Consider the following 60948-nt stretch of genomic DNA (forward strand, 5'->3'; position numbering starts at 1 on the left):
TAGCAGCCTAAAAGCAGCTGCAGAAGCAGCAGGTAAGCCAGAATGGGGTAGCACAGGCCCGACAGATGCCGGTCACTACAATAGTTGGCCTGAAGATACGCCATTTTTCAAGAAAGATGGTGGTGGTTGGAACAGCCAGTATGGTGAATTCTTTCTTTCATGGTATTCTCAAACTCTAATTGAACACGGTGAGCGAATTCTGTCTTCGGCATCCTCTGTTTTTGAAGCTACAGGAGTGAAGATCTCTGTAAAAGTTGCCGGTATTCACTGGCACTATGGAAGTCGATCACATGCTGCTGAACTCACTGCAGGGTACTACAACACAAGGTTCCGAGACGGCTACCTCCCGATGGCTCAAATGGTAGCTCGATATGGTGCTGTTTTCAATTTCACTTGTATAGAAATGCGAGATCATGAGCAGCCACAAGATGCCCTATGTGCACCGGAGAACCTAGTTCGACAAGTGGGTTTAGCTACCAAAGAAGCACAAGTTCCACTTGCCGGGGAGAATGCACTGCCCCGATACGACGAATCGGCGCATGAGCAGATCTTAAAAGCGTCATCATTGAATATTGATGGATCCTCAAATGATAGGGAGATGTTTGCGTTTACATACTTGAGGATGAACCCGTCACTCTTTCTGCCGGACAACTGGAGACGGTTTGTAGCTTTCGTGAAGAAGATGAACGAAGGAAAAGATAGCCGTCGGTGTTGGGAGCAAGTGGAGAGGGAAGCTGAACATTTTGTTAATGTCACCGAGCCTTTCGTTCAAGAGGCTGCCCTTGCCCTCATGCCTTGATCAAGGAGATAATTTTTGTCCGACAAAGTAGCTTATAAGTATAACCGTATAGTTCAATTTTCCCTCTAATATATATTAAGCATGTAAATTCATCTCACATCGAATACGAAGAGGAAGAAACAAAGAAAAAAATATCTGTAGGCATGTAAACGGGTCTATTACAAGTCCCACCAGAAATTTTTTTATGACGAGAATAGCCCCAAGGCACTATCCTCTAGTTTTTTTCGTTTACTGTTTTATTGACACAAAACATGTTGTATAAGGAGTTCGGTGTAATTTGCATAAAATTTGTAAGTCTTCCAAAATTTTTGGGTATTTGATTAAATGTAATTTGTTTTAAATAGTTTCTCTTTTATATATATATATAATTTTATACTATTAAAGACCGACTTATATTGAATCTAAAAATCTAGCTAAATGAAGACAATGTCAAATAAATCAACATGAATAAGATCCTACTAAAGAGATTATTATAAGGCTACATTATGATTATACCCTGAAGATTTGCCACTCAAATCCTCAACCTTCTTGTCTGGAAAGGATAAAACATGAAAGTTGTTTATATTGGCACTCATGAGCCTCTCCCCATTGGGTATATTCTAATATCAGGATAAAACATGAAAGCTGTTTGTATTGGCACTCATGAGCCTCTCACCATTGGGTATATTCTAATATCACCTAGCAGATCATTAATTTCCAAAATATAAGCAGCAAATTAGATATGTCAAAGAGCCACAAACAAGTAAAACAACAATTTACATGAACTAGTAGAGAACATAACTGGAAAAGATGCAACAAGTTTATCATATTAAGCTCTTATCACTACTCCCCAAGTTCTCCGAATTTCATTAGCACTCGTTTTTGCAAATTCAAGTCTGACAGAAGCCCTTGGGCGAAACGAGGGTCTCCAAGTCGGTATCTGCTACAAAACTATCCCCTGTCTGAATGACATCAACTACTAAGTACTTATAACTATTGTCTTTCAAGTTGTACAACAACAGTTTTTCCATCAACATTCAGCAAGGCTTCTCCGTCCTGTGCCAAACATAGTGGCTTCATGCGTACATATGAGAGACTAAGTGAAAGAATGTATCAAAAACAACTATGAGCAGAGAACAAAAGAGAGACTATATTTGATTTATCATTAAAGAATAGAGAAAAAACATTTCCATTCTCAGACAATGAATGACATGTTTTATACAGAGAAAAATAGCAGCAACTGCTGCTAACAAATTCTAAACAAACTAATTACTCCAATTGGCTCTTAGTTACTCTAATATTCACCCATCACCCATGTCTTCTAACACTAAGTTTGCTCTGCAACTGAAAAAAATGTGGAGGATAACGACTTGGTAAGTATGTTAGCAACCTGATCAAGTGCTGAAACTTCACCTACAACAAGCTTTCTATCATCAACTTTCTTATGAAAAAAGAATAAATCAAGCTCAACGTGTTTGAATTTTGAGTGAAGAACTAGATGGCTGAAACAACGTCGTCACTTGAATTGTCACACCAAATAACAGATTTGTTGTTTGGAACCATGTGAAACTCACTTAACAATGACTTAAGCCGTGTAAGGTCAGCAACAACAGCAAAAATACTCCTATATTCGACCTCTACTGTCGACTAGACACAACCTGCTGCTTTTTAGAACACCAAGAGACAAGATTACCACAAAAAAACACACAATACCTTGTGATGGACTGACGATCATTAAAATCAAGACCCCAATTCGCATCAGCATATGCAACCAAAGATAACCTGTCAGAAGGCTGTATTTGTATACCGTAATTAATAGTGTCACAAAGATAACACAAAACTCATTTAGCCGTAACATAATGAACATCGGTCGAGGCATGCATGAACTGACAAATGCGATTGACAACATAAGCAATGTCAGGACAAGTAAGTACCACATATTGTAATGCCCCAGCAATGCTTTGATACTCATGCGGATTTTCAAATGCCCCTCCCATATGTTTACACAACTGACAATAACTAACCATAGGTATAAGAACTCCTTTTGCATTCTCCATACAACATTGCTCCAACAAGTCAAGCACATACTTCTGCTGACTTAGATGTAGCCCACCACCATTAAGATGAGTAACTTCAATGCCTAAGAAATAATGAAGAAGTCTCATATCTTTGAGTGAAAACTTAGTATACAACCTACTAACAAACCCATGAATTTATCTATCTGAGTTATCAGTAATGACTATATCATCCAATAAACCAATACATATATGTGACATGTGTTGGTAACCCGAACAAACAAAGAAGCCTCAGATTTAGAAAGCGCAAACCTAATAGAAACAAGAAATTCATTCAACTTGTCAAACCACGCTCTCAGAGCCTGTCATAACCTATACAAAGCTATATTCAATTGACAAACAAGTTGTGGACCATTAGCATCATTCTAAACATAACCAAGAGGTTGTTGCAAGTATACCTCTTCAGTTAAGTCACCATTAAGAAAAGCGTTGTAAAGCGTTGTTTACATCCACTTGATGCAACTACAAAGGTTTTGTAAAAACAATGGAAAAAATAGTACAAATCGTAGTAGATTTAATCACTAGACTAAATGTTCCAAAAAATCAAAACCGGGAACTTAAGAACACATTTTTCCAACTAATCTTCCCTTTCGTTGACCTACAGTAACATCAGAAATGAGTTTCACTTTAATATCCACTTATAGCCAATAGTTTTATGACCCGAAGATAACAGATTAAAGTCCAAGTATTGTTAAGGATTAAGGCATCATATTCCTCTTGAGCAGCTTTCCTCCACTCATTACTAACAAAAGCCTTCCCCATATTGCGAGGTTTACGTTCATTAAGATCAAAAGTCAAGACTTTTGGTTTTAAAACACCTACTTTCGACTGGGTAACCATAGGATGAGTATTGATGGAAAGAACCGGCGATAGTGAAAAATAGCATCATCATGAACAATAAGAGTTGAAACCTCAAGTGTAGGAGAACATGAACTAAACCCATCATCATGTGTAATACCACTAATCTCTATAAACAGACTAGTAGTTGAAGAAGAAGAATCAAGAGAACACCCTAATGATTGACTAAGACGCACAACAGGAGATGTTAAAACCTGAGTACCTGAATGAGATGACAAGACACCATACGGCTTAGGCATAGAACGATGATATACCACAGGAACACATGTGGTAACACAATTTGAATCCGAATGCGAATAAGTAACACTACTTGATGGTGCAAACAAAAACTGGTTCTATTAAACACCACATGATGCAAAACAAACACTCGACCATTAGCAACAAGACATTGATAACCTGTGTGTTCTGAACTCTAACTTGTGACAATTGAATGGTCATAAGTACAAGTAACAACAACACCTAAAACCCTGAAGATAAGCATAATCAGGATGATTACCATAAAGAACTGAGTAAGGCTACTGATCTTTGAGAACCAAAGCAGGTAAGCGGTTGATCAAATGAATAACACATGAAAAAGAATACCCCAACACTTTATTGGCAAGTAAGCCTGAGCAAGTAATGTAAGACCAACCTCAACCCCATGATAGTGCTTTCGTTCAACAATACCAATATGTTCTGATGTGTACGAACAAATGACTTGATGAATGATGCCATGTTGAGCAAGATAAGAAGTGAAATACCAAAATTCACCACCCCGGTCACTCTGAATTGCTTGATGTCTTTGTGAAATTGCACCTTAACAAACTTCTAAAAATACATAAAACGATCAATATCTTGAAGTTTCTTTTTAAGAAGATACAACCAAGTAAATCGAATGTGCACATCCAAAAATGTAACACAATACCAATTCGACTCAGAATCCACAAGAGTTGACCCCCATAAATCAAAAACCACAAGATCAAAAGGATTATTGTAAATAGTAATAGAAGCTAAAAAATAGAAGCTTATGAGACTTCCCTCGATGACACGCAGAACAAACATGCTGCATATTATTATTAGTAACATAAATCTTACCAAAATTTTAAGGCAGACCTAAGGACCCGAGATGACGGGTGCCCAAGTCATCGATGCCACAACTAAAATGTACTACAAAAAGTAGAGATAGGACTATTCTCCAACTCGGTGTTATTTAAGCACAATTCTAGATCACGAATGGACTTCGAAGCAATAGAGGAAAATACTAGAGAAAATCTATACAACCTATCATGTGTGCGGTCGTGAAGCAATATTTCCTTGGTTTGAATATCCTTTATAAGATAATGAAAATGATGAAACTCGAAAAAAATTATGCACATGCAACACATTCATCAAAGGCAATTGTTTGGTTGATGTAAATTTAGTACTATGACCTAAATGTGCAATATTAGCTCGTGTACCATCTCTCATGAGTAGGGGTGTCATAGTTGAGTATTCACTGGTACCATACAACAAAGAAGCGTCACTACAGACATGATTCGTTGCCTCAAAATCAGAATACCAAGTTGTAACGTCAGTGGGTTTGTTACTATCCGAAAAAGAATGCATAGAAGTAGTGATTGAACCGGATTTTGACAAAATATGAGAACTAATAGGTTGTCAATGAGAAGTAAGCGAAGACCCAAGTGAAATTTGAGATGAGCCATAAACATTAGAATGAGGTGGGCCCATGTGAGTAGCTGCCAAATTTGAAAATCCATACGAGTCCATGTAAGTAGCTGTTACACTTGAAAAACCATACGCTTAGGCCCATGTGACAGGAGTGGCTACAGAGGCATAATTGGTATACATTATAGGCCTGGTCTAAATCAATGGGCCTTATGAGTAACAGATTGCATCATTAGGGTTATACCTAAAACCAAACCCTTTCTTTGTCAGCAAAGAGTCACCAAAAGACCAATCAAACCGGTAATAGCATTTTTTAGCAACATGTCCTAACCGGTCACATAGTTAACATTGTAGAAGACCACGACCATGATAGGAAGCTCGACCACGAGGTGAAAGGTCTGACAAATAGGACTCGATCGAGGACTCTGTTCTACCTGAGAAGACCCAAACGGAGTAGACTATTGAATCAGATTCGCTTGAACCGAAACCTCAACTACAAATTATTTCTGTCAATTCTCACACTCAAGAAGTATGCTAGTGAGACGATCCAACAGAAGGGAAACAGATGAGGCAAATGTCAAGACTGAGTCAAACTCCATTGAAAAACCAACAAAGATGACGCTCACTTATTCTTCATAAAAAACATCATGACTGGAAGCACTTAAAAGATCACAAGTGGCCTTGATTTTGGCCAAATACTCCTTCACAATCAGATGAACTTTCTTCAAAGACTGACACGAGTGCCTTAAGTGAGACACCATGGTGTTTGACGTCACCACAAAGAGAAGACAAGCCTTGCTCCAAATAGCATAAGTCGTGGTGGTGCCTGTAAAGTAAGGTAAGACATCGGCAATGATAGTAGATAACAATGAAGAAGCCAACAATTTAATCTTGTTGATTATGAGTAGCAAAATTAGGATTCAAAACAAACTTCCCTTTATCAAGGACAATCGAAGGAGGAGTAGCCACTGTGTTGGTGATAAAGTCAGTTAGTCCATAACCATCAACAATAAGACTAACCTAATGCTTCCACTAAACAAATGTGCTTTTTTGAAGCTTTATTATATCATGACGAGGAAACAAGTGAATGGCTCGAAACACAGTGCCTTTCTACGAGAAACAAAAAGTCAAAAACCACTGAGTAGGGTTCGAAGCATCAGAATCCTCAATCTAGTCCACAATCCACCCACACCATACTCAGTTATCATCCAAAAATCACCGTGCATCAGATGGAAGTTATGAGGCACACAAAGGCAACCATTAAGAACTCCTACCAGGAACACACAGGTAGAACCAACAATTTCAGGTGTTGACATGTCCTAAAAGGGGATTTGATATAAGAGAAAGTCATTGTTTTAAGACATATTTGTATTTGCAAAGCGTTTTGACAACTAATCTTGAAAGGCTTTCCACCATGATTTCTTGGGGAAGAATAGGGATTTCAACTCATTCCTCTACAACTAGTGACTACTGCTAAAATCTTTGTTCTTTTCTCATAATTTTGATTGCTCTAAAGAATCGATTTTGATGGAAAATATTGAATATCAAAGAAAAAAGAGAGATGCAATGACTCAAAGAGAAGAGAAAATGGGATTGAGAAATTTTACTTTCTTGAAAAATGATAAATATTGAATTTTCATATCCTTGTTTTAGAATTATTCATTTCCTGTACAAAATTAAGACCATGCTTAATTGAGCCATGGACTCAACAAGCCCACCACTTTGCATACGTTTGATTCACTGTGTAACACTCCTAACCCGTATCCGTTACCGGAACAGGGTTATAGAGCATTACCGAAACTTTCAAAATATTTTTCAAAATAAATTGGATAAATTACTATTCATTAGCCGAGAACATTCATAACGTCCCTTGATTGGGCCCTCGAGGCCCAATACGAGCATTAGAATCGAGTTGGGATTTAATCGAGACCTCTAAGAATTTTTTGTGACTTCTCAAAATTTTTTCAAGGTGCAGGGCTCACATGCCTGTGTGGTCCAAGGGACATGCCTGTATAACCTTGGGGCACGCTCGTGTTAGAGGTCCTGTTCAACCCTATGAAATTCTCTGACTTGCACACATAGCCATGCCACATGCCTGTGTGTTAGGCCGTGTGGTTAATTTATTCAATTTGAAAATAGGTGCAGGTTTCACACGGCCATGACACATGCCCGTGTCTTTGCCTGTGTGCCCAATTCTGAGCATTCTGTTTCTCAAAATGAAGGTGCAGAGGACACACGACCTAACCACATGCCCGTGTTACCATGTCGAGTGTCACACATTAAATACCAACCAATTCAAGCATTCAAATTAGACAATGCCTATCATTCACAAGGCATATCACTATAAGCATACATGGTCACAACCTTACCTTAGTTTAACTTAGGCAATCTTAACATTGATTACATATTCTTAACATAACACATTTGTATATATATATATCATAATAATCTAATTAGTCATACCAAAATGAACCATTACTAGCCATTCCGATGATTAGGTTACAAAATAACATTTCAATTCACTATTGGCCAAGTTGTCCTATATATGCCATTATACCAAAATAATTTTACTAAGTATACCCAAAATGACTAGTTGATAGTGTGACGATGCTCCAACGATCTTCCAACCTTCACGAGCTTCCGAGCACTATAAAACAGGGGAAAATAAAATGGAGTAAGAGTTACATGCTTAGTAAGTTCGTATAACGGAAACTAAACTTACCAATCTTGTTTATTAAATCTAAGCATACAATGTCATGTTTCCATCCATTTGGCTAAATTGCCTAATCACATACATTCAATCAAACATGTTAGTTACCAAAATATTCATATCAATCAAGTAACATAGATGAGCTCATGAAGCAATATTCTTTCAAGTCATTATCATTTCATCTCACAATTCTCATGCCATGTCAAGAGTTTTATGTCCGTTGAATCATTGAATTTCGATGGATGCTTAAGTAGTACACTCGAAGTGTACGATTCAATAATCCGTCAATTTCTTATTTAAGGGTACCTTTTAGGACACTTAACCAAGAAACGCTCTCTCGAGCCACTTATCGTATAACAGGATTACTAGTCCAGGCTAAATCTTTTATATAACGTATGTTCAGAAGAGCTCGATTAGGATTACCAGTCCAAGCTAAACCCTAATCGTAACGTATGCTTGAGAGGTATTATATCGGGATTACCTATCCGGGCTAAATCCTTTCTATAACAAGGTCAATAGGATTACTCGTCTGAGCTAAATCTCGTCTGCAACAAATGTAGCACCTTATTAGTTTCGGGATAGCGGATATAATTACTCGGAATTCACATTCAATCGGGACTTAACCCTTTATCACCATTTCAAGCATGTATCAATTTTCCATCATAGCATACAAGTAAAACACATCAACATAAACCACATTACATACAAGCACAACATTCAATTAACATAATTACATGCCCGATTAAGTTACACGAACTTACCTCGACATTTGTTCGCGTAAAAAGTCTACTAATCCGAAACTTTTTCTTTTCCTCGATCTAACCTTGAATTAGTGTTGTCTGGATCTATATAAATGAATTTAACCATCAATTTTACAAATTTCATATTTAAATGGACTCAATTTATGTCTTAGGAAAAATTACCATTTTGCGCCTAACTTTTCCATAAATTCTGATTTTGTCCCTAGGCCCGGAAAATGAAACTTGTGCAAATTACTCCCTATTTCAAGCCTAACCAAAGCTCCATTACAAATTTTACAGCACATGTATTCATTAAATTTCATAATTTTTTATCAAATTTTACAACTTTTCATTTTAGTCACTAACTCATGTTTTCATCAAAAATTACTTTGTAAAAATTGTTTATCTATCAATAATCTTTCATTTTCTACCATAAATTTTTAATTTCCAGCATATACATCCATGACCCATTTTTCATACCTTGATAACTTTTCAAATTAATCCCTCAAATAAAGAGATTAAGCTATCCCGGTTTCAAAAATACCAAAATTACTAAATCGGGACAAGAGAACTTACCCAATTAGGCCTTGAAAGTTTTTTTCTCTCTCCTAGGGTTTCCATGTGTTTTGGGTTGAAGATGACATAAAATAAGATGTTTTGTTTTATCATCTTTTTAATTAATTAAGTATTTTGCTATTTTCAATTTAATCTTTGCCCTTTTTTATATTTCCATGGATGAGTCATCAAGAAAAATCTACATACTTTTCTTGATAGTCTAATTGCCATATAAGGACCTCTAGTTTTGAATTTCATAACTATTTGATCCTTATAGCTACTAGAATTCGACTTTCGCATTTTATGCGATTTAGTCCTTCTCGTAATTAAACACTTAATCGATAAAATTTTCATATCAATATTTTCACACGACATGCCTATTATAATACGGACCATATAATGAAATAAAAATAAATCATATTTTTGGATCGGATTTGTGGTCCCAAAACCACTGTTCCAATTTCACTGAAAAATGAGTTGTTACAACTCTCCCCCCTTTAGGGATTTTTGTCCTCGAAAATCTTTCCAATAAAAAGATTCAGGTATTACTTTCTCATAGTATCCTCAGGCTCCCAGGTAGCCTCTTCAATACCATGTTGTTGCCAAAGAACTTTTACTAAAAAGGCTTAACTCTTTTATTTCCCAAACTAAGATTTTGATTGGTTCTTCACCATATGTCATATCAGGATGAATCTCTACTTCTGTCAGAGAGATAATATATGAAGGATCGGATGGATACCACCGTAGCATAGACACATAAAAAGACATTATGAATCCGATCAAGCTCTGGTTGTAAAGCTAGCCGATATACAACCGTTCCAATCCTTTCTGTAATCTCATATGGTTGAATGAATCGTGGACTCAATTTTCCTTTGCGTCCAAACTGGAGAACTTTCTTCTAAGGTGACACTTTCAAGAATACTTTGTCACTGACTTGAAATTTTATTTCTTTTAGTTTCAAATCAGCATAAGACTTTTGAGGATCAGAGGCTGCTTTCAAGTTGTCTCGAATTACTTTCACTTTTTCCTCTATCTCTCAGACCAAGTCGACTCTGTTTAACTTTTTCTCACTGAGTTCTATACAATATAATGGAGTTCTACATTTGCAACCATAAAAAGCTTCATAAGATGTCATTTTAATACTAAATTGGTAACTGTTATTATAATCAAATTCAACCAAAGGCAAATACTTTTCCTAGTTACTTTCAAACTCAAGTACACAACATCGAAGCATATCTTCCAAGATTTGTATTACCCATTCAGATTTATCATCTGTCTAGGGATGAAATGCAGTGCTAAGATATAACTGAGTACCCAAAGCTTCTTGCAGTTTGTTTCAGAATCGAGATGTAAACTGAGGATCTGTATCTAAAATAATAGAGGCAGGCACTTCATGCAACCTGGCAATCTCAGAAAAATATAATTCAGCCAATCTATCCAATGAATAATCCATACGTATCGAAATAAAGTGTGCAGACTTTGTCAACCGATCAACGATTACCCAAATCCCATCATTCTTCTTTGGAGATAGGGGTAATCCCATTACAAAGTCCATGATAATTCTTTCCCATTTCTATTCTGGTATCATAACTGGCTGTATTAGTCCAAAAGGTAACTGATGTTCAGCTTTTACTTGCTGACATATCAAACACTTAGATACGAACTCAAAAATATCTCGTTTCATTCCCGGCTACCAGTATATCTTTTTCAGATTATTATACATTTTATTACTACCAGGATGTATAGACATGTTACCATTATGAGCTTCATTCAAAATCTTCTATACCAATTCTAAACTTTTCAGTACACATATTTTGTCTCTGAATAACAAGCAACCATCAGTCTCGATCTAAAATTTTGAGTTAGGAGTCAATTCACTCTATACCCGTTTTGCTTGCAACTTACTATCATTTTTCTGAGCTTCAGAAATCTGTTGCAAAAACATTAGTCTAGCTTTTAACTCGGCTATGATTGAACCATCATCAGATAATAATAATCGGGTCTTTATTGCTTGCAAAGTTGTAACGCTCGAGTTTGTGCAAGTATACACAGTCGTTATCAAGTAATAAGTAAGTATCGAGTTATCGTCTGCACAGGGATTGTATTCATGCGAAGTCACTCAATTATAAAAATATTATTAACAATTTGGTAAATAGAAACACAATTTGATTTGGAAGTATTGATTAAAATTATGCAAAATTAACCTAGATGCAATGATTCCTAATGTGATTTATCCTAACATGCAATTATATGAATGAAATAGATTTTAGCAAAATTAACACAATAAGAAACAATTATAACAGAAATAAGCTACGACAATTACTTTAATTAAACTCAATTTATTATCAACATGCTTAATAATATTCGAAAAAACATTCCATGGCAACTTGATCTTTCATGAGTTTGGAAACCACATTAGGTCATTTCGGAATCCTTTACCTAGTAAATATGCATTTTACTAATCCTTATTTACTAAGGGTTTCTTAGTATTTGTGCGAGGTAACAGGGACATGTTAGGTTTGAAACAGTTTAATCACACAAATCTAAAAACTATGCATATAACAGAGCCTGGTTAGGGTTGTTATGCAACCTGCAATTTAATCGGGTTAGGATCTAAATTGAGCATGCACATTTCAATTATGCGTCCATTAGCCATCGTTTGGTTAGGATTGCTCAGCTAATTCAGGTGCATTTCAATCACGTATGAACGAAATACAGACTTGATTTTAATTGAAAACATGATCGATTAAGGCATAAACATTATAAGCATGAATAAAATAATTATTATTTAATTAAAGCAATCATCCTAACTTAAATAAAATTAAGCTATCATTGTTATAAACAAGAACAGTAAACACATAGCAAACATTCTTGAATTAAATTAAAAAAAAGAAAGATTAAACCCAAATCAAAGTGGCTGTCACCCAAGACTCTAACTGACGAGGGCTCCTTCGTTCCTTCGCTTTGCTCCTTTGCTGATGGTTCTCCGAGGTGGCTGGCCTAGGGCTCTGTAAGAGGCTAATTTTCTAAAAATCTTTATTCAAAGATGATGATAGGCGTGAAGGGAAAGAAAGCTAAGAGAGTTGAGAGAGGAGAGAATGATGAATGAGTGAGGGATGATGGATAAGTGTGAAATAGGGTCTTATTGCTAAAAATAGGAGTGTCCATCTTTTGAAAATTCATCCAAGGGTGGTCGGTCATGATTTTTGGAAGTGTGGCTGATTTTTGCTTGATTTAAGTGCCACAACATCATCAGGATCAAGACTCGGTCAATTTCAAATCTCTGATTTCTTTAACTCTTCAAGAACCTTGTGTAATTGAACCAAAATTTGATTTATGAACATCCACATGCAGCCGAATTTTGGGTTTGACTTGGCCCTCCATTTGGATGGTTTTGTAATTAACATAAAGCTCTCAGACCTGTCCAACAATAGTAGATAATTTCAAGGACCAAAAAAATAAAATTTACCCACTTTAATTAATCATTTTACTTAATTAATTAAAACCCAATTTATTAATGAAATATAATAAAATAAATTATTAAATATAACTTTATATTTTATTATTTAATTTAATCATGCATGGCCCACTTTATAGCTTAAAAATATAATATGCTCAAATTAATATAAAAAAGTCATTTTCTGCATAAAAACTATATAATAAAGCATAAAATCACATTTTAATAATTTCTATGTCCCAATTTCATATTTTCATATATTTCATTAACTTATTAAACAATTACTTGGTTTTAATAACAAATTTAAGTAAAAAGGTGATGAATTATATAGGAAAAATCCTATATATTTTTCAGTTTACAAGAATATACAAGGATTTTCTGCTCAAACCATCTGCCACTATATTGGCTTTTCCCGAATGGTAGTCAATAATAAGATCATAATCTTTCAATAACTCAAGTCATCTGCACTGTCTCAAATTCAAATCTTTCCATGACATCAAGTATGTCAGACTTTTATGACTAGTGAATATGTGACATTTTTCACCAAATAAGTAATGCCGCCAGATTTTCAATGCAAACACTATGGCCGCCAATTCAAGATCGTGTGTTGGGTAGTTCTTTTCATGTGGCTTTAGTTTTCGTGAAGCATAGGCTACTACCTTACCATCTTGCATCAAAACACAGCATAATCCATTCAATGACGCATCACTATAAACTGTAAATTCCTTACTCGATTCAGGCTAGACTAATATAGGTGCTTCTGCCAATAAAGCCTTTAATCTGTCAAAGCTCTACTGGCATTTCTTGGTCCATTCAAATTTCACATCTTTATGCAACAAACGAGTCATCGGAGAAGCTATCATTGAATTTTTTTTTACAAATATCCGATAATAACCAGCTAGTCCCAGAAAACTTCGGACTTCAGACACATTCTTCGGTGGCTTCCAATTAACAATGCCTAAAATTTTATTCAGGTCTACCCTGACACCTTCAGCAGACATAATATGCCCAAGGAAACTGACTTCCCGTAGCCAAAATTCACATTTACTAAATTTGGCATACAATTGTTTCTTTTGCGGGGTTTGCAACATTACTCTCGAATCTTTAGCATGTTTATTTTCATCTCGAGAGTAAACCACAATATCATCTATAAATAGCACCACAAACTTGTCTAAATACGGGTTGAAAATTATGTTTTTCAAATCCATAAACACTGCAGGTGCATTTTTCAAGCCGAATGGCATCATAAGATACTCATAGTGTCCATACCTGGTTCTAAAAATTGTCTTTGGCACATCCGACTCTTTTACCCGTAGTTGATAGTAACCAGAACAGATATCAATCTTCGAAAATACAGTGGCACATTTTAACTGGTCAAACAAGTCATCAATACGAGGCAATGGATATTTGTTACTTATAGTAACTTTGTTGAGCTGTTTGTAATCAATGCACAACCTCAACGATCTATCTTTCTTCTTTACGAACAGAACCGACAGACCCAATGTGAGAAACTAGGTTGAGCAAAACCTCTGTCAATCAACTGTTGTAACTGTACTTTCAACTCTTTCAATTCAGTAGGAGCCATCCTGTAAGGTGCTATGGATATAGGTGTTGTACCCGAAACAAGATCTATAAAGAACTCCACTTCTTTATCCGATAGTAAACTCCACTTCTCTATCCGGTGGTAAACCAGGTAATTCTTTTAGAAATTCATCAGGAAATTCACATACAACTAGAACTGATTGAATCTTTGACTCAGATACTTTAGTATTCAACACATATGCGAGATAAGCATCACACCCCTTTCTAACATATTTCTGTGCTGATATTGCTGAAATCACATTAGGTAATCCATCCAGTTTATCAGATTCAACATGAAGTAATTCACCATTCTCACATTTCAATACAATATATTTCTATTTACAATTCACCATTGCATCATATTGGGTTAACCAATCCATTCCCAAGATCACATCAAATTCATCAAATGACAATAACTTCAAATCAGCCGAAAAGTGATAACCTTTTACCATCAATTGAAAGTTCTTACAAACTTTATCCACCATAACACACTGGCCCAGGGGGTTTAAAACTTTAACCACAAATTTAGTGAATTCAATTGGTTAATTTTTAACAGTCGCTAAGTTCGTGCATATGTATGAATGTGTGGAACCAGGATCAATTAATTCAGTAATATCAGTGTCAAGTAGAGAGAATGTACTAGTAATGACGTATGGTGCAGAGGCATCTTCTCTAGCACGAATAGTATATGTCCTTGCAGGTGCTCGTGCCTCAGATCTAACTATAGTATCCTTGGTAGTACCTCGACTACCACTAACATTGTCAGGATGGCGGGGTGGTCTACCCCTCGAGACAGGATTACTCGGCTTTGGAGCTGGTTCAATCTCTTTTTCAACTATTTCTGGACAATCTCTGAGAAAATGCTCAAGTGAACGACATCCAAAACAAGCTCCACTTCTAGACCGATATTCCTCATGATGAAATTTGTTACAATGTTTACATTTAGGTTAGGGATTATTGACACGACCCACACTAGTCACAGATAGAGATAAAAACCTCGGGTTAGAACATTGAGAGCCCCGCTCTCTTCTAAAATATCCCATAGTGGTGATCACATGATCATAATACTTCTTTAATTTCTTAGAAGCAAATGATTGTAACTTACTCATAGTTCTTTTTCAAAAACCCGAGCCTCTCTCTTGGCTTATTTCTTTTCTTTACTCAGTTCCTCAGCTTTGTGTGCTTGGTCGACTAGCGCAACAAATTCCTTTATTTCGAGAATCCCAATCAATAACTTGATATCTTCATTTAAACCTTCTTCAAAGCGTATACATATTTTAGCATCAGTTAGAACCCATTCCTTAGCATACTTGCTCAACTGAACAATTCTCGTTCATATTAGGATATGGTCATGTTTCCTTGTTTGAGTTCTAGAGATTCTTTTTTTTTTCTGATCCACAAATCTCTGACTCACATACTTCTTCCTGAATTCAACTTGGAAGAATTCCCATGTGACATTCTCCCTCAATACTACTGAAGTTATGGTATTCCACCAATGATAAGCTGTATCTTTCAGTAGGGATACTGCACATTTCAGACATTCGGCAGGTGTGTAGGATAGTTCATCAAAAACCTAGATAGTGTTTTCTAACCAAAACTCAGCCATTTTCGGATCATCATCTACGGTAGCTCTAAATTTTTCTGCCTCATGCTTACGGATTTTATCTATCGGAGGCTTACAAATTTTAACAGGTTCGGTACCCTGTGGTACCTCAAGAATCGGTTGGGGAGCAGGTGGAGGAGGTCGTTGTACAACAGAGTTTGTTCCCAAGTACTGGGTAAACCATTCATTTATCATTTGAAAGAAGGCTTGTTTCGTCTCCTCACTTCAGCCTTCAGACACGAGCCTTTCACTATCAGACGCAGACACAACTCTTTGAACTGAAGCTAAAGCATTGCTCTCAGCTTCCTTGGATTCAGCACTAGTTCGGTTGGATGACATGACTATATGAAAAACACATTTAAAATGATAATGACTCATCACACTATCACAAGTTATATAATGGCATGTATAGCTAAACTCTTGTTTGCTGCATCGAATTCTAGAATCGGCTAAACCGTAGCTCTGATACCACTAAATGTAACACCCTTAACTAGTATTCGTCGCCAGAACAGGGTTACGGAGAGTTACCAAAACTTTCAAAACATTTTTCAAAATAAATTAGGAAAATTACTACTCATTAGTCAAGAACATTCATAACATCTCTTGATCGGGCCCTCGAGGCCCAATACGAGCATTAGAATAGAGTCGGAACTTAATCGAGACCTCTAAGAATTTTTCACGACTTTTCAAAAAATTTTCAAGGTGAAGGGCTCACATGCCCATGTGGTCTAAGGGACATGCCCGTGTGACCCTGGGACATGTCCATGTTGGAAGCTGTGTTCGACCCCGTGTAACTCTCTGAATTGCATACACGACCATGCCATACACCCATGTGATAGGCCGTGTGGTTAATTAATTCAATTCAAAAATAGGTGCAGGTTTCACATGACCAAGACACACGCTCTAGGCCGTGTGGAACACATGGCTGAGACACACGCCCGTGTCTCTACCCGTGTCCCTTACCTTAGTTTAACTTAGGCATTCATAACATTGATCACATATTCTTAACATAACACATGTGTATATATATATATCATAATAATCTACTTAGTTATACCAAAATGAACCATTACTAGCCATTCCAATGGCTAGGTTACAAAATAACAATTCAAGCCACTATTGGCCAAGTTGTCTTATACATGCCATTATACCAAAATGATTTTACTAAGTGTACCCAAAATGACTAGTTGATAGTGTGACGATGCTCCAACGATCTTCCAACCTTCACGAGCTTCCGAGCACTATAAAACAGGGGAAAATAAAATGGAGTAAGAGTTACATGCTTAGTAAGTTCGTATAACGGAAACTAAACTTACCAATCTTGTTTATTAAATCTAAGCATACAATGTCATGTTTCCATCCATTTGGCTAAATTGCCTAATCACATACATTCAATCAAACATGTTAGTTACCAAAATATTCATATCAATCAAGTAACATAGATGAGCTCATGAAGCAATATTCTTTCAAGTCATTATCATTTCATCTCACAATTCTCATGCCATGTCAAGAGTTTTATGTCCGTTGAATCATTGAATTTCGATGGATGCTTAAGTAGTACACTCGAAGTGTACGATTCAATAATCCGTCAATTTCTTATTTAAGGGTACCTTTTAGGACACTTAACCAAGAAACGCTCTCTCGAGCCACTTATCGTATAACAGGATTACTAGTCCAGGCTAAATCCTTTATATAACGTATGTTCAGAGGAGCTCGATTAGGATTACCAGTCCAAGCTAAACCCTAATCATAACGTATGCTCAAGAGGTATTATATTGGGATTACCCGTACGGGCTAAATCCTTTCTATAACAAGGTCAATGGGATTACTCATCCGAGCTAAATCCTACCTGCAACAAATGCAGGACCTTATTAGTTTCGGGAGAGCGTATATAATCATCGAAATTTACATTCAAACGGGACTTAACCCTTTATCACCATTTCAAGCATGTATCAATTTTCCATCATAGCATACAAGTAAAGCACATCAACATAAACCACATTACATACAAGCACAACATTCAATTAACATAATTACATGCCTGGTTAAGTTACACGAACTTACCTCGACACTTGTTCTCGTAAAAAGTCTACTAATCCGAAACCTTTTCTTTTACTCGACCTAACCTCGAATTAGTGTTGTCTGGATCTATATAAATGAATTTAACCATAAATTTCAAACATTTCATATTTAAATGGAATCAATTTACGTCTTAGGCAAAATTATCATTTTGCCCTTAACTTTTCTATAAATTTTGATTTTGTCCCTAGGCTCGGAAAATGAAACTTGTGCAAATTACTCCCTATTTCAAGCCTAACCAAAGCCCCATCAAAAATTTTACAGCACATGTATTCATTAAATTTCAGAATTTTTTTATCAAATTTTACGACTTTTCATTTTAGCCCCTAAATCATGTTTTCATCAAAAATCACTTTGTAAAAGTTGTTTATCTATCAATAATCTTTCATTTTCTACCATAAATTTCTAATTTCCAACATATACATCTAGGGGTGAGCGTTCGATCGAATCAAATCGAATGAAAAAATTTCGAGTTAATCGAGTTGCCGAATCATATTTTATCATCCTAATTTGATTTGAAATTTTCTCGATTTGAGTCGAGTGAGATGGAATTCAAATCGAATCGAATCGAATCGAATATATTTGTTCGAGTTAAATTTTAAAAAAATAATATTGGGTCCTTGTAACCATTGTCACCTATCGTAATAAAATTTGTCCACCTTAATTAAAATTTTTATTAACTTTCATCACCTCATAATTTATTTATTAATCTTTTATATACGAGTTAGCTTCTTTGCTTACTTAGTTGTTTCAATTATCTTCAGATTCTTGTCACTATTTATTTTGGAATTAAAATATATTAAATGTAAAAATGTGATTTTTTTAATAAAATTTATTTTAAAGATAAAATGTGAAATTGATACCAAAATAAAATTTCAACATGAATATTTAATGGCATAATTAATAATTCAATTTTAATATAAATATTCAATATGACTAAACAATTCAATAATATAAATAATATAAAATGTGAAATTTAATTTAATAATATAAATAGTAGATATAAATAAAATTATTACTATTTATGTTTAGTGATTTTTTTTTGGATAATTTTGATTTTTTATTTGAGAGTAAAGGCTAAGAAGTAAAAATTTAGGGGGAAATAAAAAGTTTTGGGAGATAAAAGTTTGAGGGAAAGTAAATATGGGGAAGTAAAATTTTGGAGGGAAAATAAAAAGTTTTGAGAGTTTTTGGGAGTAAAATTTTGAGAAAAAGTAAATAGGAGAGTAAAATTTTGGTAGGAAATGGATTTTGGGCAGATTGGAGGGTTGGGATGGAAAGGAAGTAAAAGTTTTGGGGGGAAAGTGGGAAGGAGTAAAAGTTTTTAGGGAAAAGTAAAAAGGTTTGGGAGTTTGGGGTAAAAATGTAAAACATTATAGTTTGATATTCGAATTATTCGAGTTATTCGAATTCGAAAACTCAACTCGATTCGAACTCGAAATTCGAAAAAAATCGAGTTAACTCGAATAACTCGATTCGTTTAACTCAAATTTCGATTTTTTTTTATTTTTTCGAGTCAAATCGAGTTTTGCTCACCCCTATATACATCCATGACTCATTTTTCGTACCTTGATAACTTTTCAAATTAATCCTTCAAATAGAGAGATTAAGCTATCCTGGTTTCAAAAATACCAAAATTACTAAAAATGGGACAAGAAAACTTACCCAATTAGGCCTTAAAAGTTTCTTTTCTCTCTTCTAGGGTTTCCATGTGTTTTAGGTTGAAGATGACATAAAATAAGATGATTTCTTTTATCATCTTTTTAATTAATTAAGTATTTTACTATTTCCAATTTAGTCCTTGTCCTTTTTCTATATTTCCATGGATGAGTCATCAAGAAAAATCTACATACTTTTCTTAATGGTATAATTACCATATAAGGACCTCTAGTTTTGAATTCCATAGCTATTTGATCCTTATAGCTACTAGAATTCAACTTTCGCATTTTATGCGATTTAGTCCTTCTCGTAATTAAATACTTAATCGATAAAATTTTCATATCAACATTTTCACACGACATGCCTATTATAATACGGACCATATAATGAAATAAAAATAAATCATATTTTCGGATCGAATTTGTGGTCCCGAAACCATTGTTCCGATTTCACTGAAAAATGGGTTGTTACACACTGTGATTACCTATTACGTTGTTACATGCTCTCTATTACTCAAAAATGTCGAATTTTATACTTTACCTCTACCTTTGAATAGAAAAAAGGAAAAAAAATCTCTTTTTCAATCTTTCGCAACAAGCAAATCCCTCACTCTCTCAATTTTATTTCAATCTCATCAATATAAAACCAACAAATCTCCTTCTTGAAAAGTTTTATTTCTCTTACAACGTTGGAATTTTTCTTTGTTTATTTCTTTTTTTCACTTTGTCTAGTATGTCTCACTTTCTTTCATTGTTTATTTTAATTTCTTCAATTTGATTTTAGATTTTTTTCTGTTTTATAAATTCCCTTGCAGGCTTCAATTTTCTGTTACTAAAAAATTACAAGTATTTATTCGAATTTTGTTGGCTTTCTTTTTGTTAAAAATATTATTTTGCACTTTCCATTTATGAATCTAAACCATTCATGAATCTAAAGAATTAAAATAGTTGTGTTAAGTAAATTGAGTCTATCTCTTTTAAATTTATTATAAGCTCTATAAGTGTGTTAAAGAAAGTTGTGGATGTAAGGCAACATAAAAAGAAATTGTCTCCTTAATATCAAATCTAGTTCTTCAGATATTTATAATCTTTAGTATGATACCCTCAATTTTTTCCAACAAATTTGGTATTAGAGTTTCGATTTGTATGAGAACAAGTGGCCAGCCTTTTTTGGTTTTTCAATCTTGCTCTTTTTAAGGGGTGAACAAACTCATGCGTGGAACCTTCTTTGTTAATGTCCTCATCATGTGTATTGCTTTTTTTAGGTTCTGGTATCATGCTGCCCTCTTCCACAAATATATAGTATCAGCAAGAACTTTATAACTCTCTGATTCATTTAGCTCCTAATTTTTGTCATACTGCTTCAGAAGCTTCTTCAATACTAGTTTCACTTTTTCCTCACTAATTCTTATTTCTTCCATCATACGGAAGGCTTGCACAACTCTGGGGTTTGGTGTCATAATGCTTTATCAGCTATCACTTTTGTAGGCTTGCAAACACTGCTATTTTTACTAGAAATTTTCGGTATGAGAGTGACCTTTGTGTTGTAAAGGTAAAAAATTGGAAAAGTTAAGGTAATTTTTGGGGTTTTTTTTTAAAAAAAAAAGTAAGAGTGTATGAGAATCTGATGTGAAAAAAGGATATTCATTCCATATGAAGTACCTCTTCCCTTCTCCATCTCTAGAATTCTTTCCAACACTTGTATTTTTGTTGGGGTTTTAAGACACTTTATCTGGATGAAGTATAAAGCTCTATGAGAAACTTGGGTAACAACGTAATAAATCTGGATAAAGAATGAAGAGAACTTGAAATTCAAGTCAGGAGATTTGAGCTTGAAAAATAGAATGAAAGCAAAAAAAGATAGAGTATTTTGGATGAAATTCTAATGAATTTTCATTAACTTGAATGAAGGCTAAAAGCCAATACATATACCAAACACAAGCTGGTCAAAATGAACAAATTTCACCTAAACAAATACCTACTACCACTAAGCAACATTGAAACTTGTAAAACATTGCTTGTACACTTTGACAAGCTAATTTATCAGCTTAATACTACCTAATTGTGTCACTCACTTAGTTTGAATCTGACTAAGTTACAAAATATTGATTGAAGTAACAAAAATGAAACTGAAATAGAACAGTAGCATTAACATCCTCAGTTGTATGTATTTCATCTGACAATGTTGTAGTAGCTTGATCTACTTCTTCATACTTCATTTGCATAACTTACATTGCATGAATTTCTCCTTGATTGCATGAGCTGCATGGAGGCCAACTTCAACACTCCTCCTTGGCTTCCATGCTGCAAATTCCCATTTGCCTTCTTAATTTGATGAACCTTGACACACTAATGGGTTTTGTCAAGATGTCAACAACTTGATTTTCAGAATTGCAATGAACCAATTCCACCTCTCGAGCTTGCTCCATTTCTCTAACAAAATGAAGCTTAATATTGAAGTGCTTTGTTCTTCCATGAAACACTGGATTCTTTGCAATTGCAACAGTAGATTGATTGTCACATTTTATCTCTGTTGCTTCCCTTTAGTGTTGATTCAGATCAACCAAGATTTTTCTTAACCAGACAGCTTGGTTCACAGCTCCAGCAACTGCTACATATTCTACTTCAGCAGTTGACTGAGCAACAACATTTTGCTTCTTCGAACTCCAAAAGAAGATAGCTGAACCAAGGGTGAAAACATACCCTGAGGTGCTCTTCATCTCATCCATTAAACCAGCCCAGTCACTATCAGTATAGCCAACTAATTTCAAGTTTTTAGCTTTGCTATATAGTATTCCATAACTCAGGGTACCTTTAATGTACCTGAGCACCCTCTTTGCTGCTTGAAAATGCATCTCATTTTAATAATGCATAAATCTTGAGAGCAAACTCACAGCAAACATAATATCTGGTCTAGTGACAGTTAAATAGAGCAAACATCCAACTAAACTTCTATAGGTTGATTTACTAAATTTTACAGAATCACCTTGTCTCGATAGATTTTCTTCAATTGCAATTGGTGTTTTTGTTGCCTTGCAGTTCTGCATGGAGAATTTGTTCAGGATCTTTAAAGAAAAAGCTCTCTGACTTAGGAAGATCCCATGCTAAGCTTGAAATACTTCTATACCAGGGAAGTAGAACATTTGTCCCAAATCAGACATCTCAAACATTTGCTCCATTTTGCATTTGAAGTCTGTCACCATTGTTTGATCTCCTCCTATCACTAACAGGTCATTAACATATAGAGACACTATCAGTTGAGTTTCACTACCTTACTTTTTCACATACAAAGTAGGTTCACTGATGCTTCTTTCAAATCCAAGGCTAGCTAGAAAGCCATTGATCCTGCTATACCAGACTCTTGGAGCCTATTTCAAGCCATACAAGGCTTTCTTCAGTTTGTACACCTTGTCCTCTTCACCAGCCACTTTGAATCCTTCAGGCTGTTCAACATAAATCTCTTCTTCAAGAAATCCATTGAGGGAGGTTGACTTTACATCGAGCTGATGGATTTTCCATTGCATTTGTGCTGCTAAGGCAACTTGTAGCTTTATAGTGTCAAGCCTAGCCACTGGTGCAAAGGTTTCCAGGTAGTCTATGCCATATTTCTGGCTGAATCCCTTCATAACCAGCCTTGCCTTCAATTTTTTCAAGCTACCATCAGCATTTTGCTTGGCTCGATACACCCATTTCACCCCAATGATCTTCTTTTTAACTGGCCTTTCAGCTAGTTCCCATGTCTGGTTCTTCTCAATTATGTTGATTTCATCAGCCATTGCTTGTTTCCAGCCTTGTTGAGCTTCAGCCTCTTCAAAGCAGCTTGGTTCTACTATTGCTACTTGAGCTCGTTTATAAATTTCAGCCAAAGGTCTAGTGCCTCTGACTGGTTCATCATCAATGTCTATTTCTAGACCATTTTGATTTGCATCAATCTGATCTGTTGCATGGTCTTCAAGAACTGCCTCTAGCTCATTCTTTTCCAATTCCAACTTCCCTTTTTATTGAACACCACGTCTCTACTCACAAGCGCTTTGTTTGTTGAAGGATCCAAAATCCTATACCCCTTCTTGACTGTGTTGTAACCTACCAAAACGCCTGCTTGACCTTTCTTATCCAGCTTGCCTCTTTTTACAGCTGGTACTTGTGCATAACATATGCAACCAAAGATCTTTAGGTGAGCTAAAGATGGCTTGAACCCGAACCAGGCCTCAAATGGAGTTTTTTTAGTCAAATCCTTGGTTAAAAGCCTATTTTGAATGTAAACAGCAGTGTTAACTGCCTCAGCCCACAAGGTTTTGGGCAAATTCTTCTCAAACATCAGGCACCTAGCTATATCCATCAAGCTTCTGTTCTTTCTTTCACTTACACCATTTTGTTGAGGTGCATAAGTGTTGGTGAGCTGGTTTTTAATGTATGCTTCATCACAAAAGGTATTAAACCCAGATGAAGTATACTCAGTCCCATTGTCTGACCTCAAAGTCTTTAACTTGCAACCTATTTCAGTCTCTGCTGTAGCTTTAAACTTCAAAAATACTAAAGCCACTTCTGATTTCTGTTTCAAAAATAAATCCAGCAATATCTCGAGTAATCATCAATGAATAAGATGAAATACCTGCTGTTATTCAGAGATTGAGTCTTCATTAGACCACACACATCAGTGTGTACAAGTTGTAGTCTTTCAGAAGCTCTCCAGGCTTTGTTTGAAAGAAATGGAAACCTGGCCTGTTTTTCTAGCTAACATACCTCACAAACTTCTTCTTTTTCGACTAAGTTAGTGAATATTTCAACCAAATCCTCCCTGACCATCTGAGCCATGGACCTGAAGTTGATATGGCCAAGCCTTTGATGCCATAGCTTGGATTCATCAGTAGAAGCTGTGTAAGCTGAGTCTGAGGCTTTGTTCCAGTCAACAACAAAACTTTTATCTGTCATGGCTAATGTCATGAGATTTGATCCGCTTGGATCTGTGATTTGGAACTCCTGGCCTTTGAACACTACAGTATAGCCCTTCTCAAGCAACTGAGCAATGTTGAGCAGGTTTCTATCAATTCCAGGTACCAAAAGAACATTTAAAACTAGACTGTTACCTATGGGAGTGCTAATCAGCACATCCCCCTTACCTTCTGCCTTGATGAAGTGGCCATTTCCCACATTCACCTTGGTTTTGAAACTTTTGTCTATTGACCTGAAGATTGCAGCATTTGGTGTCATGTGGTTTGTGCAACCACTGTCAATCATCCAACCTTTTGTGGTTTTTTCTTTTGTAGTTGAGCAAGAGACTGCAAAAACCTGTTCTTCATGGTCACTGCCCTCTTCAGCTACTCGAGCTTCAGCTTTTGGCTGTTGTGGTTGATTCTGCATTGGTTTGCCCTTATTTTTGCAAACTTTTTCAACATGGCCCATCTTCTTGCAGTATTTGCACTGCACATCAGACCTGAACCAACATATTTCACCCGGATGACCTAGCTTTCTACAGTGTGGGCAGGGTGGATATCTTCTTTCACCATCTACTTTAGGCTTGTTTCTCCAGGTATTTTTTCCTTTGTAGGCATTTGTGCTAAAGGTTGGCTTGGTTTTGGCTTGGAAGGCACCTTCTTGGTGCTCCTCCAGTCTACTGGCTTTCCTTTTCTCTTGAGCATAAAGGGCATTGACCAGCTCTGTTAATGAGATGCTGGTCAGATCTCTTGAGTCTTCCAGGGATGATATTTTTGCCTCATACCTCTCTGGTAAGGTTGAGACCACTTTTTCCACTATCCTTGCTTCAGTGAACTGTTCTCGAAGCAATCTTATGCTGTTTACTACAGCCATGATTCTATCTGAGTATTTCTTTACTGTTTCTTCCTCTTTCATCTTCAAGTTTTCGAAATCCCTTCTCAAATTCAGTAGTTGTTGCTGCCTTGTTCTTTCAATCCGTTGGAACTCATCCTTCAACCTATCCCAGGCCTACTTTGGTTGTGAAGATCACATTTGGCACACAATTCTGGATGCAAGACATGACTTTATGTCTCTTGGTCCTTTCATCAGCATGCTGCTTGATCTAAGCCATTGTTGGGTTTGCTCTAAGTGGTGCTGGTTCAACATTTGAGTTGACCACTTCCCATAGGTCGAATGCCTGTAGATAGGTCTTCATTTTGAGCACCTGTATGTGATAGCTCTCTCCATTGAAGACTAGTGGTGCAGCTGGTGAGAAGCCTGATGAAGCCATTTGTTTTGAAGGTTGAAAAAAAAAACAGGTCCATTGAGAATGTAGCTCTAGATACCAATTGTTGGGGTATTGAGGCGCTTTATTCGAAGGAAGTATGAAGCTCTGTGAGAAACTTGGGCAACAACGTAATAAATCCGGTAAAGAATGAAGAGAACTTGAAATTCAAGTCAGGAGATTTGAGCTTGAAAAACAAAATGAAAGCAAAAAAAGAAAGAGTATTTTGGATGAAATTCTAATGAACTTTCATTAACTTGAATGAAGGCTAAAAGCCAATACATATACTAGACACAAGTTGGTCAAAATGAACAAATTTCACCTAAACAAACACCTACTACCACTAAGCAACATTGAAACTTGTAAAACATTGCTTGTAAACTTTGACAAGATATTACCTAATTGTGTCATTTGCTTAGTTTGAATCTGACTAAGTTACAAAATACTGATTGAAGTAACAAACATGAAACTGAAATAGAACAGTAGCATTAACATCCTTAGTTGCATGTATTTCATCCGGCAATGTTGCAGCAGCTTGATCTACTTCTTCATACTTCATCTGCATAACTTAGGTTGCATGAATTTCTCCTTGGTTGCATGAGCTGCATGGAGGCCAACTTCAACAATTTTTTATCTTGGTTTTTCTTTGCTCCGCTTGTATGTGATTAAGGTTTGGATCTTTGTACGTTTACTTTGATTGGTTTGGGTAATGGTAATCGTAAAAATTAACTTTCCAATATCACCATTTTATTTGTTTGATAATATCTCGCCTTCCAACCACACCATAAAGCCTGCAGTTCTTCAAAGTAAATAGCAGTGAACTCTTTTAGCTGTATTTTTAACTACACCATGGTTATATTCATTTATTTTTTAGTCATCATGTTCTATTATTAAAACTTATGTTAATTAAGTTTAATTATTAAATTATTTAACACTTTTACAAAATCAAATTAGCCTAAACTTGATGACTCCTTTTAATAATAATCTAATATAAACACCATATATTCAATATTTTTTCATATGTAATGTATTGATCATAACATGAAGACTAAAGCAGCATCCAAATTTTAAACAAATATGAAAGATAATTATCATGTAAAGTTACTTGCAGATTCTTTAATAGATACGAACTATGGTTATTTTGAAGAAAAGTCAAGAGTAGAACCATTGGTGTTATCTGTGAACAATCAGAAAGGTCCAATTTCTTGGAATATTCGGTCAATCAAATCTTGAGATGATGATGTCACCCTCTTCTAAAACATTTATCGATCCTTTTGGTGTAACTTTCATTAGTTCAAAAATTGAGTCAACACTCTCATTTGCAAGCTCAAAAAAACTGCTCCAACTTCTTTTCCCTGCAGCAAACCATAATGGCAAAAGGCTAATCTGGTTGCATGGAAGCCAAAAATGAAAAGGAAAACTTGTGGCTATTGTAACATGTCAAGTATAACATAAAGCAAAGCATATACCCTTTTTCAATTGTTTGTTTGAATTACTTGCGAGAGTTTCTGCATTTCTTAATTAATAGCTACAACAATCACCAAATATCTCATTCAATTGTTGTAATCTTTACTCTCAAGTATGTGGACGTGTAAAAATGAACTATTAATAGTATGGTTACAGATGTGTACTATAGCGAGTTGTTTATAGCATGTAAGTATCTCATAGGAGGTTGTAATTTCTTGTATGTAAGACTACAGAGGTTGAGCTGAATTCTAATGAAGACTGTGTCTGCAAATTTATTAAGATTTTTCTCTTCACATCTAATTATTTATCCATTTCATTTCCTTATTGGTATGCATACATTTTTAAATGATGAAGTCTGTATTGTCTTGGGACCTTTGCTCACAAAATTGCCAACTGAAAATGTGCTTTAATTGTACCTAATTCAAAGAATTAAAAACTTTAAATTTTATAGGAATAATTAGAACAAAAAATTGTATCAATTAAATTAATAAACTGGACTACTTCAATATAAAGGATAAAATTTGAAGGGGTATAGTGGATGGTAACATCTTACTGCACAAGACTTACACGTATTCCACAATTGTTATCCCAAGCATGCATGGTTCATGCAAGTTGTCTTGCCAACTTACCTTTCTTATTCTTATTATCGATAAACATTAAAAATTATTTGTTAAAAGATATAATCATCATTTGATAATTTTTTATTTTATTTTTATTAAAAAAATCCATTAAGGGATATATAGATGATTGTGAGTATTTTAAAATTTAGAATTTTTACTCTTTTAAAAACTCTATTAAAAGATAAATTTGTCATTTTAGCAAGCTTCTGTTCTACTAAACTAAGCACATGAATGCTATTACAATATTCATCCCATTCCATCCAACCAAACTATTGTTATACTTATTTTATTCCATTACAACTCTATTTTATACAGACATAATAGTCATTTTATTACAATTCTATCCATTCTAGTGAATTAAACTCAGTGTAAGTTCTCACGACCAAACCCATGATTGAAATGGTTAAACCATTGACTCTCGATTCTTGATTCGATTGATCTAATTGATTTGTTTAGTTCAATAAAATAAATTATTTAAAAATTAAAAATAGGACAAAAATCAATTTGGCCTCTTTTTTAATTCGATTCAATTGTTAGTTCATATCTTTGTTTTGAACCAATACTCCAACTAATTTTCAATCCCAATGCAGTTATCCAATACTTTTGATGATGAAACTCAAATGGAACCCAATCTCGTTTAACTCGACTTAAATTATTATAGAATAGTGTTTGCTTGGTTGGGTAAATAAATATTTCTCTAAATTGCTATGAATTAAAAATAGTATTACGTAAGAGAATATAAGAAATGTAAAAAACAATAGGAAAAGAGGTTTTCGTACATAAAATTAGTGTCCAAAATGTACCAAAAGTGGTTTTGGATAGTAAAATGTCTAATTAACCCTTATAGTAAATTGAAATTTAAAATTGGAATTTTTTTTATCATTCAAATATGTAATTATTGTACATAATTCAAAGAAAAATATTAAAAATAAGTACTTGGAAGAAAATGTGTTGAAATTAGAGGATTCACTCTTAATATCATGTTAAGATTAAATTTTAGTACTCAATGTTATTACTCAATTAGAATCCACACAAAATGAAGGTTCCAATCGAATAATCTAGCAATTTACGTCCATTAATTAAGCATATGAATCCATAAGTAAAGGTATGTCCATCAAATGAGTATCCAATAAGTCCAAGAGTTTTGCAAATGAATCCATAAGCAAAAGATGGTGCAATATGAAGGTTCAACTGTTCAAGTGCAGTCCAAAAATAAAACATATGGTATTATAATCATTTGATAACTTCAAAGCTTATAAAAAAGATTTCAAATATTTATTATGTTAATTTTCATATGTCTACAACAAACTAAGGTTAATTTATTCAAGCATTTATTGTGTCAGCTGTTGTCTAAAACAAATAAAAAAAAATCTTACTTTACAAGTATGATTATGACAAGTGATTGAAAATCAATTTTAGCTCAAATGATAAATATGGAATTTACCTTCATATTTGCAAGAGTCTCACCCTTTCACCTCAGCATTGAAAACTTAGAAAAGCATAACAAAATTAAACAATTCAAACTTAGATGAAAAAACATATTAGATATAAGAAACTTGATATTTTATACGGATAAAGAAAGAAAGAAATACTAACAAGAAATGATCTTGATCTCCACTCCAAGATGCCTCCCATTCTGAAAAATAAATGCTACTTATAGAGGTTTGAGAGGAAGAAAATGACAATGCCAAAGACTTGTTAGTAATAAATTGCTAGATCCCACCTCTTTTTCATTTTTTGGAATTAATTTTTACATGTTATTTGATGACTTCTTTTGTTCAAGTTAACGACTCCAAATTGAAAAAGTCAAAGAAAATTGATTGAATATCTACATATTGTAGAAGATATGATCCAAACACGAAAATGCGTCAAAATTGCCCATCAATATGAAATTTGTAGGATTTCTTCGTGATGCATTTTGATATTGGTGTTCCAATATTTGAATAGATCTTCAACGTCTCATTCTGGTGATATAAAGTACACTCGAAATGGAGTTCAAGAGTTTGAGAAATGATTGAAACAGTAAGAAGTATTTTGGTTGAAAGTTTTAAATATGTCCAAATTACAAATTTTGAATTTTTGAGTATTGAACTATCACTCATCATCTAAATGCGTGAACAACATTAAAACAAATAATATTTACAATACAAACATAAAAAAAAAAGTCAAATCAAAATATATAAAAACACTCACTAAACAAATGTAAACAAGATATACCTCAAATAATATGAGTGATGAACAAAATATACATAAAATGTAGTAAAATCTTGCGCGGAAAAGCTCTCAAGCAAGCAAGCAAACATGGAAAGAAGAGAAAAATGATACCAAAATCTTTTATTTTTATTTTTCATTTATCAATTTTTCTTTTTACTTAATTTACATTACTTCTCAAAAATATTTTTGGACTAAAATTACTTTTGAGCAAAAATTACAATTTTTTACTTCTACTTTTGGCTAAAAAAATATTTTTACAAAACATTTTTTTATCTCAAAAGCACTTTCAAAAAACTTAAAACATCTTATTTAATAACATGTGAAAAGTGCATTTTAGAAATAATGGTAAGCTGATTCGTCTTTTTCGTTTACCTTTACTCACTCTTTTTAATTATCCTTTTTCTCTCGCCATTTTTACTTTTTGTTGTGGGTGTAAAGAGGAAAATAAATGAATTTGATAAAGTGATAATAATGATGGACGAGAGCAATGGAGGGTTAGGGAAAGGAAAATGTTAAAAAAAATTGAAGAATAACAAAATTTTAATATTTTATATTTATCTCAAATAATATATTATATTTTTAAAATAAATTTTTATTTATTTAAAAATAAGAAAAAGTAAATAACAAGATTATCACATGCGATACATATATATATATAACAAGTTGCATATCAAATATTTACTCTTTATTAAAATAATTATAATAATTCAAATTATTTCTTTATCGTTGGAGTTGTATGACCCGAATTCTTGTTAAAATACTATTTAACATTGATTAGAATAAAATTTTTCAACATTTAAATAGATGTAGTCGAAACTCCTCTTTTATCATTCAATTTTTCAACATTAGTGAATTTTTTTCTCATTTACCCGTGATTTTTTCCTAAAAGCGTTTCCATGTAAAATTTGTGTATTTTATTTTTTTTTCTTATTGCTTTACAATTGTTCTATATTGCCATTATCGATGCTCAATTGTTAACATTCACTTGTTAAATTTTTAATTAAAACAATGTTTTTTAAAAAAATTATCAACCATGTTACTAAGTCAAACTATAAGTGGATAAAAAAATTTAAAATTTAGCTTGAGTTTTCATTAATAGAAGTTTAGTTTCTTGGACTTGGAAATTTTATATTAATCAATTAATTCAATCAATATCTTTTTACTTGAGAGAGAAAGTAATTGCAAAATATAACAAAATATGCATAAAATTAGTTGAGAATACGTTTACTTTTAAATTGTTACAGTTAAAAATAATTTTTTTCAGATTCTTGGAAATATTTAAATTTACTAAGAATTTTCAAATAAAATAAAGATAATAACTTTGATATAGGTTATTTTAGAATAAATTATGGTTGCAAACTTTCTATATATTTTGTTTAGATTTAAGATTTAATATCTACGCTTTAATTTGAAATAATTTTATCCACTTATTTTTATAGTGTTGTAAGCTAGTCAAATAATTAACACCATTAACTATTCTAATTAAAATGTTGAGATAAATTTTTTTAAAAATACCCATTTTAACTTATCGTGTCGAGACAAATTATTTTAACGTGTTAGAAAGGTGATTTAAAAAAAAATTATGTAGATTTAAAAGTAAAAAGAGTTAACGAAAATTAAAAAGGTGGAATCAATTTGGGAACACACATAATAGGTATATTTAAAAACAACTTCGAGACTTTGGTATCGTCAGGTAAAGAAACAACAAGATTGCTTTATAGTTTAAATTTTCTTGTGTTGTCTTTGTCTCATGTATCGAAGAAAATATGCCCAATAAAATCTCACTCTCAGGACCAAGTAATTCCCATACACGCTGTGGATATTGGCTTCTCTTACCTACTTTTATGTCTTTGTGGGGTGGGATAAGTTAGATAAATAAGTTATCAATAACATATATTAATCTTTGTTGAGGGGTCAAAGTATTTAAGGTTTTGTTTGCTGGGTAGTCAATCGATTTTCTAACAATGGCAAAGGGAGATTTTATTCCCTAACTCTATAGAGAGCCCAGTGTCTTTAATAGACTTTTCGTTGGCTTGTGTTCAGAGAGCTAGGAGTACTTCCATTTGTGAAAATATGACCTTTTCATGTTTTTAATAATTATTTCATGTATTACAGATTACTTAATTTCTTAAAAACTTTCTTGTTTTAAGTAGTTATTTCAAGTTTTAAATAATTATTTCATATATCACAAATTATTTAATTTCTTTAGAAGTTGAATTACTTCATTTACTAAAGTCCTTTCATGTTTTAAATAATTCTTTCAAGTTTTAAGTTTTTTTTTTTTGTCAAAACTGACAATTGGGTAATCCCAATATTTCTACCCTTAAACTTTTATTTTCTTTCATCAGTCCGAGATTATAAATTTTTTTATCGAGATTATAAGATTTTTTATCAAATCAAAGTTTTTAGAACTAGATCGGTGGTCAAACCGGTCAAGCCATCAGTTCGTTGATCCATTTGGTCCGGCTACAAGGGCAAAGCCAGAATAAATTTTTAGGGGAGGCCGAATGAAAATTTAATTTTTTATAGTCTATATCTTTATAATTTTTAAAGGATTAAATCAAATTTCTATAATTTTAGGGTGGCCAAAGTACAATTTTACCTTTACTAATTTAAAATTTTAAAAAAATTTCAAGAGCCTAAATATAAATTTTCCATTTTAAGGGCGCCAAGGCCACTGCCAGCCCCCCTTGTATCCGCCTCTGTCCGGCTAGTTCGATTGATTTGTCCAATTCGATCAAATAAATCATTAAAAATTCATTAAAAAATACTAAAGATTTAGTTCAACCAATTTAATAGAGGTTTGCCCAGTTCCTAAATCAATCGGTTCAAAACCCTTCTCCAAATCAATACTTTAACCGATTCCATTATTATTTAACCGCTTTTGTGGCATTCGATGTAATGTGTTAAAAATTTAGAAGTTAGATTTGTAAGAAACTCAGATTGAGGTGAAGCACAAATAATTAAATTTGAAATCAGATTCTTTTTATATGAAATTAAGCTTGAATTTTAAAAGATTTCCAACTCCTTCAAAAAATAAGAGTAGAAGTATAATGCAAAAATCATAACCAGTGAACAATGGAGATTTGAGGATTCAAATGAAATCAAAACTACTAAAGATAACATTAATCTCATAGCTATTATTATAAACCAATGAGAAGATCAATCAAAGGGTACAAAATTTCAGACATTAAAGATAATCCCTAACACCAAATTACAATCTCAGGTCTTACAAGACCTAGTGTACATGATATTTCAAAGAGCTTATCGACAACACCAAAGTATAAATGGATGAAATCTTCGTGTTGACGACTATTTCTTATCTATCTATAGTCTAAACCTTCTACGGGGTTTGCTTCCGTATCATTCCATAGAATAAGGATCCGTCCAATCAAAAAAACGATTACTAGAGCTGCTGTGATTCTTTGCCAACAGAAGAACATGAAGATGAAGAGGAGAAAAACCGATATGCATTCCACTCTAAGTCTGCCAAAGGGGGAAACAAGTTCTAACATATGTTCTTCCGACTCTTTGTTTTTTCTTGAAGTACCAGTGTCTAACACCTATGTCCGACACTTATTCGGAGATGGGTATAAGGTATGATCGACAAATATATGATATTTCAACTAAAGGATCAATAGAAGACAATATCAGCTAAAACAGTTACTATAAGGCTACCTTATGGTTACATGCTGAAGATATATAACATGAAGGTTTGCCACTCACATCCTCAACCTTCCATGAAAACCTAACAGCTCAATTGATATTCCATGTTGCTCGGACTCCAACGAGTTTATCATATTAAGCTCTTACCACTTGTCCCCAAGTTCCCAAATTTCCTGATACTGCTAGTTCAAGTCCGAAAGAAGCCATTGGGTGAAACGAGGGTCTCCAAGTAGGTATCAGCTTCAAAACCATCCCCTGCCGGAATGCCATCAACCACTAAGTACCTATAACTATCGTCTTCCAAGTTGTACAGCAACAGTTTTCCATCAACATCCAGCAGGGCTTCTCTGTTCTGCGCCAAACACAATGGCTTCATACATATGTATGAGAGACTGAGGGTTAGTTTAGTCCATGATTCACCCACACCATACTCAGTCATCACCCAAAAATCATTGTGCATCTGATTGCGGCTATGGAGCACACACAGGCAACCATTAAGAACCCCAACCACGAACTCAAAGCTAGTATCGACAATGTCAGGTGCCGGCATATCTGAAAACACCTCTTCTTCCAAACTAAAAGCAGCAACCACACACCTACAATCCACCCCATCTTCGAAACTAACCATCCAGTGAATAGTCCCATTAAGAAGCACTCCGGATTCAGACACATTATCCACATATGGAAAACTACAAACAATCCTCCAAGAATCAGTTCTCAATGAGTAAACACAAACAGTTCCACAACCTACTTTCACTACCTTATAATCATCATTAACAAAATCGTAACCGAAACCATAAACACTCCAACCGTTCGGAAAGAAACCCGAAGGTGGGTCTGGGATTCTCTTGGATTCTCTAGTGGAAGGATTAAACAAAAAAAGGGTATCTTCATCTGGGGCAATACAAACTAAACCATTACAAGAACCTAAGATATCAACCCAATTCCTTTGGTTCACACAAAATGGTAAATTTAACTTCACCATTACTGGAAATTCATCATTACCTTCTTCACTTCTTTCACAATACAGAAAACCATCTCTGGCAGAATCTAATAACTCAGCTAATCCATTTGGCTTGTCTTTCAAGGGATAATCAAGCTCTAAAGCTACCAAATTCTCATCAAAACGACCACTTCTACCAATTGATTCATATTCAAGAGAGTACAAATTGTGTGAGGAAATGATTACTCTTTTTCTCTGAGAATAAAAACTATCATTACTAACGGTTTTTTTGAGGTGGGATTTGGCTAAAAGGGGATCTGATATAAGAGAAAGCCATTGTTTTGAGACACACCTGAATTGGCAAAGCGATTTGACGGGCAACCTTGAAAGGATTTCCACCATGATTTCTTGGGGAAGAAGAGGGATTTCAGCTTCAACCGGTGATTGCTGCTCAATTCTTCTTTCTTTATTCATGATTTCAATTGCTCTAAAGAACCAGTTTTGATGGAAAATATTGAATACCCAAAAGGGGAAATAATTAGAAAAGACAGATAAAATGAAGCAAAGTGGGTAAAAGACGAGAGCAATTGGATTTTGAGCAAATTTGGGAAAATTTTTTAGTCAAGTCGACACCTGATGGACTTAACTCAGCCACGACCCCACTTTAAATGATAATTTTTTATTTTGCACCTTTTATGTTTATGAATTTCGATTTTCCTCACAAAATTATCACTTTTGGTCCTCAAACGCGATTTATTATTCACTATGCCAAATTTTAATACGATAAACATATTATTACATGTGTAATATTATATTAATGTTAACTTTTTACTTTCATATTTTACTTACAAAAAATTAATTAATAGTGTCGTTTGCATTAAAATTAAAATGCGAAAAATATAACTACTAAGAAAAATCTAATTAAATAATATGGACAAAATTTACAACTTTATGCATATAGTGAAATTTAACCAAATACATTTAATCGATGCCATCTAAAGATTAAATTTTCTAATTCAAAAAGTAGAATAATTAAAATTAACAAGTTAATAATGTAGTTTACATTTAGTTTTATGTTATTATATTTTTTTCCAATAAATGTAAACTTATGTTGTATAATTATTTTTATTTTCAGAAATTGAAATATATTTAAATGCACAATTATTATGTTTTTTTTAATAATTTTATTATAGGTTTTGATCATATTTATTCTTTTTGACACAATGCATTGATCTACCTATAATTCATCCCCAATCCATAAATAAGAGGATAATACACTTCACCGTACTCAAACTCACATTCTCATGCATTGGTAACAATGTCCACTCTAATCGAACTAAAATTCAAGCTAAACTATTACTTTTGATTGCATCTAATAGTAAGATAAATTCATTTTTTTAATATATTTATTTTTGGCTAATTATCGAATAAAATTCTATTAAATTTGGATTTTTCTTATCAGGAATGAAGTTGGTGTCTTACAAAAAGGGACTAAACTGGAACAAAAAACAAAGAGGAAGGCTTGACTGAAAGAATGAAGATTCAAAAAGTGACTGAATAAAGATTGAAGAATTTTTTATATTGTTACAACTCTATAATTAGTTTAAATTTAATCTCTAGTTTAAATTTTAAATTATTTAGTGATAATATTTAGAATTATTTAGTGATAATATTTAGAAAAAATCTAATTAAATTTTAGTATTAAAAATATGTATAAATACTTATAGGCTACAGACAGTTAAACACACAACTTTACCTTTGTGATTCAATAAAATTTTCATTATTTTTCTTTCCCTTCCCGTGTCAGTTTTCTATATTGTTGTTTTATTCCTTTTTTTTCCAACTTATTGGTTTAATTCCTTCCAAAGCCCTTTACCTTTCCATCTTCCACAATTCTACAAAATCACTTTCAAAACATGATTTTTTTCCATAATTAACTAAACATTTTTTAGCCTTAGCCCAGTTATCTTTTCAACAAAGTAATTGTGAGATATAAACCCACACTAAATACTTTGCAATTCAGTATTTACTATCTATTCGGTATATGAGATAGTACAAATTCGTCCCTCAAAGTTTATTCGATTTCAATTCAAAAAGTGTGTATTGGGTTGGAATCGTTTGGCGTACAGTTGGAAAGTTGAGTCGGCAGTGTTGTATTCAAAATCCTGCGAACAAATTGGCATGTTCAATTGTAAAAACCTAGTTCGATTCCGTCAAGGGAGATAGTGATCAGATTTAAATGACTCACGCGGTTGAGGTCGTTAATTCGAGTTGGATTTTTCAGATCACAAGGCTGTTGAAGTCTTAAATTACGAGTACGTGCCACGTAGTTGGAAATTCGATAAAGGTCGATTTACAGGTGATACCAGGATCGATTACGAGAGGAAGAGTTGGCGGTTTGAGGGATCCTCGATTGCTATAACCAGTTTATCGCTTGGAAGAGAAAATCTGTTTCAAGGATCGATTCAAGATTGGAGTACACCGAGGCTAATGCTAAGTTTAAAAAATATTTTATTTATCCATTTATTTTATTTTCTTAAATTTATTTTTCATTTTTGAATATGTTTTTATTTTATTTTATTTTATTTTTCGTATTTCATTATTTTATTATTTTAATCAATTTTAAACCCCTTATTTTTATTTTTATTTTTATTTTCAGCATTTCTACGCACAGGTCATGGGCACGACTATGACCGCAACAACGATTTTGGTCACAAAAAAGACGAAATTAGATAGCCAATCCCTGTGGATTCGACTCTACTGCTCTATACTGCTAATTACTGTTATTTTGTCTTAGGAATTTATATTTGGTAGTTTCGATGCCCATCAAATTTTGGAACCGTTACCGGTGATAGGTAAAAATTTCTAATTTTTGTTTGTTTTCTTTATGATTAGGTCGGAATCGGGTACTCTAGTATTTGAACTGGAAATAGAAAAGTTGGCTCGAACACTTCAAAGACAAACTATTCAACGTGATAAACAACCACAACCCGACTTTGAAGAAGAATCTTACATCAAAAATATTTACTCATCCGAAGTTTCAAATGATATGGCAGATCAAACTATACACCAACTTGCAGCTGCACCGGATGAACAACAACCGTTATGCATGACTTATTCGGCGAGCGAAACACCATTCGAGTTGAAGTCAAGATTAATACATTTATTGCCTACTTCCCGCATTTTGAAAAATGAGAACCCCATACTCATCTGAAATAGTTCCACATGGTTTCTCTAAGCGTGAAACCAGAATGAGTAACTGGGGATTAAATAAAACGACAAGCTTTTCCTTTTTCATTAGCTGACTCTGCTAGAGAATGACTATTTTATTTACCTCCGGGATCTGTCAATACTTGGATTGATATGTCTCGATTGTTTCTTGATAGGTTTTTCCCAGCAGCTTGAGCAGCCGAATTAAGGAGGAGTATAGTCGAAATACAACAAAAAGAAGGAAAATCACTTTATGAATATTGGGAGCGATACAAGAAGTTGTGTGCAAGTTGCCCACAACATAGCCTGTCTGAACGGTCGCTCTTACAGTGTTTCTATAAGTGGTTACTCTCAAAGGAAGTGAAGATGATTGATGCAGCTAGTGGAGGGGTTCTTGTGAACATGATTCCCCAAAGAGCTAGGAAATTAATTTCGACTAAGGTTGCAAATTTTCAACAGTATCAACTACTTTATGGGACATACGAGAAAATTTCATGAGCTAAGTACTCCTTCCATAGTAAATAAAATTAATGAACTTAATAATGTGGTTAAAAATATGCTTGTAGCATAGACGAACCCAGCTTGGTTGTGCGAGATTTGTGCTAAGCTTGATCATCTTATCGACTTGTACTCAAATTTACTTGAAGACACAACTGCACAAATAGATGTCGTTGGGAACTTTGCAGGGCCACCTCAAAGGGGTTATGATCCAATCCAAACACATACAATGCAGGGTGAAGGGAGCACCCAAACCTGAGCTATGGATTGAACCCTTAATACAATCAACCATATCAACTAAGACCACCTACGCCTCAATAGTATCAACCTCTAAACTCATCTCTTGAAGCCATAGTAGAGAAGTTAGTCGTTAGCACTGAAAAGTTCTAACAAAATATTGAAGCACATTTCCGAAAACTAGATCAGCAAATAAGTAAGCTAGCACTTATGGTTAGTCGTTTGGAGAACTAAGAAAAATTGTCATCTCAAACTGAGCCAAACCCATGTAAAAATACGAGTGTTGTGACCGTAAAAGATGGAAAAGAGTCAGAACTAGTGCCTAGCACGAGTCGTGACCACGACGTTGAACAGAAAGTCGAACCAACAACTCCCACTGATACGGCACCACATAAACCATTTGTTGTACCTCTCCCATACCCTAGAAGGCTCGCCCAAGTTAAAAAGGAACGAGAGGAAAAAAGAATCCTTAAGACATTCCGGAAGGTAGAAATTAATATTCCTTTACTTTATATAATTAAACAGGTTCCACGCTATAGAAAGTTTTTGAAAGAACTGTGCACCAGCAAAAAGAAACTCCAAGGAAATGAATGGGTAAACGTGGAGGAAAACATTTCTGCAGTACTACAAAGAAAAATTTCACCTAAGTGTAAGGACCAATGTTTGTTTTCTATATCCTACAAAATAGGAAATATTAGTATAAAGAAAGTCATGTGTGATTTGGGAGCATCTATTAATGTAATGCATTTATCTATTTTTAAATTGCTAAACACGGGTCCTTTGAAAGAAACAGGGGTGATTATTCAATTGGTGTATAAGTCATGCGTATATCTAGAAGGGGTGTTAGAAGATGTTCTCATAAAGGTAAATGAATTATTTTTTTCCTGCAGACTTTTATATCATCAATATGGAAGACAACCACTCAAAAAATGCTTCTGATATTCTACTCGGGAGGCCATTCCTAAGTACCGTATGTACAAAGATTGATGTTCGTAGTGGAACCCTCATTGATGTTCGTAGTAGAACCCTCACTATGAAATTCAACGGTGATGTGGTAAAATTTAATGTTTATGAAGTGATGGGCTAACCCAACACAATGTCGAATATTTCTAGTGTTGATATTATTGAACCACTAACAAAATTTCATTTTAAGTATCATGAAGAGGATGAGTTACAAACTATACTTTGCAAGAGTTTAGACCTCGATACGGTGGATAAATTGGAGGAGTTAATGACGTTCAAAGAAATGATTCGTGAAACAATTATTCTATTGGAGACTCCACAATTTCCTAAAAGTCAAGGCAAAAATTTTAAACTTTCTCCTTCTAAAACTAAACTCTTGCCTTCTATTTTGCAGGCTTCGGAACTGGAACTCAAATCGTTACCAAAACATTTAAGGATTTCGATAGAGGAAAAGATAAACCCAAACAAAGAAGCTCAAATGCGCATTAATCCACCAATAATTGAGGAATCCAGGAAGTGCTTCAAGGACAATGAGAAAAGGTTGAAACCTTTCTGCAAGAACTTTCAAGTGCACATAATGGAAGAATTAATTCTTGAGAAACCAAATGAATAACACTCACGTCGTTGAGCTAATGACGTTAAACAAAAACACTTTATGGGAGGCAACCCACATTTATTTTTTATTTATTTTCATTTATTTAATTTAATTTTGAATTCTAATTTAGTTTGAGAATTAAATAAAGTATCATTTTAATCCGTTTGATCATGTTATTTACCAAAAACATGGATGAAGACAGTCATTTTTTATGAGGTCAAAATTAATTCGTGGCATGAGCACACCCTATCAAATTTCAGTGTTGCCATTTGTTGAAACATACACCCAGGACCGAACCGACCAAAATCGATTTAGAATCAACTTGAATTGCCCAAACCATCTTTCGCCAAATTAACACGAGGAGTACACTTGACCCTTCTATTCATTATTGTTTCAAAATTGCATATTGAGGGCAATGTGGGCTAAATAGGGGGTTCGTAGAATGTGCCATGTTATTTCTTTTTTGCATGTGTTTCGCTAAATAATTCCTTAATTTGTTTCGGAAATAAACTTCTAGATCTTATGTTTAGTTTACTTAAATAAGTGGGTGAATTATGAATAACTATTGTTTGCTTGATCAATGAATATTTTGTAGAATTGAAAATGTTATGCCTTAGTCAATATTTCATGAAATTTTTTGGTTTTATTGAACTTGCCTAATGAAAGTACTCGTTTTAAATGAATTTGCTAATAGCTTGGTTAAGAGTGAAGATTCAGAAATAAGACCAAGTTGAGTAACCGGGATGAGGTGACGAGTCAATATCTCGTCTCTTTTCGTGTCAAAAGGTTTGGTGACGAGTCGAAGCTTTTAACACTCCGCTAATCGAGCTGCCTTAAGAAATAAATCGATTAGGGACATGTGAAATTGAGTAACCAAGATAAGGTGCTTGGGTTGTCATCTTGTTTCACGTCAAAAGGTTTGATTATGTCTCGAATTCGTTAGAAATAAATAAATAAGGAAAACGTGTCAAGTTGAGTAACTAGGGTGAAGTGCTTGGGTTGTCATCTCATTTCACGTCAAAAGTCTTGACTATGTTTGAAAAATAATAATAATAATAATTGATAAAAGTATATATTAGGTATGATCGTTTCGCATGTTTGATTAAGCCAAAATCTAGTGAAATAGTTAAATTTGACATATCGTTCAAGATTTTATAAAATGCTTATTGATTGAGTTTAGTAATTGTTTATTTTTTATTCACCTAATTGTTTGAAGTATGCTTGACTAAGAAAGGGGGGTTTTGATTTTGAAAAGAATTGACGAATTATTTTTAGTGGATATCATGCTTGAGGATAGGGGTGAGCAAAACTCGATTTGACTCGAAAAAAACTCGAATTTCAAGTTAAACGAATTGAGTTATTTGAGTTAATCGAGTTATTTGAGTCAACTCGAATTTTTTTTCGAATTTTGAGTTCGAATCGAGTTGAGTTTTCGAATTCTAATAACTCGAATAATTCGAATATCAAACTATAATATTTCACATTTTTACCCCAAACTCCCGAATCTTTTTACTTTTCTCTCAAAACTTTTACTCCTTCCCACTTTCCCCCCAAAACTTTCTCCTCTCCCATCCCAACCCCCTAATCTACCCAAAATCCATTTCCCACCGGAATTTTACTCTCCCATTTACTTTTTATCAAAATTTTACTCCCCAAAACCCTCAAAACTTTTTATTTTTCCCCAAAATTTTTACTCCCTCCCACTTTCCCCCTAAACCTTTTACTCCCTTCCCATCCCACCTCTCATCTACCCCAAACCCATCCCCCCAATTTTTTTTAATATTTTCCCTCCAAAATTTTACTCCCCCATTTACTTTCCCTCAAATTTTTATTTCCCAAAATTTTTTTATTTTTTTCCTAAATTTTTACTTCTCACCCTTTACTCTCAAATAAAAAATCAAAATTATCCAAAAAAATCACTAAACATAAATAGTAATAATTTTATTTATATATACTATTTATATTATTAAATTAAATTTCACATTTTATATTATTTATATTATTGAATTGTTTAGTCATATTGAATATTTATATTAAAATTGAATTATTAATTATGCCATAAAATATTTGTGTTAAAATTTTATATTGGTATCAATTTTACATTTTATCTTTAAAATAACTTTTATTAAAAAATCACATTTTTACATTTAATATATTTTTTAATTCCAAAATACACAGTGACAAAAATCTAAAGATAATTGAAACAACTAAGCAAGCAAATAAGCTAACCGGTATATAAAATATTAATAAATAAATTATGATGTGATGAAAGTTAATAAAAAATTTGATTAAGGTGGACAAATTTTATTATGGTAGGTGACAGTGATTACAAGGACCCAAAATTATTTTTTAAAATTTAACTCGAACAAATACATTAGATTCGATTCGATTCGATTCGAATTCTATCTCACTCGACTCGATTTGAGAAAATTTCAAATCAAATTAGGATGATAAAATATAATTTGTTAACTCGATTAACTCGAAATTTTTTCATTCGATTCTATTCGATTCGATCGAACGCTCACCCCTACTTGAGGACAAGCATCGACTAAGTAGGGAGAATTTGATAGCAAGATAAATTCATATTTTTAATATATTTTTTTGGCTAATTATTGAATAAAATGCTATTAAATTTGAATTTTTCTTATCAAGAATGAAGTTGGTGTGCTGAATTCAAACTCTTACAAAAAGGGACTAAATTGGAACAAAAAGCAAAGATGAGGGCTTTATTGAAAGATTGAATATTTAAAAAGTGGCTGGATAAATTTTTAATATTGTTACAACTCCGTAATTAGTTTAAATTTAATATCTAGTTTAAATTTTATTTTTAAATTTTGAATTATTTAGTGATAATATTTAGTAATAATATTTAGGATTATTTAATTATAATATTTAAAAAAATATAAATAACTAGACACACAATTTTGCCTTTCGCATTCAATAAAATTCCTTAATTTTCTTTCCCTTCCTGCCTCGATTTTCTATACTGTTGTTTCATTCCTTTTTTTTTCTTTAACTTTTAGCCTTTTGGTTTAATTACCTTCCAAGACCCTTTTCCTTTCCATCTTTCACAATTCCACAAGATCTCTTTCAAAACATGATTTTTTTTCATGATTAACTAAACTTTTTTTAGCCTTAGCCCGTTTATCTCTTCGACAAAGTAATCATGAGATATGAACCCAGACTAAATACTTTGCAATTCGGTATTCGCTATCTCTTCGGTATATAGGATAGAACAAATTCGTCCCTCAAAGTTGATTCAATTTCAATTTAAAAAGCACATGTTGGGTTGGAATCATTTGGCGTACAGTTGGGAAGTTGAGTCGGTGGTGCTGTATTCAAAACCGCGAACAAATTGGCATGTGCAATTGCAAAAAGCTAGTTGGATTCCGTTAAGGGAGATTGTGATCGAATTTAAACGACCCACATGGTTGAGGCCGTTAATTCGAGTTGGGCTTATTAGGTTACAAGGCTGTCGAAGTCTTAAATTACGGGTTTGTGCCACATAGTTGGAAATTCAACAAGGGTTGATTTGTAGGTGATACCGGGATTGATTACGAGAGGAAGAGTTGGCGGTTTGAGGGATCCTCGATTGCAATAACCAGCTTATTGCTTGGAAGGGAAAATCTATTTCAAAGATCGATTCAAAATTGGAGTAACCCGAGGCTAATGCTAAGTTTAAAAAGAATTTTATTTATCCATTTATTTTATTTTCTTAAATTTATTTTTACATTTTCGAATCTGTTTTTATTGTATTTTATTTTATTGTATTTCCTTATTTTATTTCCTTAATCAATTTTAAATCTCTTATTTTTATTTTTATTTTCAGCGTTTCTACGCACAGGTCATGGGCACAACTGTGATTACAACAGCGATTATGGTCCCAAAAAAAAGATGAAATTAGATAGCCAGTCCCTGTGGACTAAACCTTACAGCTCTATACTGTTAATTACTGTTATTTTGTAATAAAAATTTATATTTGGTAGTTTCGACGCCTATCAGCATCTTAAATATTAAAAAAAATTTAAAATTACAAGTTAATAAATTATTAATAGTTTAAATAGCTCAATAAAATAAAAATTATTATGTTATTTTTAATTTAAACTTATTTTGATAATTGAATGAAATCATATTTTTTATTATTTTAATTATGATTGATTAAAATAATAAAGCATTTCAATTATAATTATCAATTATTAATTTTTTTTATTGTGTTTAGTCACTAAAAAAATAAAAACTATACAAAGGCAACCAAAATAGATTGTTTATAAAATACAGGCATTAATATAAAACATTTTTAATATTTAAATTTAAAAAAATAAAATGAAATTGTTAATAATGGAATACAAATATTGGATTCAATAATTAAATTAAATCAAAGAAAAAATATGTAATAAAAAAGGTAAACAATATATAAAAAATCATAGCCAAACATCAATGGAGATATGAGAAGAGTAAATGTAAGGGAATTTATTTATTAATGAACACAATTTATAAAATTAGAAATTCAATCTAAAACATAATTAAAAAAAAAAGATTAGAAATTCTTGATGCACTTTTTGTAGCAGTATTTCACATATGCAGCTTCTTTCTTCTTATCTGTAAATAATAGAATTTGTATCAGAATTTAATGAAAATAATATTTGATAAAAATAACAAAATAATATAGATTATTTTTACCAGATTTGAAGTTATTGGGCATGGATTCTGCACAACGATCGGTACAAGTGTAGATGAGATCTGCATAATGGTATAAGCATCTTAACTTGCAAACTTTGTTGCATAAGTTGTGAAGAATTGGAATATCTTGTTTTAGACATTTCGTCGAACACTTCAATTTACAAGTGTTGTCTGGATTCGGTTTTGGAGGATGTGGAGCTTCTACAGGCGACAGTGCAGGTGATGGCACTTCTACGGGTGACGGTGCTGGTGACGACACTTCTAGTGGTGATGGTGCCGGTGATTTGATTCTATGGTTTGGATTTATTTCAAAAGGAAATTGTTGAGTTTCGAAAGGTAGATTGGTGGATTCAAAATTTTGAGTTTCGAATGAATCATGAGGAAGATCAGATTGAGAAAGCAAAGATGTTTCTTCAGGATTTACCTTGTGAAAGTAATGGGATTGGGGCTCATAAACTTGAGATTCTGAAAGCAATGAATTTTCATCGAAATTTTGAGCAACTTCAGATTCGTAATCAAAGGGGAAGAAACCATTGACTTGAACTGCAATAAGAACAAGCACAATAGTGACTAAACTCACACTTGAAAATCTCTTATTCATTGCTAACGTTGCTTCAAAAAGATTCAAGCTTTGGATGAAAAATGTAAACAAAAAACCAAGAAATTTATAGGCATCAAATTCATTGAAATTTCTTCCATTAATTGCTCCAAAATTACTAATTACCAACTGATTGATTCTAAAATAATGAAGAAATCTCTGAAGTTGAAATTGTTTACTTGTGAATATGTCATTTGATTTTAGTTATGGTAATTAGAGTAAAAAATGTTTTAAAAAATTAATATTTTATTTGTTGAATTATCCTATTTTATTTTATTTAATTCAATTTTTATTGCATTTAAAAAAACATAAAAAATTATTTATATTAATTTTCTTTAAAAAAACCCAAATTTCCAATTTAGAAATTCTCAATTTTTTATTTAAATTAAATCCTATAATTAAAAGGAGCATAAATAAGTTGGCAACTCAATCAAAAGAAATGAAGCAATCAAAGGATGTACAATTAAATCATTGATTAACTCTTTCCACTTTCTAAGCCTATCACTATTTCTTAGGGGAGATTTTAAAATCGTAATTTCATGTTCCTCCTCAATTATAAAAAAAAATAAAATAAAAATTAATCGATATTATTTAATTTTAATTCTATCAACTTCATAAATTCATTCAATATTTTTAAAATTTCAACTTTACACTTTTTTTTTTAACAAATTATTTAATGATTAATAGTTACGATACACTTTCTTAACCCTCATTTGTTAATTAAATACATTCAAATATTTCGACTTATGTTCAAACTCAAAGAATAGCTCCATATTTTAAAATTTTGAATAAATGATAATAATGGTTCTCATTCTCTAATCTCCGGCAGTATAAAGAGAAGATCAACATGTAAACAATTTGTTGGTCAAGCTTTCTATGGGATTAAAATTTTTATAGAATTTGTATCCAAGATGTTTAAAAAAGTATAATAACTACATGATTTGACCTCGATGTGGACAATGTATTTTTCATAATTACACATCATGATTATCTAAGATTCCCACAAAAAATCTTGTCTTTACATTCGTACTTATTTGACTTTGATATACCATCCTCCACACCCACAAAAGTTGAAATTTGTGTAAATTTTCATAATAAAATCCAAAAATTATTTCATTCTCAAAATTTATCCTCTCAACATAATTTATCATCATAATCATAATTTTAATATTTAGAATTATATTTCAACCTTCAACTTTATAAAAAAAGTTATTTTAGTTTTATCTAATAACCCTAAAATGGATAAAAAAAATCAATATTTTTAACTTTGTTGATGTCACATATATGTGAATTGCCACATGGATGACATGTCAATATTTAAATATATTTTTAAAAATTAAAAATTATAAAAAATATTTTAAATATTTTTTTAAATTAATTAAATGCAAACATGTAATACACAATACAATCCACATTATTAGATACAAGATTAAGATAATATTAAAAACATTTAAGGATGACTTTTAGATACAAGACAATATATTTATTTTCTAATATTAAATTCAAGTATTTTAGTTTTAAATTTAAATGAAAAAAAGGTTTACGAGGTAATAAAATAGATTGTTTATAGCCAATTGAATCTTAATTCAATTGGAATAAATATTATTATCTATATATTAAACTGCATTATTTTCTTATTTATGAATTGAAGAGGAATTATAGGTAGTTCAAAGAATTGTGTCAAATAAAACAGATAAATAATAAGATATAAATAAGATTTAAGGGTTGAAAACAAAATAAAAACGGTTGTAAATAAAATTCATAAATATTACAAATAAAAGAAAAATGCAATGGATTTTATTTAATAATGAACAAATTTTCTAACATTATAAATAAAATAAAAAATATTAAATAGAAAAAGCCTAGAAATTCTTGGTGCATTTTTTGTAGCAGTATTTCACATATGCAGCTTCTTTCTTCTCATCTGCAAATAATAGAATTTGTATCAGAATTTAATGAAAATAATATTTGATAATTAAAAAAAAAAAAGATTACAGATTATTTTTACCAGATTTGAAGGTATTGGGCATGGATTCTACACAACGATTAGTACAAGTGTAGATGAGATCCGCATAATGGTATAAGCATCTTAACTTGCAGACTCTGCAGCATAAGTTGTGAAGAATTGGAATTTCTTGTTTTAGGCATTTCGTCGAACACTTCAATTTACAAATGTTGTCTGGATTCGGTTTTGGAGGATGTGGAGCTTCTACAGGCGATGGTGCAGGTGAGGGCACTTCTACAGGTGACGGTGCTGGTGATGACACTTGGACAGGTGATGGTGCCGGTGATGGAGATGGTGATTTGATTCTATGGTTTGCATTTATTTCAAAAGGAAATTGTTGAGTTTCGAAGGTAGATTGGTGGATTCAAAATTTTGAGTTTGAAATGAATCATGAGGAAGTTCAGATTGTGAAAGCAAAGATGTTTCTTCAGGATTTACCTGGTGAAAGTATTGGGATTGGGGCTCATAAACTTGGGATTCTGAAAACAATGAATTTTCATTGGAATTTGATGGAAAATTTTGGAAATCTAAAGAATTTTGAGCAAATTCAGATTCGTAATCGAAAGGGAAGAAACCATTGACTTGAATTGCGATAAGAACAAGCAAAACAGCGACTAAACTCACCCTCGAAAATCTCTTGTTCATAGTTTCCATTGCTTCAAAAATATTCAAGCTTTTGATGTAAAAAGTAACAAAAAATAAAGAAAATTATAGGCTTCGAATGCATTGAAATTTCTTCCACTAATTTCTCCAAAATTGCTAATTCCCAAGTGATTGATTCTAAAATAATGAAGAAATCTCCCAAGTTACGAAAATTAAAAATGATTCTTTTCCGAATCCTTGATTAGTTAAACATATTATATGAATCGAAACTAAATTCAACCAAGATTAAAATTAATCAAACATTACTATTCAAGTCAAATTTTCATTTATCTTCTTTTTAAATCCTATAATTAAAAGGATTATTCAACTTACAACATTTAGCAACTCAATAAATACAAATGAAGCAATCAAGGATTAATAATTAAATGGTTTCCGGGAAATCATTGATTAACTCTTACCATTATTTTAGCAATCACTAATATTAAGGAAATTATTCTCTCCCCTTTCACCACTTTAAATATTATATGCAAATTACTTCCTAATACTGATGAATTGAACCGGTAATTTAATTCATTTTTTAAAATATTTTTTTTTTGCAAATCAACCTTCATCTTTTCAAATGCAGTTGAGGTTTAGTTTAATTCTGTATCACTTAATCACATACTATTTTTACCCCATAATATCATATAAAAATATGTGTTTGAATCCTATCAAAATTAAATGCTCGTATTTTTTTTTGCTGGGTACAAAAAACTTTAACTAAATATAATCCAATCTCTAAATAACTTAAATTTAAAATGACTCAAGAGTGAGATTTTTCCTATCATAAACTCATGGTTGATGGGATGTTGGCCGATTGGCTGGGATGGCCCTTAGCAGTGTCGTTTGGGTGACTTTGACCTGACCAGCAGGTGTAGGGTCTCACGGATTAAATTGTAGTATTTGCAAAATTTTAAGGGTTTTTTTTTATTTTTCATTTCATTTCATTTTATTTTTAATTTTTAATTAATAAAAATAACTTATAACTTAGAAACTAATGGACTATTTAGGGCTATGCCCACCTTTCTTTACCAAAATTTGATAAGTTTAATCAATCAATATATCTATGGACTTTGAAACATGTTTCAAGATTGAACTTATCATAAAATATTGATTTAATTTTGGATAAATTTTGGTTATTACACAACTCATGAGCCACTATTTCAATACACACAAATAAAAATTCATTTGAAATAACACGAGTGTCCATAATTTTTTTGTAACTGTTATTAATATTCTCATCACAAGTAAGATAGTTGTAAGGGCCCAATTTTATCTGGCCCAAATAGAAATCAAATGAAAAAAATAAATAAAACCAAATAAATAAAGGTCCAATTACATGTCAGACCAAATTACAAGTCTGAATTTAAACAAAACTCACTACTCAAATTACAGGCCCAACAGCCAAAGAAACCCTAAGGCCTACTATCTAAAAGCTTTTAGAAACCCTAGGATTCTTGGTGCGAACCCCCCTTTGCAGGCACGCCACTCGAGGCTTCTTGTCTCAAGGTCTGACGCGTCTCAGCCACCCTTGCATCAAAATGGCAAAGGCAAAGGTCTTCGTCCTACTGTTGACCGCACACCATCACCTGCAAAGAGAAAGAACAAAAGGACAACAAAAGCAAACAGTAAAAAAAAAAAAGAAAAAGGGATAAACAATGTTGTAAATCGGCTATAAAAGCCATAACAACCACCACGTATTTTTTACAGATAAATACGAAAACAAAAAAAAAACAAAAAAAAAGAACATATTCAAAAGGTAGATTTTTATTCAACATTTATTTTTTCAAAAATATAAAAAAAGCCCTTATCAATCTTGTTGCGCTGTCGCCGTGGATGGGCAGGTTTGTCATCCTCAAGGAGAAATGACCCATCTTCGACGTGGAGGAGCCCTTGATTCCCTCAAGATTCGCCTGGACTCCGTTGGAGGAGAGGGCCTGAGAGGGACATGCCCAGAAGGCCGAAAGCCTCTTTTCTCTTTTCTCTTTTTGTTTTTTTGTTTTTCTTTTCTTTTTTTTAAATACAGAGGGAACCACCCTCTATTCTAGTCTTCTTTTTTTAAAAAAATAAAAAAATAAACTTTTTAAACTCCAGCCACCGGAGGCGACGGACGCTGTCACCGATGACCGGTGGCCACGACGGTAGTCTGTCATCCCTTTGGCCGGACAAGGGAAAAATCGAGAGAAAAAAAAAGAGCTCTCAATTAAAAAAAAACCCTAAACTGAATGGTTTTTTAAAAGAATTTTTGGTTTATATAGGCGGGGGCTAAACGACGTCGTTTTGGCCGATGTTTGTAAGCCCAAAAATGACATCATTTTGACGCTCAACCTGATTGCCTAACCCGAGTACCTCAGGATCCGCGTGTTTTTGTGACTAGGGTATAATTGCTACCCTAGTCCTTCCACTTTTTAGGTGGTTTTTAATACAGTCCTGTTCTATTTTTTATTTATCACTTAATTTTAATTTGTTTTCGATTTAGCCCTTCATATGTTGACCCCTTAAGGAATGACGTATGTCTTGGAGTTTTGGGATAATTTCTCATTTAGTCCCTGTTTCTTTTTGCGCATTTCATTTTGGTCCTTTATTGCGTTTTATTAGTTTATTATTTATTATTTATAATTTATACCCCTAAACCCTAAACCCTTAATTTCATTTAAATTTCAATTTAATCCTTGTTTATTTAACTTCAACCTTTTTACAAACTATTTTATTATTTATTTATTTATTTATTACTTCTTTATTTTTATATATACTTAAAAATTAGATTATATACATTCTTTTGTTTGTGCATTTTTATTTATTTATTATTATTGTCATTATTATTTTATTTTTATTCTTTTGTTCTTGTTATTTTATTATTTCTTTTATTATTTTTGGCACTTTCATGTCATACATATTTATCTTTTTAATCATGCACCTTCCATTTTTTATTTTTTTTAAGTTACCTTATCTATTTTACTATTATGATATGATTATTATTATTATTATACTTACATTATTGTTATTATAGTATTCCTTTATTTATTTATTTATTTATCATTCTAATATTATACCCATATAGTCATTTTATATTATTTCATTATCACTATATCATACATTGTGTTTAAATATACTTATCCATTTTTATATTATACCCGAATAAGTTAAATCCACATCACTTTAAATGTTACGTTTTTTTTTGCACGATGCATAAAAAAAGAAAATTTTTAAATCGAGGCAATGTTCATTATTTTTGGAATTAGAAGAGTCGTATTCCTAACTTAAGGAATATGACTTCTTTCTAAAACCGAAATAGTCGAATATCTATTTTAAAAATTAAAAAACGAGATTTAAGTAATGAAAAAATGGCGTTTATTCTTGTCTTCGAGGATTTAAGGCTTTGTGTCCTAACTTACAGGACATAATTTTTTCTTCTCGATTAACCTGAAATAAGCCCTTTTTCGCGAAAATTAATTTAATTAAGTAATTTCTTAATACAAAAAAGATTCGTATTTTAAATTCTCTTCAAAATTTTCATTCTCGATACTAAGACATCAAGTAATCTACTAGGTACCAATTTTGAGTGTCATGAGGGTGGTAATCCTTCCTTGTGCGTAACCGACTCCTGAACCCATTTCTTAGATTTTGTAGACCAAAAAGTATCGTTTTAATTAGTCTAACATTTTATTAAAATGAGTTTTGAGGTGATCCAATTACACCTAAATAAAAAGGATTGGTGGCGGCTCCATCTTCATTTTTTTAAATAAAAAGTCAATCTCAAAAAAGGTTTTGACAGCTTGGAGACTCCACTGGGGACAAATAAAAGAGTCAAGCTGCGAGTTGAAAACTTTTAGTCTTTTTGTCGAAAATTAATAATTTGGTTTAAATTTACGATCCCTTTATTGCATTTCATCATTCATGTTTTGTCTTTGATATATTAGGTTATATAGCGATCTAGTATATCTGTTTTACTGGTTCGAAAGTTCCTTTTTGTATGTTTTCCACATATTGCATTGCACAATCATTCCATTTTTCCCTTCTTAAATAGAAGTGAGAAACTATTCATTCGTGATGTCTTCACCTCCATATAGGATAGTGGATTGCTTTCGAGATACATCCATACTTATGTCTTCGTGAGATCTTCATCTCCATATAGCCATAAGGAAATGTATTCCCCTAAACTAAACTCGATCTGTATGAGCCTATAATGGGTGAGGATCGAGGAATCTGCTAGTTCAGGTACCCTTACTTTAGAACCGAACCGCATATAATAAGCCTTAAGAACCTTACCCAGGTAGAACCATACCAAACCTCTAGTGGTCACCTGAATAGGTGTTCTATTTATTATTTCTTGCTTTGAATTCTAGCTTTGTATGAAATGTAATGACTTGTTTTATTTTGTTTTGGCTGTGATTGCATTGCATTTTCATTATAGAAAAGGGTGTTGATTCACGTTCAGTTGCTAAATAGAGAGCTTGTTATGGAAAATGAATTTCTTGATAAAGTGGAAGACAATGTAGCCGTCCAGATATGGTCTGAGAAGACACAACAAGAGGATGGCAACAGCCTGACGAAAGGATATATGTCAGAATTATGGGATTTCACTTGCATCAGTGTGACTCAGAATAACCTTTAAGAGTTGAAAGAAATATGAGACCAATAGAATGACGAAACCAAGAAGTTATTCTACCGTGACTATGGTGATTTGCCTTATTTACTCGATATCAAAGTGGATAAGCACTTATTTCGGACTCTGGCCCAATATTAAAATCCTGCCTATAGCTGCATTACTTTTGGGAAAGTAGATTTGGTGCCCACCATAGAAGAGTGCACAACTCTACTCCGTTGCCCGAGGATCCAAACCGACAAAGTGTTTTTTAGAGCCGCTAATGTCCTAACTTTCTTAAAGAGGCTAATGAGTATAATTGGGATGAGCGAGAAATAGGTCGCGGCTCGGATTAAAAAAAAAGGGAGATAGTAAATGTACATATTGGAAAAGTTTGCGGGATTTGATCTTGGCACATGCGAATACAAAGAAAAGAGTTGACGTCTTCATCTTGAGTATCTACGGGTTGGTCATTTTCCATAAAGCATTAGGGCGCATAGATGATGCAGTTTCAGATCTATTTGACTGGCTCGACAAAAAGGTCACGCTCGTCCCAGCAATTTTGGTTGAAACTTTCAGATCTCTAAGTGCATGCCAGAGAGCGGGTGAGGGAAGATTTATCGACTGTGTGTAACTCTTGCTAGCTTGGTTTCATAGCCAATTTTGGAAGGTAGAAAAGGTCTCTTATCGAGTATTCTCCGAGAACTGTTCTCCGTTGAAGGAATTCGTGGCTACCTCTAGGCAAGAGGACATTTCTAAAGAAAAGTGGATGGCAATTCCCCAGAGTCTCCAAGACAAAGATGTTGAATGGAGGGATCCCTGGATAATCCCTGATGAAATTTTGTACTGATGTAGAGACTTCGATTGAACCCCTCTACTTGGGATATACGGAGTTACTGGATATGCTCCTCTACTTGTATTAAGGTAGTATAGGTCGAGGCAATTTATACAGGCAATGCAAGGGTTGGCTCAGTGTGAGTTTGTGTATAAAGGTGATAATTACAAGAAAAAGGTTCACGAAATATCGAACGCTTGGAACCAAACTCACAAAATGAAAATATTTGTTGCAAATCCCATTACGACCGTCGAATATGATTGGTGGTGGGATAAAAGAGTCAATGACAATGTCCTTGTGTCAAGTCAAGAAAACACCCTGCTAATAAAAGAACAATTACAAGTGATCTGTTTAAGTTGGAGATTGTAAAGCAGGATTTTGAAAAGAAGAGTTTAGAGCTAGGGAAAAAGATAGAACAGTTGGAAGAAGAAAAGATTCAGCTAGGATTAGATGTCGATGTCTAGAAGCTAGAAGCCGAGAAAATGAAAAAAGGAAAAAACAAAAATGATGAAGATTTGAACAGTTTAAAAAATATTATAAGAAGCTGCGTTTGTCGATGAAGACAGTCGGGTTGGGTAAGACACTGAAACAATGGCAGTAAGAAGTTAAAAAAGAAAAGATTGGAGCTGATCAGTGATAAAAGAAATTCCAAAATGCTCGAGTTCCAGTAGATGCTCTAGAAAGAGATTTGTTAGAAAGTTAAAATGAAAAGGTTGGGTTAAGAGTACGGGTGGCAGAATTGGAAAGATTACTGCATTAATATCATAGTCGTAAGTCCGCAATTGAGTTGAAAACAAGCCTAAATAAGATTGAAGAGTTGAAAGGAAAGATAGGAGAACTCAAGGCTGCATTGCAAAATTGTGAACTTCGAGTTGAGCTTCTTGAAACAAATAATGAACACTGGAAAGAGCAACTCTAACACTCTCAAAGTCGTATTAGGGATAGAGATCACATCATGGACAAAGCTGTGACTCAAGTAAGGGAAGTAGCCGACCATTTTCAAACCCTAGCATTTCAAGCCGACATGCTGAGCTTAAAATACGAATTAGAATTAGATCAAGGCCGAGAATTAGCTTAGATTCTTAGGAAAGTCAAGGATTTGAGTATTAGGGCAATGTCGTATATGTAAAATATATTTGTTTTATGTAAAAAGATTTGTTTTGTAGTAAAGTTGTTCTAATAGAATTGAGCCAGAATCAATGCCTCTTTTTGCATTCATTTCATTCATCAGCATTACATTTCATCATATACATTAAATTTCAAAAAAAGACCCTAATTAATCGAAAGTATGACAGTTACCTTGGAAACCAACAAGAATCTGCCAACTAAATATCGTTACAGTACTTGTGACAAACCAAAGCCATGGATCAAAGATCAGAGATATTAGAATAAATTCAGAAAGACATGCAAAATCAGCTGCAAGCGTAGCTTCAAGAACAATTAGCTAAGGTATGATAAGCCAGTTGACCCAATTGCTGGCCAGAGGGATTGAAAAAGGAAAAAGTAATATGATTAACTCTGAGGATGATAATGAAGACCCTATATACCCTAAGCTTTACCCTAGTGAATGTCCAAGCCCAACCAGATACATATCCACGAAGGGTACCCATTACCATAAGACGTCAATAATATTAAGTCGGTACTTTAGCACTGGTGAATTACCCAACAGGTTCAAGTTCCAATCCCGGGGATAATCCGACCAACCCAGTTGTTCCCAATTTGGATGACATGGCAGAAATAGATATAGCAATGGTAGAATTGCCAAAACAGCTAGAAGATCAGTACAAGTTGGTGGAGGAGAGATATAGAGAGTGATGACTACCTTTGCGTGGTTGAAGCTAAGGAGTTGAACTTAATCTCAGATCTAGTGCTCCCACCAAAATTCAAAACTCCAGAATTTGAAAATTATAATGGGACTAGTTGTCCTGAAGCCCATATCACAATGTTGACAGGATGCATCAATAACGACCAATTGTTAATCTATTGTATCAGGATAGTTTGGTCAGGTCAGCTGCCAAGTGGTACAACTAGCTAAGCCGTGCCAAAATCAACTTATGAAAAGACTTGGTACAGGCTTTCATGAAACAATACAGCCATGTGACCGATATGACACCCGATAGAATTACGTTACAAAACATGAAGAATAAGCAAAGTGAAAGTTTTAGACAATACGCTCAGGGATGGAGAGAGGTAGTAATGTAAGTTCAGCCACCTTTTTTGGAGAAAGAGACAACAATAATTTTCATAAACACTCTGAAAGCCCTGTTCATTAACCATATGTTGGAAAGTGCTACCAAAAGCTTCTCAGATATAGTAATGTCCAGAGAAATGATTGAAAATGCAGTAAAGAGTGAGAAAATAGACGTGAGGGAAAACGCTAAAAGATCAGCCTTGTGAAAAAAAGAGAATGAAGTGAACACCATGAGTGTGTAAAAGTTATTCAAAATCAGTCACTGTAGGGTAACCAAGAACCATAATAACCAGCCATCAAGGCCCATCAAGGAAAGAATCTAACTCAAGGCCAAACATGGAAAAAACTCTAATTCACACTCATCCCGATGACATACAGAGAGTTATATCAGAATTTGTTCTATGTGCATGTGGTATCCCCATTTTACTTAAAACCCATGCAACATTTGTTCTCAAAATGGTATGATGCAAATGCTCAATGCGAGTACCATATAGGAATAACAAGACATTTAATTGAGAACTGTACTGTATTTAAAAAGTTGATTGAAAGGTTCATCAAGATGGGGATTGTAAGGTTCGATGATCCATTAGGACATAATGTGGTAGGAAATCCGTTACCCAGTCATTCAGACCAAGGGATAAACACGATAATTGCGAGTGGAGGAAAGAGAACCAAAACCAATGTTGCGGAAGTAAAAACCCCATTGAAATGAGTTTGGCAAAAAATAATAGACATGAGATTAATCATTTAAGATTCAGAAGGGATGTCCAAAGGAATGAGGAGCTACTATGAGTTCTGTACCAAAGAAGGTCATGAAATACATGAGTGCATTGAATTTAGAGCTCTAGCGCAAATTCTGATAGATAACAAAAAATTGGAATTCTTTGAAGATGTCAAGGGCTTAGAAGGAGAAGATGTTTGCGCCTCAGAGGAAGGATCAACGGATAAAGTCTATAAGGTCAATCATCCAGTAGTGATTATTTCACGACCAAGAAGTAATGGAGTGAGATCACAAGCTGTACCAAGAGTCATAATTTAGAATCTTATGGCTTTTCCCTACAAGGATAGAAAAATGGTTCCATGGATTATAACTGCAATGTAATGATCCCAAGAGAGGAGAACTCGGTTGGTACTTCAGAAGAGGGCTAGGATATTGGTTTCTACACGTGCAGTGGGAGGCGCCATGACCCTGTAAATACAAGAACCAAGCCCGTTAAAGGAAAAACCCTAGAAGTTGAACATAAGAAAGTAAAGACAGCTAAACTTGAATCATCTGTTAATGAGCCAGTAACTAAAAACGAGGATAATGAATTCTTGAAATTCTTAAAGCATAGCAAGTATAGTGTTGTAGAACAGCTACACAAATAACCAGCTCGCATATCAGTACTAGCCTTGCTCTTGAGCTTAAAGACACATCGTAGTGCATTGATGAAAGTGTTGAATGAAACTTATGTCACTGATGATATCTCTATGAACAAGCTAGACCGTCTCATTAACAATCTGAGTACTGACAATTTCATCTTTTTTAATGACGATGAAATACCTCCAAGGGGCATGGGATCCATGAATGCTCTACACATCACTACCTGTTACAAAAGATATACATTAGCAGGGATGTTAATCGATAATAGATCTGCATTGAACATCTTGCCTCTATCCACACTGAATAGATTGCCAGTGGATAGCACTCACATGAAGACGTGCCAAAATATAGTGAGAGCATTCGATGGTACATAAAAGGAAGGTGATGGGGAGGATTGAAATACCTCTCTTAATTGGTCGGAACACATATGAGGTAGAATTTTTGGTGATAGATGTCAAACCCTCTTATAATTATTTGTTAGGTAGGCCTTGGATTCATTCAGCTGGGGCAGTGTCGTCGTCACTCCATCAAAAACTAAAGTTGGTAACGAAGGGTCGACTGGTGACGATAAATGCTGAAGAAGATATCATTGTATCCATAACTAGTGACGCACCATACATACAAGTGGATGAGGAGGCATTAGAATGTTCCTTTCGATCACTGGAATTTGCTAATGCAACTTTTATTGTCAAAGGAAACAAGATCCCAGTGCCAAAAATATCTAAAACCACGAGGATGGGCTGTAGTTGACGATTGGAAAATGAGCCTTACTTAGAAGAAGACTCAAAAATACCTTCAAGAAAGAGTTGAGGCACCAATGTTGATGGACAAAAAAAACTATTTTGGCTTAATATAAAAGCCATATACGAGACAAAAGAAGAAGGGGTTGGAAAAGAAGTAAAAAAGGAGAAGAGTGCAACTAAGTGGGGGAGAGGTCAAGTGGGAATCGATGATCTTTCCCAATATATCTAAAACTTTTGTGTCAGGAGAAATCATTTATCCTGAATGAAAGATATCAGAAAATGAAAGCCTAGAAGGAATGTTGGGAAATTTGAGCATCAATGCCATATCTGAAGAAGGAATTGGGAAGAACCTATCATGCATTTGTCCTTATATCCTCAGAAGTGTTCTGAACAATTGGACAACAGAAGAGATCCCTGTAATATTTAGAATTAATTTAGAGTAATGTTCAAAATACACTAATTACTCTAAGCTTGGGAGCAATAAGAATCCTTTTGTGAAAAATGTATATGTTCACTATTTTTATTTCAATAAAATGTATCTTTGTCTCTCACTTTGGCAAATATTCTTTTACTTTTTTCCATTTCATTCATACTCATACCACACAGATAATTATTTTTAGATTCAATTGTTCTTTGGGTCTTCCTTTATTCTTACAATAGGTCTCCAGATATCAATGATACAAGTGACACTGCTATTGACTCAGAGTCTCCAGAGTAACCTCAAGACTTTGAAAATGATCGAGATTGTAACTTGTCTCTTAATTTGTTAAGGATGATAGAACAAGATGAGAAACAAATCCTACCTTACAAAGAGTCAATAGAAATTGTGAGTTTGAGGGATAAACAAGAAAAGAAAAAGGTGAAGATCAGGGCTTGCATCACTGCAGAGACAAAGTGAGATCTCATTGAATTACTCTAAGAATTCAAAAGTGTTTTCGCAAGGTCATATTAAGACATGCCTAGTCTAAGTACGATATTATGGAACACTGACTTCCCATAAGGGAAGAATGCAAGCCGGTCTAACAGAAACTCTGAAGGATGAGGGTTGACGTCTTACTGAAAATAAAAGAAAAGGTTAAGAAATAATTCGATGATGATTTCTTACAAGTGGTTAAATCTTAGAATGGGTATCCAATGTAGTCCTCGTCCTTAAGAAAGATGGGAAAGTACGAATGTGTGTAGACTAAAAAGATTTAAACAAAGCCAACTCAAAAGACAATTTCCCGTTACTTCACATCGACACCTTAGTGGACAACATGATAAGATACTTACTATTCTCCTTCATAGATGGCTTTTCTGGATACGACCACATTAAGATGCATCCTGAAGATATGGAAAAGACTATATTCGTAACCATGTAGGAAACATTTTGCTATAAAGTGATGCCATTTGGACTGAAAAATGTGGGAGCGACGTATCAAAGAGCCATGGTAACTTTGTTTCATGATATAATGCACAAACAGATCGAGGTTTCTGTCGATGATATGGTCGCAAAATCCTGAACAGAAAAAGAGCATATACAAGTCCTGAGGAAATTGTTCTTGAGGTTGAGAAAATTTCAGCTAAAGCTCAATCCAGCAAAATATACCTTCAGGGCTAGGTCGAGAAAATTATTAGGATTCATAGTCAGTGAAAAGGAGATCGAGATTGACCCGGATAAAGTCAAGGTTATACAGGAGTTGCCTCCACCGCGTACACAAAAGGAGGTTCTGGGTTTCTTAGGGAGATTAAATTACATCGCCCGATTCATTTCACAACTAACCGAGAAATGCGACCCCATGTTCCGTCTCCTTAAGAAACATAATCCAAGTGTATGGGATGAGGAATGCCAAAAAAAATTTTGACAAGGTCAAACATTACCTGTCCAATGCCGCAATGTTGATACCGTCTAGTCCAGATAAGCCACCGATACTATACTTGGCAGTATTTGGGAATTCTATGGGATGCGTGCTTGACTAACACAATGATTTATGAAGGAAAGAAAGAGTGATATACTACCTCAGTAAAAAGTTTATTGAATGTGAGACAAGATATTCACCAATTGAGAAATTATATTGCGCATTAATCTGGACAACCCAGAGACTGAGACAGTACATGTTGTACTATACAACTTGACTAATATAAAAAATAGACCCTCTAAAGTACATGATGGAGTCAACTGCTTTGAATGGAAGAATGACCTAATGGCAAATTTTGCTTTCCGAATTTGATATAGTATATGTGAACCAGAAGGTAGTAAAAAGGAGTACAATAGCAGATTTTTTAGCCATTAGAGTTCTAGAAGATTACGAGCCTTTGAATTTTGATTTCCCAAAAGAAAACCTGATGTATATTGCGACTATTAAAGAAAGTTCTCAAGAAAAACATCTTTGAAAACTAAATTTTGATGGGGCTTCAAACACTATGGGTAATGGAATCGGGGCAGTCATGCTATCCCCAAATGCAGATCATTATCCCTTTACTAGTAAATTGGATTTTGATTGCACAAAGAACATAACAGAATATGAAGTATGCATCATGAGTATCCCTGTAGCCATAGAATACAAGATCAAAGAACTGGAGGTATATAGGGATTCTGCACTAGTGAACTATCAACTCAAAGGTGAATGGGAGATAAGAGATCCCAAATTTATCAATTATCGAAGGCTGGTTCTTGAGTTAATTAATGAGTTTGATGATATCCTACTACCTCCTACGAGATGAAAATCAAATTGTTGACGCCCTAGCTACCTTAGCCTCCATGGTCAAAGTGACCAAACAAGAGGATGTAAAACCTATCCAGATGAGTATTTATGAGGCTCTGGCTCATTGTTACAGCATCAAGGAAGAAGAAAAAGATTATTTCCTTTAGTATCACAATATATTACAATATGTGAAGAATCGTGAATTCCCTGATCAAGCAACCGAGAATGATAAAAGGACGTTGAGAAGACTGGGTAATGACTATGTCTTAGAT

The 60948-nt window shown here is 33.5% G+C and overlaps 3 protein-coding genes across 3 annotated transcripts in view; 1 reads left to right on the forward strand and 2 right to left on the reverse strand.

The window, feature by feature from the left end:
• Window positions 1–1140, forward strand: part of LOC107888905 (beta-amylase 1, chloroplastic) — a 3346-nt gene extending 2206 nt beyond the window's left edge. The window contains exon 4 of the mRNA XM_016813173.2: window positions 1–1140. This exon is cut by the window's left edge and continues 8 nt beyond it. Coding sequence (XP_016668662.2) covers window positions 1–799 — 799 coding nt within the window. The 3' untranslated portion in view covers window positions 800–1140.
• A 32218-nt stretch (window positions 1141–33358) lies between these two features.
• On the reverse strand, window positions 33359–35470 carry LOC107888906 (F-box/kelch-repeat protein At3g06240). Its single transcript, XM_016813174.2, has one exon. The coding sequence runs from the start codon at window positions 35319–35321 to the stop codon at window positions 34092–34094; it is 1230 nt and encodes a 409-aa protein (XP_016668663.1). The 5' UTR covers window positions 35322–35470; the 3' UTR covers window positions 33359–34091.
• Window positions 35471–44820: 9350 nt separating this feature from the next.
• LOC107890246 (uncharacterized) lies at window positions 44821–45710 on the reverse strand. The gene is made up of 2 exons (XM_016814724.2): window positions 45031–45710; window positions 44821–44949 (listed from the first exon to the last, which is right to left on the reverse strand). Exons 1-2 carry the CDS (start codon window positions 45629–45631, stop codon window positions 44888–44890), a joined length of 663 nt encoding a protein of 220 aa, XP_016670213.1. The 5' UTR covers window positions 45632–45710; the 3' UTR covers window positions 44821–44887.
• Window positions 45711–60948: the final 15238 nt, after the last annotated feature.

Source organism: Gossypium hirsutum, chromosome A09, assembly GCF_007990345.1.
Source record: "Gossypium hirsutum isolate 1008001.06 chromosome A09, Gossypium_hirsutum_v2.1, whole genome shotgun sequence".
NCBI classification, from domain to species: domain Eukaryota; kingdom Viridiplantae; phylum Streptophyta; class Magnoliopsida; order Malvales; family Malvaceae; genus Gossypium; species Gossypium hirsutum.

Excerpts from the sequence above, each read along its gene's own strand:
- LOC107888906 (XM_016813174.2), bottom strand. The coding sequence starts at position 35,321 with ATGAATAAAGAAAGAAGAATTGAGCAGCAATCACCGGTTGAAGCTGAA.
- LOC107890246 (XM_016814724.2), bottom strand. The coding sequence starts at position 45,631 with ATGAATAAGAGATTTTCAAGTGTGAGTTTAGTCACTATTGTGCTTGTT. Across the intron at positions 44,950-45,030 it reads GCCCAATAACTTCAAATCTG|ATAAGAAGAAAGAAGCTGCA; the intron begins GTAAAAATAATC and ends TATTATTTACAG.